The 72,089-nt window shown below is 39.2% G+C and overlaps 4 protein-coding genes across 8 annotated transcripts; 1 reads left to right on the forward strand and 3 right to left on the reverse strand.

Moving 5' to 3' along the window:
- Positions 1-2,073: 2,073 nt before the first annotated feature.
- LOC129762230 (uncharacterized) lies at positions 2,074-7,191 on the forward strand. Of its 3 annotated transcripts, XM_055760299.1 has the most exons (5): positions 2,074-2,226; positions 2,468-2,692; positions 3,154-4,209; positions 4,472-4,707; positions 6,137-7,191. In XM_055760299.1, coding segments are annotated over exons 2-5 (1,788 nt in total). In that variant the 5' UTR covers positions 2,074-2,226; positions 2,468-2,690; the 3' UTR covers positions 6,631-7,191. The 3 variants fall into 3 exon arrangements, with proteins under 3 accessions (XP_055616274.1, XP_055616273.1, XP_055616272.1); XM_055760298.1 differs by lacking the exons at positions 2,074-2,226; positions 6,137-7,191 and adding an exon at positions 4,980-5,356 and having other exon boundaries at positions 2,281-2,692; XM_055760297.1 differs by lacking the exon at positions 2,074-2,226 and having other exon boundaries at positions 2,287-2,692.
- On the reverse strand, positions 7,010-15,318 carry LOC129762234 (hatching enzyme 1.2). Its single transcript, XM_055760305.1, has 2 exons — positions 14,546-15,318; positions 7,010-7,538 (listed from the first exon to the last, which is right to left on the reverse strand). The coding sequence occupies exons 1-2, from the start codon at positions 15,201-15,203 to the stop codon at positions 7,267-7,269; spliced, it is 930 nt and encodes a 309-aa protein (XP_055616280.1). The 5' UTR covers positions 15,204-15,318; the 3' UTR covers positions 7,010-7,266.
- A 10,038-nt stretch (positions 15,319-25,356) lies between these two features.
- Positions 25,357-30,973, reverse strand: LOC129762231 (uncharacterized). 2 transcript variants are annotated; one of them, XM_055760301.1, is made up of 4 exons: positions 30,845-30,973; positions 29,362-29,557; positions 26,454-26,560; positions 25,357-26,391 (listed from the first exon to the last, which is right to left on the reverse strand). In XM_055760301.1, the coding sequence occupies exons 2-4, from the start codon at positions 29,429-29,431 to the stop codon at positions 25,357-25,359; spliced, it is 1,212 nt and encodes a 403-aa protein (XP_055616276.1). In that variant the 5' UTR covers positions 29,432-29,557; positions 30,845-30,973. The 2 variants fall into 2 exon arrangements, with proteins under 2 accessions (XP_055616276.1, XP_055616275.1); XM_055760300.1 differs by lacking the exon at positions 30,845-30,973 and having other exon boundaries at positions 29,362-30,189.
- Positions 30,974-38,715: 7,742 nt separating this feature from the next.
- LOC129762229 (protein TRC8 homolog) lies at positions 38,716-56,953 on the reverse strand. Of its 2 annotated transcripts, none has more exons than XM_055760294.1 (8): positions 56,386-56,953; positions 50,039-50,315; positions 49,290-49,979; positions 49,081-49,222; positions 48,853-49,027; positions 48,288-48,484; positions 40,153-40,326; positions 38,716-40,081 (listed from the first exon to the last, which is right to left on the reverse strand). In XM_055760294.1, the coding sequence occupies exons 1-8, from the start codon at positions 56,690-56,692 to the stop codon at positions 39,659-39,661; spliced, it is 2,385 nt and encodes a 794-aa protein (XP_055616269.1). In that variant the 5' UTR covers positions 56,693-56,953; the 3' UTR covers positions 38,716-39,658. The 2 variants fall into 2 exon arrangements, with proteins under 2 accessions (XP_055616269.1, XP_055616270.1); XM_055760295.1 differs by having other exon boundaries at positions 38,717-40,081; positions 48,288-48,469.
- Positions 56,954-72,089: the final 15,136 nt, after the last annotated feature.

The following is a 72,089-nucleotide window of genomic DNA, read 5'->3' on the forward strand; positions in this document are numbered from 1 at the left end:
TCACACTGCGCTGCACGCTTCGTGGAAAAGCGGGCGAGTTACATTACTAAGTTACATTCTAACCCAGCAAACATTAAATCTCATAACAAACGTATATATAACATCATATGCCCTAAAATTTGGTTGGCATATAATGCGCCTAACTGGCATATTCATGCAAAAGTGGAGGCCATATACATACATGGCAAATGCTTACCGAATTAGTTTGGATGAATATGCAACCTTGACCGGCTATAATAGCGATTATGTTGAAATCGAATTGCGATCTAATATGAATATATTCATGAATTGTCAAAGCACCAAACACGACTTTTGCCATACTTATATACGATTTATTACAGACATAGAAAAAGAAAACAAATGGCGCAAAATATTTTCGTGAAATGTTTATTATAGCCTCACGAATCGCCATTTTTATATATAGTATTTATGTTTGTAGAAATAATAATTGTTTGATTGACTTGTGTTGGGAGTGGAATATGAATGTTTAAAATGGCACAGATTGATGTTTGGTGGAAACTGCTTCGATGTGGGTTCGATCTCCGGTCGTCTGGATTATCATCCACCAGCTATCTCGCGCGGCTATCTGAAATTTAATTCAACAGCGGTTAAAACTTTCAAGTGCATCAGCATTTCATTGACATTTCAATATGATGTAATATGTTCTTTATTAGGATCTAATATGATTTACTGTTTCATGATTTTCTTCAGAATGCAACACGATTTACTACATTACTGAATCGATTTAAATTATACGCTTATACGACACACAAACTGCATCAGCGTAATATACGCATATGATGCGGATTAAACATATTTTACGACAATGTACATCATAAAATTGATGTTTATTATACCGAATTGCGATTTAATTTGATAATGGTATATAAAATCGAGTTTTTACATTTTATGCGATTTCAAATATACACGATACATACTTTGATTGATATTATATGCGATTATGATTTATTCGGATTTCTTGTAAGACTTGACACGTGCAAAATTATACGACTTAATGTTTTCTGGGAATGACCGAATTGATACCTTAACTTGTTTCGAGCTGTGTCACTCTCGGAAGGAACCCAACTGCCAGCAACATTCTAAACGAATGGACTCCCTCGTTATGAGTGCTTCGTATGTTTATACAGATAGACAGATAGACGAACTCAAAGCTCAAGTTCTCGTTCATTGTTGGATCCAATGAACTCTTCGTTGTCGCCAGAAGAAAACGAATTTAGCATCCAAAGTTATTTATGCTAACAATGATAATCATAATAATCGATTTGGGCTTCTTGTAGATTTAACCTATTTGTGATCATGAAAATCCCAGGAAATAGCAGTCGTACAAACAATGACATTTTGTGTTGATGTTAGCCCGATGATGCTGAACGTTTTTAAGAACTTAATTTTCCATGCTATCATCTATCTTTTAAATTTCACGAAAATAATAACAAAATTAACAAAGACGATCATATGATCTATCACTCTTAACATATTTATCTGTCAACAGTCAACGAGACTATTTTTACGACCGTTTGAAATGCGACCGTTTCCAACCTTCGTGTCCAATTAGGGAATGAACGCATAATAAAATAATTTCAGAAAATTACTCCAACGAATCTATTTTTAATTTTCAACTGCGGGTAAAAATGTCGATCCGCGATGATAAATGTACAGTGTTGATGTTTGGTGGCGACATTCGACTTTGGGACTCGAGTTATTCTCTATCAGACTAGTAGGCCCGGAGACCGTTTGAAAATGTTAAAATTTGAATGAAAATTTTAACATTGCATTATATGATAATTTATAAGACATAGTCCTGAGTCTTACTTAATCATTTGGCTATATATTTTTAAATATTGTTCCAAAAACTCACTATTATTATTTAGTATCATCTTCAGGCATAGTTATCGTTTTATTTTATTTTTTCAAAATTTGAGGAAAATGTTTTCCTCCATGTATAAATACATATTTGGCGTAGAACAGTATATTTTCGTTCATAACTTTTATTTTAAAAGAGTATTCGTTATACCCTGAAAATCCATTATAATTTTTCCTTCCCAAAAAATGCAACACAAAGTCAGTGCCGACAAAACGATTTGTCCTGCGCATTCGATGGCACGAAGCTGCTGAAGCCCGCTGTCAAAGTTCGGAAATTTTATACCCTTCTCAACTTGGGACCGCACCATTCGCGTACGATCTCTTTCCATTATTGACCGTGATTAGGTAAGCATCGAAAGTGTCTCTCGTGCGGGTTCAGCAGCAGCTGTGCTTCTTTGTGTCTCCCTGCTGCCATACCTTTCAACGGTTGAGTGCACGGTCCTCCCAGCACCGTGTGATCTATCCGTTTTTCTTTCGTTTTCCTTCGGCGGAGGAGGGGTTGCACCAGGCACACACACGTCAGAAGCCAGAAGATGCTCATTCACCAAGTGAAACGCGTACTAATCGCAGCCACCTCTGTTTGCAGCAAATCGACGGCCAATAGAAGCCTCCATTGTAGTAGCGCACGCAACATCTTCGCAACGAGACTTGTTCCTAGCTTGCTGCGACCGGAAGTCATTTTGTGGCAGAAGCGTTCGGTGGAAAGACCAGCAGCGGAGTTCTTCGGTGTCCATTCGATTGGTCGTGGTTATTCGACAGCAGCAGTGAATTTTTATCTGGACAAGGAGAGCAACGAGCATTCAAGCGAAATGTAAGTATAGTTTTTTTTTGTTCTCTTGGCACGTGGCATTAGTGAGTCATAATTGAAGTTAAACGGTTTAATTAAGAAGAAAAAAGTCATTAAACGTGTTCAAAGAAAGTAGTTTGCCGAAGTAATGTGAAAGAAAAACGAATGGTGAAAAAATCGATTTCATGGCCGGAGGCGATTTTTTTTTCATGGCGAGGTGATGCGAGCTTAGTACAAAATGGCGTCTAGTTTTTCCTCTGCGTATATGATTTGAGCAAAACGTGCTACGGAGTGACGTCATGCGGAAGTTAATTTCATCATAGGTAGGAACGAGTAGAAAGTGGTTCGGCTGGGTGAGCAGCTGAGTAGTGAGGTTAACGTCGCATGACTTCATTGCCTGCCATATGGGAAACCGTTACTTTTTTTGTGTGTTCGTTTTACTCATTTCGAAGTTTTCTTAGTAGTCTTTTATTTTTCATTCACAGGGCTCCGAGATTCGAACGTGACGACTACAAGAAAGAACCATATCATGGCGTGAAACGCACCACGGATTTCAAGCGCGGCAGTGGTCGTGATGGCGGTGGATACCGTGGTGGAGCTGGAGGTAGCGGCGGCGGTGGTGGTCGCTTTGGTGGTTCTGGAGGAGGTGGTCGCGACAAGTGGACCATGGAAAGCAAGCAGCTTCAGAAAATTAACTGGAGCAAGATGCAGCTTGCCCCGTTTAAGAAGGACTTCTATCGCGAACATGCTGCGATTAGAAATCGTTCATCGCGCGATGTTGATCGTTTCCTAGAGAAGCACGACATCACGCTGATCGGGGATTGCCCTAAGCCCATCCAAGAGTTTGATGAGATCGATATTCCGGATTATGTGATGAACGAGATCGAGAAGCAGGGCTTCCAGAAGCCCACTCCAATTCAAGCCCAAGGATGGCCAATTGCTCTGAGCGGTTTGAACATGGTCGGAGTAGCAAAGACCGGTTCCGGAAAAACCCTCGGATATATGCTGCCTGCCATCGTTCACATTAATCATCAGAAACCAGACCCAAGCATCCGTGGTCCTTTGGTGCTGGTGTTGGCCCCGACCCGTGAATTGGCACAACAGATTCAACAAGTGGCGACCGATTTCGGATCGTCTTCGTACATTCGCAACACCTGTCTGTTCGGTGGCTCGAGCAAGGGTCCACAGGCGTCCGATCTGCGACGTGGAGTAGAGATCGTTATTGCCACTCCCGGTCGATTGATTGACTTCCTGGAAACCGGAACGACCACACTGCAACGTGTCACATATCTAGTGCTGGATGAGGCCGATCGTATGTTGGATATGGGTTTCGAGCCCCAGATCAGGAAGATTCTCGAACAGGTTCGACCGGATCGACAGATTCTCATGTGGTCCGCCACATGGCCCAAGGAAGTCCAGCGGCTTGCCCGTGATTTCCTGGGCGATTACGTGCAGATCAATGTGGGATCGTTGGAGCTGTCGGCGAATCACAACATTACCCAACATGTTAGGGTCATCGAGGAGCACGAAAAAAATGACCAGTAAGTTTTGTTTTTATAGATAGTTTTGTTAGACCCCTGATAGCGAGCACAGAGTCGCTGGTTGAGATGTCAAGTTTCGAACCGCTGTCTCACCAGTGCTTTTAACACTGCTCGCAAAGCAACATCTTTGGCACATACAAAACTCAACTGTCCACCCAATTGGCGTTGCAGTGTTTTCGTGATGAGCGCTGGAGAGATATTTGTTTTAAATGGGTTTTGTTAAAGTATGGCATTGAACGTAGCATTTTCCATTTGTTCACAGCCTTGGAAAACTATTGGACAGTTTATATTCTCGCGGCAATCCCGGCAAAATCCTTATTTTCACCACAACTAAGCGCAAGTGCGACCAGATCTCAAATTATCTGCGTCGCTTCGGTCAGGATTCGGTGGGTATGCATGGCGATAAGAGCCAACAGGAACGCGAAAGGGCACTCAATCGGTTCCGTAACTCGGACAGCTGTATCCTGGTTGCTACGGACGTAGCGGCGCGTGGTCTAGGTAAGTGTTCGCCGCATTGATCCGTCGGTTTATCCATAATACGTATATATATACAGCGTTTCGTTTGGCCAAGATACCAAATTCAAAGTGAGCTCACCTCTGCGGCAACGGTAGAATAGAGTAAGCGACTAGAAAATGAACTCCCTCTCCCGAAAACCCCCTCCAATCCCTTCATTCTCATCTTGAACCCAAAGTAACCCAGAGCGGCTTTGTAGCAGTTGATTCACGTACGTTTCCATTTTTCTTTCTCTTTCTCAATTTTCTGCTTTCAGAGGCCGGAACTTTTGGTGATGGGGATAAAATCAGTGGCAATCGCTTGCGATTGTCCGCACATCTCACTAATACTAACGTCAGTGATGCTTTGCATACGTTTCTCCCGGTTGGCACCCCCTGACAATTTGTGAAGCGAACCCGCTGCAAGGGGCCATGAAACCGGGCAAAGTGTATGTGAAACTGAGCTGGAAAGTAACAGTAAAGCAAAAAAAAAAAGCTTAAATGGCTGTTTCGAAAACTGTGGGACAGCCAACAAAACGGAGATGGCAATATATCCTCATCCAATGAAGAAACATTCGGCCTCGCAGAATGATGGGGTATTCGGAATAGAAAAAGGGTTGTTGAATATGTGTTTTCTATGTCCCAATTGAATCACTATCGATCAGCTACGTTAATCGGCAACATCAGCCGATTACGAAGGAAGACGTTCGAGTGATGGAGATGCGATCACAGAGGAGAAGCGAGCCTACCAGGAGAGAAAATCATCGCAACGCTTTCATCGTGAATGGATTCAGTGCTCAAACGATCGCCAACGGGATTGACGCGGAACAATCCGGCAGAACTCGAACGTTTCAAGAAGGCTGATTGAATAGTGATATTACCTTGTACCGCTTCATATAATACTCGTGGGAATGTGTGGCCCAAACTGCTGCAGATGCTGTTGTCCTAAGAATATATCAGAATGTATGCAGTGTCCTAAGAATATATCAAAAATTAGGAGTCTTTTTCAAAAACGACCCCCCAAATGGAATATCATTGCTAAAAGTTCTATATATACCTCTAGCATTGGACACGCAATGGTTTGTATCTTTGGCTGATTGTTAGGTTTCATTCATTTCTGTTTTTATTTCACTCACACTTACATTACAAACACCACCAAATAGAGGAGCATTCTATTCGCTTCACATACACACCATAATCTCACAAATCGATTCCATTGCGGAAAGAGAGCCATATTCAACTGCAGTTTCCTAGCTTATAACTATCAACTTTTTGGCAGACAAACCTAATTTCCGATGAGCATAAATTTTGCAGCAAATTTTTGGCTCTTTTTCCCCATTTAGCTCAACTAAACCGTCCACTCCCACGCGCTCTTTCGTTAAACACTGACTAACCTTCCACCTTTCATCTCCCCCTCCCTTTTTTCTGAAAACAGACGTTGACGGCATCAAGGTGGTCATCAACTACGATTACCCCCAGCAGACGGAAGACTACGTCCACCGGATAGGTCGAACGGGTCGGTCCAACGCAACCGGCGAGGCGTACACATTCTTCACCTCGAACGAACGCAAGATGGCCAAAGAGCTGGTGGCGATTTTGGAAGAGGCTAAACAGGAGGTGCCCTCGGAGCTGCTCAAGTGGCGCCACATGGGCGGTGGCGGTATCAACCGGTACGGTAGCGGCGGTGGAAACCGTTTCGGTACCTTCAAGGGTGGACGGGGTGGTAACGATTTTGGAAGAGGAGGAAGCGATTTCGGACGAGGCGGTGGTGGTGGAATGAAGCGATCGTACGGGGGAGGAAGTAGTTACGGAGCCTCGTCCTCATCCAACGGATACGGCGGAAACTCGAGCTCGAATGGTTACAGCAGCCGCAACGGCTCGGGCGGCGGTGTCAGTAGTAGTGCGAAGCACATCAAGTTTGACCACTAGAGGGAAAGAGGTTCGCATTCTCATCTCTCTTTTACATAGGATTAATTCACTGTCTTTCTTATCTCCAACTAATTAAGATATTCTATTTAATTTAATTCAGGCAATCGGAAGAAAGAATTACTCGTATTAGTAGAACGTTTTAGTATGAACAATATATATTGTTTTGTTCTTTCTTTTTTTTTACAATTAGCTTATTAGTTGAATGTGATTTTTCGCCCTCCGAGTAGAAAAACAAACAAGATGTGTTTTAATGCATTAATTGTACACGTGCCGGTTATCCGGGAGAACAACTTACAAATCATCGCTGTGATACACAGCAGTTAGATTAGTGTATCACACCGTACCGATCGTAATCGAATCCATTTCGAGTAATTTGAAGTTTTAGTTGAAATAATGGCAATCAGTAACCAAAAAAAAACAAACAAGAGAAGGATATTGTCAAACAATTTGGATTGGAACGCCCAGCTTGAGGGAGTAACATTCCATGTAGCGATACTTATGGTTCCTCCAATCAAAGAAAAGAAGAAAAAAAATAAACTACACTACTTTACAACAACTAAATGGATTTTATTGATGATTTTTGAATGTACGTATTTGTGATGGCACTCCCTCCCTCGGCGTCTACTCCCACGTTGCTCAGCCACCAAGCGTTTTGCACAGACTGTAGTACTTTCTGGTGCCTCTCGAAGTGTCCAGACACCCGTACAGATCGTTGGCCTTCAGGCAGTCGGTCACGCTGACGGACCGTCGCTGTCCAATTTTGACTCCCGGCATCTTGGTTTCGATGGTTGGTTTGCCCTTCGCGACGCTGAAGTAGTCCCGGCCGTAGTGCATGATGCTGTTGTAGTCATACTCATAGTTGTAGGTGGTATTTTTCAGCGATTGCTTCTCGAAGTTTGATTTGAAGCCTGGTGGGTAAACATAGATATCAGTAAACGCCGGTATTTGGAATACCTTTCTGAATCATATTTCGGACACTTTGTTCTAATATCTTGGAATGCTTAATGCACTGATGATGCAACTATAAAATTAATATCACAATTGCTTCTTTAGAGTAATCCCTTGGTTTCACTATCATTTCATATGAGAACTACATTTGAATTATAACATAATCGGCAAAAAGCTATCAACACTACTCACTATCGTTTGTGTTTGACGTTTGCTTAGCGTGAGCACGTAGAATTTACCCCTTCATCAATATTTAAATTTCTCTCGTGTTTCATCAGTTCTCATCATCGTTATAAGGTTACTGTGATTGCTTGGTGAGTGTTGCGCAATTGACTATAAAATATAACCAAGTGTAATGTAATTTTCGTTCAAAAAATTACAAAATAAAGTGTCCGAAATTTGATTTACTGTCCGAAGTTTGATTTTTATTCGCTTCATTTGAAAAGCATTTTATTCGATGATTTTTTTTTATGTTTTAAATCAAATAGGTACCAAAGTAGAAAGCTCAAAGGCATATTGAACTAATTTATTAAAAATATCATAAGATTTAGACCTGTTTTCTGCATCATATGCCTTAAGCGTCCGAAATATGATTCAGAACGGTACATACGAAACTTTTTTTTTTAGATTATGCATAGTGGGGTGAGAAATTTCCGATCTGACAAAGAGATGTCGCTAGTAGGTCTAATTTTTGGTGTTATATCAATGAGTACATATCGAGGTGAAGCAGTAGGCGAAGTATACTGGTATTCACATGCAAAATTCCGTGTCGTAATTATTTGCATTCTCTATGAAATGTATATGGAAGAAACAAAACAATGTTCAAAATACTCACGATTTCATGATGATCCAATTTCCAATTTCTCATGAAATCTTGCAACGGTTTATTTTTCAACAGATGGCAATTTTATTGTTATTTATTTCCACTATTTATATGGTAAAAAGGTCCAGAGCGCAGTGGTATTCTTAGTCCTCGGAAGCATTAACATTTTCGGTGAAATGCTGCTTAATTGAACACTATTTTCCCACATCACACACACACACCAACACTGAGAGCCATAGTAATATCTATATGGTACGGTAAAACTAACGAAACTTCGTTCGTTTCTATGGCCGTGGGGGAGTGAAAATGTTGTACTGAAATATCACTTTTATTCGTCTATTTCAACGTAATTTCACAAATATCCACTGCACGCTGTCACATTACATTCATAATCAGCGGGAACTTCAATGAAATGTATGTTTTTCATTGATAAAACACATACTGAAAATAGCATTTTTACATAAATGTGATAGGCAATTGAATATAAACACAACGACTGACGTCACTTTTTGAGAAATAGTTATGGCAGCGCATGCTATGTCGCTCGAAAAATCACCATCTTCATTACCTTTTTTCCAGGACATTGGTGTTATATCATACCAGTGTGACATCGTGGTGGAGTAGTAGGCGAAGTTTATTTTATTGGTTACGCAAAATGGTGTCGTCATCAATTGCATTGTCAACTACCTGGGTTACGAATTTGAGGAAGTTTCTGATTAAAATAAAGCAAACTACCAACTAATTAGGTGTAGGCTCAATTATATCAATTGGCAGCATTTATTTATGAGTGTGGAAAGATTGAAGTAGCAGTGACGAATTTTTACTCGATAATCAATTAAATTATAGAGAAGGAGATACCAACAAGACGAAAAAGAAGAAACATAAAAACAACATATACGGGTTGGTTCAATTAAAATATCCTTTCTTCCTTGGATGGCATAAACGTTCCCAGTGGAACTTTTGCCTTCTCAGCGTAGGTATTATTTGCGTCATTTTTATTAGTGGTATATTCGGGAATTAAATTTTACGAATTTTTCTATTTTCTTTCATAGTTTCCCGAAAATTTTCAATTGTCATTTTTGGTTGAAATATTCAGAATTCGGTTCCATTTGCTTGATAAGTTCTCGAGTTATGCAGAAATTTATGTTTTATACATACGGCAGCTCCTCTTCAGAGAGGGGGGAGGAGTGTCGTATCATCATAGAAATATTTCTTGCTCCCTAAAACCTCAACTTGCTAAATTTGGTTCCATTTGTTTGATTAATTCTCGAGTTATGCAGGAATTTGTGTTTCATATGTATTATAGCTTCCCCTTAGAGAGGGGGGGGAGGAGTGTCGAATCACCATAGAAGCATTTCTTGCCCTGTAAAACCTTTACTTGCTAAATTTGGCTCCATTTGCTTGATTATATCTCGAGTAACGCAGAAATTTTCATTTGTAAGGTAACTCTCCCTCAGAGAAGGGGGAGGAGTGTCATATCCCCATAGAAATATTTCTTGCCCCCTACATCCTCTACTTGCTAAGTTTGGTTCCATTTGCTTGATTAGTTTTCGAGTTATGCAGGAATGTGTGTTTCATTTGTGTGGCAGCCCCTCCTCCATAACATACCTTATGGTATGATGAAGGGTCTCGAACCATCATAAGAACCTTTCTCGGTCCTCAAAACCTCTACATACAAATTTTCACGCCAATCGGGTCAGTAGTTTCTGAGTCCATAAGAATCAGACATAAATCCATTTTTAAATACAGCCATTCCTTGCCAAACCAATATAGTGGTTCTAAGATTTTCGCGAAATGTCGTATTTCTGTTCCTTATCGCAAAACGTTAGACCCGTATATTTTTTTATATTTTCTTGAGGGTACCCATTTCCATTTTAGGGTAATTCGAAAAATCATCATTTCCTCATTTTTTTTTTCAAAAATGACTTTTTTAAAAAATACTTTAAAACTACTGAACAGATTTAGATGATCGACATATCAAATTAAAGACAATTAACTCGTCTTTCTAGGAAATATACTACAGTTGCAGAAAATTTGAATTTTGCTTCCGTTATTTTGATTGTATTTGTTTTTTTATAGTTTTCATGGTCTCGGGACCAAGGGCGCTATATTTTTAAATATTTTCTCTCTAAGGCTGAGGATTTTTTACATAACACATCTCGAAATCAGAGAGGCGTTTTTTTTATTTTTGAGTTCTGATTTTTCAAAGTTAACCGATGGTCCGAAAAATCATTTTTTCGCTTTTGTGCGACATTTAGCTAATTGGACAGACCTGTAATGCGACACGTTTAATTGAACATTTTTACCTCTAATTGGACATTTTTGTGAACATCGAGTTCGGGGCCCAAATTATGGCCCCACACCGGAAGTCGCCACTAGGCATCGATAGTGTATCATTCCCATAGTCAATGTCCAATTACAGGTGCGACACTGACTGGTGCCTCGGAATGTCGCATTAAATGTAAATTATTGTACCGTTCTGAATCACATTTCGGACACTTTGTTCTAATATCTTGAAATGCTTAATGTACTGATGATATAACTATAAAATTAATATCACAATTGCTTCTTTAGAGTAATCTCTTGGTTTCACTATCACTTCATTTGAGAATAACATTTGAATTATAACATAGTAGGAAAAAATTCATCCAAAATTCAAAACCCACTCATTATCGTTTGTGTTTGACGTTTGCTTAGCGTGAGCATGTAGAATTTACCCTTTCATCAATATTTAAATTTCTCTCGTGTTTCATCAGTTCTCATCATCGTTATCAGGTTACTGTAATTGCTTGGTAAGTGTTACGCAGTTGACTATAAAATATAATCAAGTGTAATGTAATTTTCGTTCAAAAAATTACAAAATAAAGTGTCCGAAATTTGAATTTTTCATAAATGGTATCCGAAGTTTGATTCTTATTCGCTTGATTTGAAAAGCATTTTATGCGGTGATTTTTTAATGTTTTCAATCAAATAGGTACCAAAGTAGAAAGCTTAAAAGCTAATTGAACTAATTTATTCTAAATATCAACCAAATAATACCTGTGCATAAAGTTGAGATCTGTTTTCTGCATCATATGCCTTAAGTGTCCGAAATATGATTCAGAACGGTATACAAATCTGACGAAAATAATCTGAACATTTGCGAACAACTCAACTCATAAATAGTGTCCGACATGAAGTCTAACCTGAAAAGTTTCATCAATTACATAAAAACAAAATTAAAAAAGCAATGGTTTTCCATCACGCATGTACCTTAACGAAACCGTGGGGAATGACCCAGAAAAAAACTGCAACCCCTTTGCACATTTTTTCCAAGAAGTTTATATTGAAAGATCTGAGGAGGACCGAGATCGTGATTTCTTTGCATTTCATCCAGAATTTCCATGTGATGTTGGCGTCGAACAATTATCTTACAGTGAAAATTTTGACGCAATAAATAAGCTTGACGTCTCGAAAGGGCCAATTCCTGACGGAATTCCACCGGACTTCGAACGTGAATCGATCCCCATCACTGATGATCGTTGCGTGGACGTAGTGATTATATAACAACACAAAGGTGGTCAATTGTGGGCCCTGAGTTTAGAACTCACGATCGATCGCTTAGTAAGCGAACGTGCAACCGATGTGTAAGTGCCAATGTGCAAGAGACATATTTGAGGACTCCTGAAGACCCCGAAGACCCGATGTTTTCATTTTGGAGACATTTATTGTTTTGGAGACATATAGAAGATGTGAAGTATGTGAAGTAAGTAAAAACTCTTGTATATGTAATTTATAAAAACTGTTTGAAATCCGCTCCGGTCGAAAGTATGACTATTGTCCGGAGTAGAGTTGAAGCGAAAAAGAAGGAAATGCATCGTTTTTCATTGTTTTTTCCATCTGAGACTCAACTCAGTTCAACAGTTGAATCAGTTTTACTCAACACAAACTCTACAGAAATGAGGTATAAAATTACATCGAATATCTCTCCGAATTTCAGAATTTTTAGAATTATTGTTTAAAAGCATTTTATAAGTGTCAAACTTTCATAGTAGAATACTATCACCCATGGCCCCCAGGATTTCGTCTATGCAGAGTTCAGGCGGATCATAGAGAGCCATTCAGGCGCGTATTAAACCCAATTCCTCTAAAACGCCTGATATTTTTTGTTATGAAGTTTTGATCGAGGGCTTCTAGAGGATGGCATATCTGCCATTTCTAAAATAAACCTTTAGGCCTTATGACTTTCGACCTTTTTATCTGTGAAATGTCCAATGTCCAATGTAACTCTCATTATAGAGCAGACAAAACTGCTGTCGCGGAGGCTACAATTTGTTTTGGGGATCAAGAAACGCGCATTTTTTACGATTAGCATTAGTGTTGTAATCAGCCGACCTATGAGATACAATTACGGAACCGTTTTTACATCGGTTTAAATATCTATCCGTTTAAGTTGAATAAACCCGATTAGTTGCGGTTTGAGTTAGGTAACTGTTTCTTCGGTCCGATATGCTTGAAAGAAATTTACTTGGTAAAAGAGAAACTAATTTAAGTCCACCAAAGGTTAGCGAAAGACGGGGCTTTGTTACAGATAACTTGATTGAACCGCAAGATTGTGTAATGTTTTGAGGTAGATCATGAAGGCTTGTGGGAAATTAAACTATTCCCATCTGTATTTTCACTCAGTGAGTAGCATGTTCGAACGATATGAAGTAATAAGTTGGGGAATATGTTCATAGCGTTTTTATATTTCTTTTGTCTACTGCATTTTATTTTGTCTACTGTTTGGCAAAGGGTAAGTAGTATGTAGGGGTTTTTGGGATTGAAGAAGATTCTTATAATAGCTTCATACCTCTACAAAGGTTTGAACAGGTCGATTTATCTTATAGATAGTATTTATGTTTGCATTAAAGTTAAGAGACCAGCATTATAAAACAAAAAAACAAAAACGAACTGACTCTGTTGCAGGCATGAATTTCTATTAATCGAACATTATAAATTGGCGAAAACTGTAAAAAAAACAATGTGTCTATCCGTATCGACATTGACATAATTATAGTCTCAACTCCTGCATAACTCGAGAACTAATCAAACAAATGGAGTCAAATTTGGGATATGAGGGTTTTTTGGTACGAGAAATGTTTCTATGATGGTACGACATTCCTTCCTCCTCTGGAAAGGAGAGGGGGTCTTGAAAAATAAGGCGCATATTTCAACCAAACATGACAATTAAAAATTTTCGCATGTGTTCTACAATTACGTATTGACGAGCGTTGTTATTCCATTTGATGTTTGCGGTAACGAAATCGATCTTCGTTCGAAAGTGTGATAAAACTCACTCCTATATCGTCTTCTATCTATATAAATAAAAATGGATCGCCGAATGTGTTGATAAGAGCAAAACTCGAGAAAGGAATTGTCCGATTTAGGGATGTCTTCATTCTATCATATTTTCTGTATCATACATTTATTCCATATAACGGAGAAACATGTTATTTGCAAGTGGATGAAAAATCTTGCATGAGAATTGTGTCTGAAAATAATCTGATATTATAATGTCGAGTTTTGGTAGAAGTACTGAAATTTTATAGTAAAAAATAATTTTAAAGGGTAGATTAGAAGATCAATTAATGAACAGTTCTGCGATCGGACCCATGAACGTGCGCTTAGTAAGAAAACGTGGTTGTGATAACGAAAAATAAATTTTGGGCGAAACGAAGTTTGCCGGGTCAGCTAGTAACACAAAAAAAAAGCAAAGAGGGAGAGGGTGCATACAGACACTTCCGCCCTGGTGCGAAAGCTCCACTCGACGCCCTAGACGACGCGTAGCCTTTGCCAACATATTCCCTCAACATACTGCATTCGCAAAAGTTTAGTTGATGAAGTTTTTATATTTTATATGAATGTAAAAATTATATTGTTGATGATTTTTATGGCTCACGTATATTTATTTTTTGATACTGCGAATCTCTATTATTTTTCTAATAAGAGGTTTGTAACGAAATCATTATAGGCGCAGTTGTACTCTATCAGAATCACAAATTACGTAAAAATTCCGATTTTTTAGGTCAGTAAGTGACAGTAAGTGGTGGAGAACTACATTCTGGCCTAAGCATGCAAACATTTGATGGAGTATGATGAAATGAACAAACTCGCGTTACTTACTCGGAATAATATTTTCCCAGACGATCTTAACGAACCGATCCCGATCGGCCCGCGATTGCTCGTGAAAGATCCCCATCGCGTGCATCAACTCGTGAATGGCACGGCCCTCGTGTCCCAAGCAATTGATGCTCTGATGATCCGGTGGCTGCAGCGAGAGGATCTGAGTTCCTCCGACTTTGCCCACATAGCTCCAGCATCCCTTCGGGTACTTGATGGGCCAAATCAGTAGGAAATCTTTGTCCTTGCCATTCCAGGGAACAAATTTCACACAGGTCATGAAGTTGAGCGTGCGAATCGCCTGTAGGATCGTCACTCGATCGTCTATGTCGTACAGCGGACTGATAGCGTAGGGGATGGTCCCGTTTGGCCACCGCCGTTCCGGGAACACTTCCCAGTTCAGTCCAACCCGCCAGTACTTGTACATGCTGTTGTCGATTGCCATATCTCCTTGGAACAAACCGGGCGTCACCTCCGGGTCTTGTTCGGTATCCTCCAGCAGTTCGATCTGGTCCTGCAGGTCCATGCTGTCCGGAACGGGTGGATTCAGCACATCCGGGACACGGGGGAAAATAATTGCCCCATAAACAACACTGAGCGTAATGAGCACCACCGTTATTTTACCCGCGGAGTGTCGAAAAAGGCGAACACCGTTTAGCATTTCGATTTATGATACAATTGGTTTACTTTCCGCTATCAATAACCAAACCGGGAGCAATTTTTGAACCACTCAAATTCGTTGTCGCCGTCGTACTAAAAGGAGAGCGAACATTTGGTTACGAACCGATCTCGGGTCCGCGCTCGAGCTCATGCGCTACCATGACATTGCCATTCGATGCGCGGGCCCCCGATTTTGCTCGTTCCGTACGTGATTGCATACAATCTCTTACGCATCTCTTCCGAGGCGATTCAATGGGTGATAATGCAAATCGGTTGGCGCCTCACGCTGCAGATGATAAGCGTTGTAATCATCTTTCAACCAGCACCAACAACTCCACATTTGTGCTGTCAACGAAAGGATCACTCATTGAAGAATTTCAGCGGACTGAGCCAAATTGAGACGTGATCGAGCGTACGCCGAACATCTAGACAACGTTTTAAATGAGTACGCCAGGTTCCAGATGGAGCATACGTTGGCAAGAGAAAGTGAACCGGTTTCTTGGGCAGAGAGTTACCGCCACCAGCCCAGCGATCGCCACGGTACATACAGCTGGCCGCCCATGCTATGATATGAGCACACGTTTTGCATTGCCAATTGAACTTGACGGTGGGTCGGGTTGGTAGGGACGATGATGATAATGATGATGATTATGATGACGATTATGATCGAAATTCATACCGATGCTGACGACCGAACGCTAAACTGTTGATCATGTTTTAGTGTGATTTGTGTGAGTGCAAGGGTTTTTGGAGGGAACTCGGCTAGGTTTCGCGTTTAACAAGCAGTGAAATCAGACGGCATTAGGAGATTAAAATCATATTAAGACGTGTAATGTTTATGGGGGGCATGTTTAACCGATTAGTATCAAAACGGATACGAAACAGTAGCGGTGATGAATGGAAGCACAGATCTCATGAATATTTCGATGATAAATATTACACATATTTAGCGATAGCAGTTGAAGTGGGAATTTTATGGTGAACGTATAATATAAACAGTTCCATATGAATTTGCAAACTTTCTACAAATTAGTACGACGGAATACTGCGACCTGATTAGTCTGGACGGATTTTAATTTGAATTTCCAATCCGGAAGTCATGATTAAAGGTCGAGTGAATGTTTTCTCATAAAAGTCGAGATACGCAGTATAAAATTTGAATCGGCTATTTATGAGCGAAAAGTGTCCAGATGTTGGTTGTTTCTGCAAACACTAATAATCAGAGTGTGCTTTTATATAACAAGAAAGTTCAGCATAACAGAGCCAAAATAAAACCGTAGCATGTGCGAGTTCAGAGACTTCACCCGAAAAGGGACTTAGGAACCCACAATAAAATCGGTGATATCGACCTATCACCGACCGAACACTACAAATGCTGCATATACTGAGCGAAATGGTATCATAGCAGCAGTTGCTTTTGCTATCCTATATTAATTTTTTGAAAATGCGGGCTGTGCACGTGATTGCGCAGGTTCTCGGAATTTACACTAACGAGTTAAAAAAAAAGTTTTGTTGGTTTGAATTCGGCGCTTGGAAATTGTTTAAACTCAATATACAAATGATTGACACCCATTCTGTCTGCACATGATATAGAGCCATTTCGCCATGGTAAATGGTACATGGTCCGCTCTGACTGCATACTATGAGAGATTTTCGTTGATCAATCATAACCATTTCGACCCGTTATTCCTGCTGTATGCGTGATTTTCCAAATCAATAACTTGAAATTTTTAATTTTGCGACTTGGTCCCCTCTGACCTAATCACTGCAGAAAACGACTGCAACAACTACTCAGAGAAAGTGTAGTAGGCTAGAAATAACGTCCCGGGCAAATGAATGCCGTTCGACGACATTGCTAAAGGATTGTATCGTATGTTTCAAACTAACCGGGCAATCAGTGGAATCCAGATTTGCGTGCGAGACACCGTCGCTTCTGATGGCGGGTCGGCGGTGGTACCGGACCGCTTCATCTTGGCGGCTTGGGCCGCCTCGATTCCTTTTCTTCGTTAAATGGAGACTTCGTCTCCATTACATTCACCTCAGAATAAATTTATAATAGAAATTCACACGGCATGGCATTCATACACATGATGTTTTTCCCGCGCGGTTGTTTCTGTTGAAGTAGTTTACTGCAGTGATTTATTTCAGTCACGGATTACGCAACAGCCAGAATTTTTTTTTATCCAAAATATATATTTTTATTAAGGCTCATATGGCGTCAACCTGACGGAGCCGGGAGTTCAATATTTCGACAATGTTTGCCTTATAACTATGTTAGTAATATGTAACCGATTACTCGCGGTTGGCTCGAGGTTAGTATTACAAGTGTTTTCGTAATTGTGATGTTGCTGTCTCCAATGCTCTGTACCTGTGCCCGACACGGGATACTTCCTTTTGGGATGCAGCTGACCATTAATCAGCAACGCCCCCTAGTCTGTACCCCATATCTAGCGTGGTGCGTCTTCTCGACTCGAGGAATCCAGGATAGAATGGTCACTAGCCGGCGCAAACATCAGCTCGTGTAGAGTTGTCATGAGCGATATAACCTTTGGCTCTTGTTGAATGATCAGTGGACTGCACAACCTTTGGCCCGTGTATCTGTAAAGAGTGTGTGTATGTATTGCCGCGACTAAGTAAAAGTTTATAGATCGGATAGGAGGGATATGAAACAGGGACACAACGAAGGAAACATCATTAAACGTTGACATCGGCGTTTCTGAGGAACAGGTATAGATGAAGCAGAAGATCAGGATCACGGCTACCTAAGATATCCCGGACGGGGATATCCGATTGTCTGCCTTTTGCTCTCAGTGCTCTAGAGAGCTGAGAGCGAGCAGCATGGAATCGGATACACGACCAGACAATATGCTCGATGTCGTGGTAGCCATCGCCACAATCACAAAGATTGTTTGCTGCGAGCCCAATGCGATAGAGATGCGCGTTTAGGTTGTAGTGATTGGACATATGCCGAGATATCACGCGAATGAAATCACGACCTACATTCAATCCCTTAAACCAAGCTTTCGTCGAAACCTTAGGGATAATCGTGTGTAATCAACGACCGAACTCATCTTCACTCCACATGCGCTGCCAACTAACGAGTGTGTCCTGACGAGGAATGTGAAAAAATTCATTATAGGCAATTTGCCTTTCAAAAAGTGTGCCTTCTGAAGCGCCCACCTTAGCTAGCGAGTCCGCTTTCTCATTCCCCGGAATCGAGCAATGAGAGGGAACCCATGCTAAGGTAATCTTGAATAATTTTTCGACCAAAACACTCAATAGATGTCTTATTCTTGTTAGGAAATAAGATGAGCGTTTATCAACTTTCATTGAACGAATTGCCTCTATTGAGCTGAGACTGTCTGAAAAAATAAAATAATGGTCGATGGGCAGTGTTTCAATGATCCCTAGTGCGTAGTATATCGCACCCAGTTCAGCGACATACACGTAACAAGGATCTTTGAGTTTGAAAGAGGCACTGGAATTTTCATTGAAGATGCCGAAGCCAGTGGACCCGTTTATGAATGAACCGTCAGTAAAGAACATTTTATCAGATCTAACTTTCCCATATTCTGCCGAAAATATCGGCGGAATAGAATCGGAGCGTAGATGATCTGGGATTCCATGGATTTTTTGTCGCATGGACAGATCAAAATTGACAGAGGAATTGCAAAAGTATGGGAAGCAAACTTGGTTGGAGATGCCCGGTGAAGGGTGCACTTCATGGGTAAGGAAATCATGGTACAAAGACATAAAACTTGACTGAGGAGTCAGTTGGAGTAGATTTTCGAAGTTATCAATCACCAATGGATTCATGATCTTGCAACGGATGAGAAATCTGTAGGATAATTCTGTGAATCGAAGAGTAAGCGGGGGTACTCCTGCCAAGACTTCGAGACTCATCGTATGTGTCGAATGCAAACACCCCATTGCTATACGCAAGCAACGATATTGTATTCTCTCCAGCTTGAGAATATGAATCCTGGCACCTGATCGGAAGCAAAAACTGCCATATTCTAACACTGATAATATCGTTGTTTTGTACAACTGAATGAGGTCTCCTGGATGGGCACCCCACCATGTTCCGGTTATTGTTTGGAGAAAATTGATTCTTTGCTGGCATTTCTGTTTCAAATACGCAATGTGTATTCCCCAGGTACATTTAGAATCAAAATATACACCCAGGTATTTGAAAAACATAGAGTGTTGGATCGTTTTGCCGGATAGGTAAAGCTGGAATTGGGCGGGTTCGTGCTTCCTAGAAAAAACGACCATTTCGGTTTTCTCCGTAGAGAATTCGATACCCAGCTTGAGAGCCCACGTGAACAGGTTGTTCAGGGTATCTTGCAAGGATTTTTGCAGAACGGCGGGATTAGTACCGGTGATGGAAATAACTCCATCGTCTGCAAGTTGTCTCAGCGTGCAGTTTCTAGTTAGACAATCATCTATATCATTGACGTAAAAACTATACAAGAGGGGGCTTAGGCAGGAGCCTTGTGGTAGGCCCATAAAACTGTAACGAGAAGATTTTGAGTTGCCATGAGAGAAATTCATGTGCTTTTCTGACAGTAAATTGTACAGGAAATTATTCAGAATTGGTGAAAGTCCACGATTATGAAGCTTCTCTGAGAGAATTTCCATGGAAACTGAATCAAATGCCCCTTTGATATCGAGAAAAACGGAAGCCATTTGTTCTTTGCGAGCAAATGCGATTTGGATTTCAGAAGATAGCAGCGCGAGACAATCGTTCGTCCCTTTACCTCGGCGGAAGCCAAACTGCGTATTTGACAGCAAATTGTTCGCTTCAACCCACTTGTCCAAACGAAGTAGAATCATTTTCTCTAACAATTTACGAATACAGGATAACATTGCAATCGGCCTATACGAGTTGTGATCGCAAGCCGGCTTGTTGGGTTTTCGTATGGCTATCACTTGATAACAAATTCAAGCTCACGAGCATCAAGCAACAGCTGGCCGCCAAACAAATGCAGATTCCTCCACCTATGAGACACCTTTTTAACCGCTGTATAATATGTATGTCATACAATGTATTTTCGTATATCTAGTATATCAGCCATTCCATGCCAAACCGATATAGTGGTTCTCAGATTTTCGCGAAAAGTGGTAGTTTTGTTCTTTATCGCAAAATATTAGACCCGTATTTTTTTTTATTAGGGTACCCATTTCCATTGTAGCCATTGGTTCAAAAAATCTACTTTTTCCTTTTTTTTCCACACTTTTATGACTTATATTATTTGTATGCGGTGCGGTAATTTTGCACTGAAATTCAAGTAGTTATATCGGCCCTGTGTACTACGGTTAAAACTAATTTGGCAGCAATGAAAATCCAATGCAATTAACAGCTGTCAACGAGAGAAATATGGCGACACAAGAGGATACTCATTTCTCTGTAGTCAATTTTCTTCGCACCGGAAAGAGTGTAAACGATATAATTCAACTCGTAAGCGTGTCGAAAAGAGCAATGTATAGGATAAGTGGGTAATACGCACCCCTTAAGCGAGAATGGATTTATTTTGACCGTGCTCTTAAAATTTAAGGTAACAACTACGTCAGTACGTAGATTAGTTAACCCTCAGTCATCTGTAATCGTTCTGTATTTTAGATACTGAATAACAAAAGTACTACGAATTTTATTTTGTAAGGCGCCCAAATTCTAAATTTCCAATCATACGGTGTTAAATGGCCCAGCAGAAGTATAATATGCCCATGGGTTGTTTCTCTCAGAGACTATAAAGCTCAGAGAAACAGCTTATATGAATGAGATATTCCATCAATCTATTCCCTTCATGCCCACCAGCGAAAAGAAGAAACCGTTCATCCGGTGAGCGTGCGTTAATTCTCCAGTCCGCGCTCTTTTTTTTTTTTTTTTTTTATCTTCGCTTATTTTTCGTCGGCCTATTTCCGCCACTTTAGTGCCAATCACCGACATCAGGGAGGCGACTCCACCTGTTCCTACCTATCAGACTCAACAACTCATGAGCCGGGCCAACTTCTTTTACTTCCGCTCCGAAGGAAGACGTAACCAGAGATTTTTCGCCTCAGAAAATCCCAACGACGCCAGCTGGGATTGAACCCAGGCCGATCGGATTGTGAGGCTGTTACGCTAACCATACAACCACTGGCGCCGTCCCAGTCCGCGCTCTTGTTTTCCTGCATTCTCTGAGCACATAATATAGATGCCAGATGTGAAGACATGTTTTCGTTTTGAAGACATTTAATCTTATGAAGACAATTAATGTTTGTGAAAACATACTGAGGTCATTTCCAAGTATTGGAAAACAATTGTTTGTGTGATTTATCGAACATCATGTTCGAAATATCGTGATGGTTTGCTCATTTTTGTTCATTATGATTACATTTGAAGACATTTATTCGTGCCATGCAGAGATATTTGAAAAAATCATCTGGCATCCCTCACATACAAGCTATTTCTCTCGTGAGAATGTTTACGGCCGAAAGCGAGCAAATTGCCCAGATCGAGGGTATGCCATACTGCCCGATGGTAAGCTGATGCGGAAAATATCAAATTGAGAAGGAAATTAATCCTTTCTTACCATTTTCTTCTTCTGAGATATTCACTGGGAACTCGACTCAATAAATATGACCCACAGCTATCGCCTCTGAATCGGTTTCAGGCAACAAAAACCTTATAGAAATAATGTAGAAAATTACATCGAAATTGCTTACAAATGTAAAACTTACATGGTAGGATTCTATCATTGACTAGCACAATTGCCTATATCCATTGCATTTATATTCTTGCTGGTTTACGAGAAAATCAGGCGGGTCAAATTGCCCGGCCGGCGCGTTTTGGACACATCTCCTCTACTACAAAACGATGGCCTGGGAAATGAATAAAACAGCGTATACTCCTAAGTTAATACTAAAAAAACGTAGAAATGGGAAATGTTCCAGAGTTCTAGGAAGGAAGTTTGGCCGCCTAGCACTCTCGATATCAATTGCTCGGATTATTTTGTGTGGGACATCGTTGAACGGGACCCCGTTAAAGCCCTTCACGTAGGAGGCGATCTGGCGTAGTGGTAACATCCATACCTCTCACGCTAAAGGTCGCGAGTTCAATTCTCACTCCCGACATTCTTCCAAAAATGGAAGTAAAAGTGACGAACCGGCCATAATGTGTTGAAAGTCACTATAATAGAGAAAAAAAATGGTTTCGGGATCAAGAGCACCAAATTTTTTAATATTTTTGCTTGAAAGCTGAGGTTTTTTCATACAACATATCCAAAAGTCAGAGAGGTTTCTTTTCGTTTTCTTGTTATGATTTTTTGAAGTTAACATGTTTTCAGTTTTCTTTTAATATCCCTATTCGACTAGACTACACCTATGCGACTAGAATTCAATTTTAACCCAAGCGTGGTATTTTTTCAACGCATTCGCTTCAAATTGATAAACACTGAAGCCGCTTCTAACGCGGTTTTTTACGCGGCTTATTTTACGCGCTTTTAGGAATTCACGCGGTTTTTTTACGCTGATTTCGAAATGTACGCGGTTGGTTTTACGCGGCACGTATCCAATGCGTAAAAATTTAATGTGCTTATTGATGTGATTTTTAACGAAATAAGTTTGTATTGCAACATTGATAAGTAGCAGAGAAATAGAAGGAGAAACAGATATCATGGTTGTAGCATACAAAAAAAAAAGTTAATCAATTGTTAGAATATTTTACGCGGTTTTTACACGCGGATTTTGAAATTCAACCAGCTTATTTTTACGCGGATTTTGGAATTTATGCGGCACATATCAACCGCGGAAAAATTTAATGTGCTAATTGATGTAGTCACATACCGAAATAAGTTGGTATTATATCACTGATTAGTGGCTGAGAAATAAAAGGAGAAACATATATCATGATTGAAGCATGCAAGCGGATTTTTGAATTTACGCGGTTTTTACGTTGATTTTGGAATTTAAGTCGTTTTTGTGTACGCGCCATGTATCCCCCGCGTGAAAACCGACTCCAGATTTCGTTACTTAAAATGACATACGGATGAGAAGGAGTGGGGGGGGGGGTTGTGGTAGTTAGCCGTGATCGTTACGTAACAAAATTCCATTTTTATTCCTAAACATATTCACGCGCCTCTATCTTCGATTATGGAACCGAAAGATAAAGCACGTGTTGTAATGGACAGTATGCAGGTAAAGATTAATGCATCTCGAACATCACGTTAATCTACCGAATCATGAATTTGCTTATTCCGTCTGTTATCACAGGATGCAAATAAAGCTAGGGCACCTTGATCATGCTGAAGCAGTTCAATGTAGTGGTCTAATATACGTTGCAGTTCGTTCAGAAAGGCACTGTTTTTCGAACGCTCATGGGCTCGATTTTCAAAGTGTGTACGAGCTGCCTGAATCCGAGATTATTCGGTACCAAGGAATAATCAAGACTGTAACCATAATTAATGTAGATGAAGGACCTCTCACACCAATGAAAACACAATCGATTAATACGTTTTTATGTTGTTTCGTAGCTTTCGTTCTTTCATAAATTATATTCAGTTGCTAATTTTGAATTAAGGTGAAGGTGGAAGCTAGCCACAAATAACTGCCACAATGGCACTCATTTCTTTCATCTCCCTCCCTTCCTTTTGCAAAACAGTTTGAAGAAAATGATCATTTTCGCACACTTCCCATCAAGTAATCTCAACCAAACTCTAATCGATTACTCACAAGATATTAAGTTTTCATCTGCTGTCGCACTGTATAGTGAAAAACGTCGTAAAACTCGAGCTAGTGCTTTGAGAGATAACTTTTCATTTTTCAATTTTCCGCAATGGTTTTGTTTGTACTGGTGAAAACATCGTTACTTTATACTGATGCCAGACAACATCATCGAAACAGCTATAAAAACCATTCAATAAAATGTTATTTCTGAGTCATAGCGTTTCATGTCATGAAAATTAATAATATAACATTGTGTTGATGTCAATACAATTATTATTTTTACGTTTAATGGGTCTATAATGTAAGTTTTAGCAACTTTAACATTGGTTAAGAAAATTGTATTGCAAAGCTCGGAACACTGCCACGGCTGTTTATGCTTTTGAAAATAGTAAACGGAAAAGTATTACTTTCAATCAACATGACTCGGCCAACGAAGAGAAAGATCAAGGCTCTCCAACGTGAATATGTGAAAACAATACGATCAACGAAGGAAAATATTGAGGAATTATCAACATCGAGTTACTGTGCGGAAAAACTTGTTAATACATAAAGAGCCTCAATTCGCATGTGTTATAAATTTGCTCATATTACGCTCGCGTATAATCAGAATTTTACTTCATATGCAAGTACACCTTCTATATATATTTATATTTGCAATTGTTCATCGGAACACATCGTTCATACATTTTACTTCAGTATTGAATTGTTATTTTTTTTCAAATGTATTCTAAGACTCGTGTCAGTAATGCGCCACACAGTCTGATAAGTGAATTGATCTATTTACGTACAGAGATTAGAACAAACGAAACAAATTGTTCTTCTCTCACAAACACTATTAGCCCATTTTTAAACGTGGTTTTACCTATACTACTACAAAGGCTTGCTTCCACCTTCGCCTTAATAACAGGAAAAAAGTGGAATTTCGTTATTTGTGTTGGAGTATCAAAAATTACTATGTTTTGAGGAGGCTGAATTATTTTTTGTACTAAATTTATTTTCAAATGGCTCAGCAACATTAAGCCGTGTAAAGAGGCTGAATTAGATGACTATAAAACTGAATAAAGACGAAGAAAACATATTTTCTGGAGTTTTTTCATTCAATCTCTTCTTCAAGTAAATGCTAATGAAGAATGAAAAATATACAATAGCAACATTACAGAGAACTACTTTCGGACCGAAAAGTTTCGGTCTGTGATTTGTCCTGTTTTTCCGATTTCACATTTACATACCTGGTAATTGTGTTTTGTTTTGTATTTCGATATGAATATACATGAATGATATTGTAAAATTCTAGGAAAATTATTCGACCGGAGCCAACCTTCAAGTTAGAGTTAGAGAACCCTCAATGTTTTCCAAAGCGATAAATACCTGTGGGAACTGTCATCACAAATAACACGAACCCACGCCCAACACCCATATTCTTCATAAATAATATTTATTAACTATTCTTATCCATACGACAACGTATATCCCATGCTCTCCATCAGTGTTTCCTTGATAGCCGGCTGCAGCGCTTTCTGCATATAGGTCGTCAGCAATCCCCGAACACCCTTCGAGAACAGACTGTCGATCTCGTTCGAGTAAGCCTCATCAAGAGCTTCGTTCGTTTCAACCGTTTGCCACCCTGCACCATTACCAGCATAGGCATTGTAGGCAAACGGGCTTCGTTCTGAGTAGAGTGTCCGGCTGTTACTGACGGCACTGAAGGTACTCGGCGTCGCGGTTTGGGTAAACTCCTCCTTAGCTACGTCTACGAACATCGAGGGCTCCAGAAACAGCGAGTCTGCGTCGGTTAGCTTGAACACATCTCCACCCGTCAGATCGTCATCCTCCGGGAGGTCGATTGATCGCTTCTGCGGGTATTCGCTGCCGTAGTCCTGCTTGTAGAACGCATCGTAATTCGTCGGGGGTTGTTGATTCTTGACGAAATGTCTTCTCTTGGAGTTGATGCGATACTTGATCCCGGTGGGACCTTCGCAGCTGTGAGCGAATATCGAGATGAATCCCGGCTCGGAAAAGTGTGAGTCCGTTCGCACGTTGGCTTGTCTGCTTTTGCCGCTCACTCCGCTAGGTATAAGCGGAACCGTTCGGAACTCAATTCCCGCTTTGCGAAGTCGCAATATCATATCACATCTACCCCCGGCAGGATGCATTATCACTCGACCACTTATCTGCAGGTCGGGAAATTCTAGCTTCGTGTCCAGAGTTCGATTCTTTTCGATAAAATGACACCGATCGACTACAACCCACTGCAGTTTGTGGGGAATTCTAACCCGCAGATTTGCCACCTCGACCTGGGAGGTCGAGGTCATGCCGGACGGGGGAAAGAATGACTCTTTATTGCCATGGGTGTGCTTATGACCATTGTATTTTTGCTTGTATTCAGACACGAGCTGCTCAATATCCTCTTCGTAGGTGTTGTGCGGTGATCGATTGAACAGTGATTGCCTCTGGGGTCCGCTTTCGGAGAAGTCTATCATGGCCTGCAATGTTGAAATTATGTGACTATCTACTGCTAAACATGTTTGATTGTGTTGAATCTTACGCCAGATCCTGATCGCTGCTGGGTTCGTCTCAATGTGGTGTCCAAAGCGGATTCAAGTCGGGAGGTGCATTTTTGGTTGTAGACGTTTCGAATCAATCTAGTTCTGCCTGTAGGACATTAGGGCAAGGTTAGTGAAAAATGTGTATTTTATTCATCAAATTGAAATAAAGCACAGATAAATACTGTTAGTTGCTACGAATTTGGCTTTATTTGAAAGATGACTCTTTGTCACTTTATTTGATTATGATTCCAGGCATATGGCTACCTTGACTTGCTTGAAGGAGGTCAAATCGATCCCCATTGACATCGGGGTTTTCAAAAAAAGGTTTTTTAATGCCCAATGTCTTAGAATTGCATGAATCGTCGAGATTTACTGCTATCACGAAAAAAAAAAGTTCGTCAAAAATCGACTTTTCAGACAAAAACGACCAAGTGCCGAAAAGTCAATTTCTGAGAAATTTTTTTTTCGAGATAACAGTAAATCTCGACGTTTCATGCAATTCTAAGACATTTGGCATCGAAAAACTTTTTCGGAAACCCCGATTTCCTTTACTCCCCCCTTAGATGATTTTTCGCTTTGCAGAAAACTAAAATTTTGAGATCTGCGACAATAGTAAATGAAGCCCGTATGAGCCAATATTTTGCAGAGGGTATTTTATCGTGCGAATCAACATTTCGTAGGGAGTCCCGTATAAAAAATCGATATGACGATTTTCATTGGCATTCCGTATTCCGGAAAAACATTTTCACGGCATTTTCACGTATTCCGGAAAAACGACTAAGTCCCAGAGTGTCGGTTTTTGACAAAAAAAATGTTTTCCAGATGACACTAGATCTTGACGTTTCATGCAATTTGAAGACATTTGGCATCAAAACAATTTTTTAGAAAACCCCGATTTCCTTTACTCCCCCCTTGGGTGATTTTTCGGTTTTCAAAAAAACTCAAACTTTGACCGCTGTGCAACACTAGTAAATGAAGTCCCATTGAGCTGATATTTTACATAGGGTAGTTTTTCGTGGGAATCAACATTTTTAATCAAGTTCGCTTTGAAAATTCGAGGGTCACCTTTTCCCATACATCCATTGGCACTCTACTGAGCAGTTGCAAAAACTCAATTCAAATGTAGTTGTCCTCAACAGTAACAGTACCAGTATCTATTTGAAACAATTCGCTGTCAAAAGATTTCAAATAAGCCTACTACGACCGCTGCTATAAAAAATAATCTATATACATATATATAGAAATGGATTTCTGTCTGTCTGTCTGATTCTTATGGACTCGGAAACTACTGAACCGATCGACATGAAAATTGGTATGTAGGGGTTTTTGAGGCCGGTGGAGGTTTTCATGATAGTTTGAGACCCCTCCCCCTCTGCCATACAAATGAAACACAATTTTCTGCATTACTCGAGAATTAATCAAGCAAACGAAACCAAATTTGGCATGTGAAGGTTTTAGGGTGCAACAAATGTTTTTACGGTGGCTAGATACTCCTCCCCCCTCTCTTAGGACGGGCTATTATGCAAATGGAACACAAGTTTGTGCATAACTCGAGAACTAATCAAGTAAACGAAACCAAATTTGGCATGTGGAGGTTTTAGGATGCCATACATGTTTCTATGGTGGTTCGACACTCATCCCCCCTCTCTTAGGGTGGGCTGTCATACAAATGAAAAACAAATTTCTGCTTAACTCGAAAACTAATCAAGCAAATGGAGCCAAATTTGGCATGTGAAGATTTTAGGGGGCACGAAACGTTTCTATGGTGAATAGACACTACTTCCCCCTCTTTAAGAGGAGAAGAGGGGAGGGGTCTGTCTTTATTCTATCATATTTTCTGTATCAAACATTTATTCCATGTAACGGAGAAACATGTTATTAGCAAGTGGTTGAAAAATCTTGATCGAGAATTGTGTCTGAAAATAATCTGATATTATAATGATGGGTTTTGGTAGAAGTACTAGGAATTTTATAGTAAAAGGTAAATTCAACGGGGACGATTAGAAGACCAATCAATGAACAGCTCCGCAATTGGACTCATGAACTTGCGCTTAGTAAGAAAACGTGAATGTTTGAAGGTATTGATAACAAAAAACAAAAAAAAAAGACGCCCAAGCTAGTAATCAAATAAAAAAATAAAAATATTTTTTCCCGCCTTCCATTTTCCGGGATATGATTGTTCAAAATATTGAACATTGACCAAAACATTTTTGACAAGACCAAACACACTTCAAACTATTGTTGTTATTTTTATTGTTGGCCTTGGAGAAAAATCAATGCTCAAGAACTATTCCTTTCCGATTATCCATTTCCCGAAAAATCTAGCATTTTCCAGAACCTACAAAGTATAAATACGTTGCGAAAAAACAATGTGGCTGCATTGGGGCTGGCAGATTGCCACTCAGTATGATATAATCGCCACCCACGTTTTCTTCATAAATGATCAACCGGATTCCGCGGTGAAATATTCACACCAGCAATCTTATTGAAATCGTCGTTTCACGTCCCCATGATATCTGTAGGAAGTTCAATCGAATGGTTTTTGTCATACATCACAATGTGTGTTCTTTCATTAAAGTAATACTGTAGAAAGGTTCACATATTTTTGCACTTTATTTGTTTTTTTTTTATTGAAATCCTCCGCACATAATTGCTTATTGTTAAATGAAGTTATACAAAATTGATTGAAGTTGATGATAAGTGGTAGCTTTGTTTTGAGCTATCATTTGGTGCAGAAGAATTCAAAATATGATTGCTTATCCAAAGACATTAAAGAATATCAAAGTTGCTGTTCGATATTTCGATCTATTGATACGACGCGGGTTAATATAAGATAACGTTTATACGAATAATTCACATAATTTGACGATCTAACGAAGAAATGTTGTAACTGTCAGTTTTGCTCACCTAAGACACATTTCTGCAGCATATCCAGCGACACAAAGTATAGCAAAAATATCCAATAATGAGTGTTCATTTTTGTCAATTTTCCATAAATCACTAATATTAGTTAATTCACTGTCCAATCAACAATTTATCACATAGCACAGTCCCTCAAACTTCACGAAAAATACCAGAAAGTTCTTCACACATTCACTTCAACCTTAAATAAATAATTGCGCCAATACACAGAGTTTACCACACTACGTAACCGATTCCGACGACAAAACCGATTCCTTCCAGTGAGCACGACCGACTGACGTTGAAGGGCTGCCTGCAACACTATGGCATCGGTGCCTTCTTTTCGGAGCCATCGGAGAGGTCTCGGAGTTGGAAACGCTAGGCGAACCAAGACCAAGTGGAAAATGGAACCCTCCTGTTTAAAGCCACAAACAAACACCACAATGAATGTGGGGAAGCATATTTATTCGAATGCATTGAATTGAATGGGGAGGGCCGACTCCACTGCAGTGACTCCAGAGACCCCAAACACGATGGAACGCCGGGGTTACACTGTCGGGTCAACGGTTTTGTGGTTAGAATTTGGGGGCATAGAGATTCGAAACATTCGAACGGTGGTGTAACTTAAATCTTAACTTGGGCGTTTTTCCACGGGTCGGCGGAGAAAGGTAGACCACAGAAGGGGGTTAACGTGACTATTGCTGGAAAACAAGTTGCGTGAAAATAAAAGCTGCATTCGAGTGGGTGACGCTGCGGTTGGGTTGGTTTTCGTTTTCTATGCGAAGAAGTGTTGTGGTGAGAGCGTTTAGGTGGCGGCGGCGGCGGCGGCTTATACCTTTCTGGACCCTTCTCGTTGATGGCTTATCTCCAGAGCTCCAAAGTCACGGTGGAGCTGTTGAATGGGTTTATGCATCACGGAGCGTATGAGAAGGGCTTTGTTTTTATATTTGTTTCATATTGGGTGATTGGTATGTATGTGATAAAATTATGCTTTGCATTTTAATCGGTTGCATTCAGGGAACTACTCTATTAGTAAGCAGCTCTGGTTGACGTGATGGCAGCTAGCGGACCAAGACGGCTTGGTGACGCAGTGCCCACAATGTGATTTGATGTGCCGTTTTATTCGCACATTAATATGTTGTCTTTTAAAACTCGTTGGATGGCAATGAAAAGTGGAGTTTTTACAACCTGTTACAAAAACGAGTTGTATTACTTTTGTCAATCGGATTGTGGGATGCAGCAAGAGGTTCATTCCCCTCGTTTTGAAGATGGAAAGTACAAGATTTTCCTCGGTTGCTTCCCATTTTTGCAGATATCCAGGTCAGTAACGTGCAGTCTCCGCAAGGAAAACCAGTGACCAGATTTACCTCCAACTATGTAGATATGTGACTTTCAATTTCAACCAGAGTCAATGGGGTTCCATGAACCGCCCTCGAATCAAAGCAAAACAATCAAACAAAATTTTGGTCTATAATTAACGCATTAATACCCATTTGACACCCTCGCAGTGAGCTTTGCTCCAAAACTGTCGCAATCAAACACAATGAAGTTGTGAGACGAAAAAGCCATGCTGTTCCATGACATGCTTTCTTCCACGATCCGTAAAACCATTGTTGCTTCGTTGCGTTGGTGTGTTTAGATTTTCGGCCATTTATTCTCTGCGATTATCCGCAGGCTGATTAATGCTCAAGCATTCCGTTGAAGAATGGCTTTCTTAATTGGCATTGCAAAAATGACAATGGTTTGTTTATAAACATAGAGAAAAAAACAAATTAAATTTATAAACCCTGCGAAGTTGTGTCAGGATTGAAATAACCTTTGCAATTGGAGCGTGCAATATTTTCTAGGTTATGGCGCTGAGAATGGTTTCTGTGTATAATCCGGACCAAGGCGCCTCTATATATACCAGGTGAAACAATCATATGAAATGCACTTTCATCCATATTGGAATTGCTGTCGGTATTGTTTACAAATAGCATCAGAACGCTGCCGGCGGCTCTCTACAAACTGCTGCGACGCTTATTCGAACGATGCCTACTTTGTTCGGCTTTCGCGAATTTATGTGAAAAAGACGGGATGATTTTGTAGAATTTCATTCTCATCCAGTTCATCCACTACTCTCGCATGTGAAAATGCAAAAATGTCGTATCCTAGCAATAACAAAACAAACAACCCCCGCTCCACAAACCGTAATAGCCTTCTCATTGAAGTGATGTTATACATTTATACAAACGCCTTGATCCGGACTTGACAGACATTTGATCAGAAACTAATCATCACCCTGTCGAACAAGCTGTTATTCGTTTGCATAACATTTGAAAAATAGTTCCGCTTCCTCAGCATGATGGGTTGTGAACCTGCTATGTTTCACAATAGGCTTAGCACAATAAGTCAAAAGAAAACCCCAAGATGATAATAACTATATACCCGTAACAAATCGCGGATAAAATAGACACCCTTAGGAGAGTATTTTGATCAGTAGACTTTTTCATTGAATGGAAAACGCCACGCAATGCCGTCGCCCCCGTTTACCATCAAATGCGGAGCAGCATCTCGTCTCATGCTTCACTCATTTTACATTCACGTAAAACATTTTGGGAACCCCTTTTACTCTGCTTATCATATATTTAATGAGTCTGGCAGCTTTTGGCCCAACAACCCCAGGGGGTTCAACTCAAATGCTGTGAAGCTGACTTTGGCTGAGTTTCATTAATCTGGAGTAGATAGACTTGAACTATTTAGCTACAGCCAACCATCTGGAACCACTTATCTTGCATGAAATTACGATACCGTGACCGTGGCGTCTGTCGTGAAGTAAAGAAATGCAGAGTAATTATCGTGCTTGATGACACTGCGTTGGCTTGTTCGGGTTGGCTAATCCTGAATGCGAATAAAAAAGCAAAACTCCTCTTTCCTCGAGGAAATTAACACGTTGACTGCCACGTCAGTCATCGGTGACTGACACCGAGCTTTCCGTTCAGGCCGGGTCAGTCACCGGTGACTGACAGTGTAAAATATGATGATAAAGGTAGAAATTTACTTATTTTTTTCGACAGAAATTTTACTGTTTTCGAGCAGAAATACCTTCTTACGATAAGAAACGATGGCCCTAATACGTTCAAAAATTTCCATCGAGTAAATTCCAATTATCCGGTATCGCGTTTCGCATTGCTGTACTACGATATCAGCACGTGGCCGGACGGGAAAGTTGCTATTAAACCGCGTGGCACTCAACGTGTTAATGTATGTCTAGAATGAAACCTACAGTTTTTTATTACAGATATCTAACATCGTCGGTAAAGTTTACCATTTCAGCATCTCAACATTCTAACGGAATCCAAGATGTTTTGGGGCGATTCAAAGGTCTTTCAGCGCAGGTCATTGTAGTATTTATTTTGTAGGCTAGTTGATGGATTGAAAAATTTTAAAGTGAATTTATTTCTCTTGACAGTAAGTCACTACCCCGTTAACTCATCACGATTCGAATCTTCATCGAAAGATTATTATCTAGAACGAGGCATATATTTCTGGTTGAACGCGTACATAAACGAACATAATACAGGTCGGACTCGATTATATACAGTTTGATTTTTTTTTTATATTTCAAAAATGACTTATTTCAATAAAAATGTACTATTTCAATGTTCAGGAGAAATTTAATTGACTATTATAGGTACAGTGGAGTAAAAATCATGATTTTTGATGGTTTTGATTGAATTCTCACCTGGAATTGTTTATAACGATATTGCAGCAGAATTAAGAAAGAAAGAAGTTCGGTATCAATGTACAAGTTGTAGAGCGGTTTGAGAGCATTAACTTAGTTGATGGAAACAATCAAGTTTATTATGAATTTTTGGGGTTAAAATTAATGAAAACCCTCTTCGAAACCACTACCTTTTATGGTTTTCACTTCCAAAATGTTATTCAAATCCACTAATTTGGTTTTTTCACAACTTTATCCTGTACTAAATTTTCTCATCTTTCAAATGGAAGCAACAGAATCGTCCTACGTAGCGTCAGTTTAAGACAAACAGCGCCCGGAACAATGAGCTCAATTCCAGAAAACGAGACGAGCAATTCGTCTCGTCTCGTCTCGGCTTCAGTCACTGTCGAGACTAGTAAAATATCCTATTCCAGTACACGAGTTTCATTGCAGTATTTTATTTGGTAGACTGGAAAGACTTCTGTCACTTTTTCTCGGTATGATCAGTGATGTCAGATGTGAAGACATGTTTTTATTTTGAGAAAAAAACAACAAACATTTTTAAAATTGATCAATCGATACTCTTTTCTCAGTGCCAAAATACGAAAACCATAACAAAAAGGAATTAGATTCATATATCTTTTGGTTTCATTGGTATTTTTTCTACCAGCATATGGTTTCATCACTCAGACGTTTTGTTATTATGGATTTATTAAAACCAATATTTGTTCACCTAATCAACGATTTATCAAGAAAAGTTCCAAATATATATGCTTGTATTTCCATTTACAGTTATACAATAAAGTAGTCTAGTTTTTTTCACATTCATAGCATTAAACTTCGAAACTATTAGGTACGACGAATGAAACGCATCATTGTAAAATGTGAATCAGTAGAAGAAAAAACATTGGCTTATCAAAAATGCACATTTGAATTATTTGAATTATTCATTTTCGTTCAATATGATGTTAGAGACTTTTCGTGCCGTGTTAATATATTCAAAACAGTCATCCGGCATCCCTGGATATGAGTTCAATGTTTACATTTGATTGTGTTGTTTGGAAGAGGCCCATTTGAAAATCTGTAAAATTTTGCAATTACTGAATTGAATTTAATGGTTGCAGTTGAAAACATACATTGCTTATACAATACTAGTTCAGGCGTGAAACAATGTTTGAAGAAAGGCGGAAGGTGCGATATACTACGCACTAGGGATCATTGAAACACTGCCCATCGACCATTATTTTATTTTTTCAGACAGTCTCAGCTCAATAGAGGCATTCCGCTCAATGAAAGTTGATAAACGCTCATCTTATTTCCTAATAAGAATAAGACAACTATTGAGTGTTTTGGTCGAAAAATTATTCAAGATTACCTTAGCATGGGTTCCCTCTCATTCCTCGATTCCGGGAAATGAGAAGGCGGACTCGCTAGCCAAGGTGGGCGCTTCAGAAGGCACACTATTTGAAAGGCAAATTGCTTATAACGAATTTTTCACATTCCTCGTCAGCACACACTCGTAAGTTGGCAGCGCATGTGGAGTGAAGATGAGTTCGGTCGTTGGTTACACACGATTATCCCTAAGGTCTCGACGAGTGCATGGTTCAAGGGGTTGAATGTAGGTCGTGATTTCATTCGCGTGGTATCTCGGCCTCTGTCCAATCACTACAACCTAAACGCGCATCTTTATCACATTGGGCTCGCAGTAAACAATCTTTGTGATTGTGGCGATGGCTACCACGACATCGAGCATGTTGTCTGGTCGTGTATCCGGTTCCTTGCTGCCCGCTCTCAGCTTTCCAGAGCATTGAGGGCACTAGGCAGACAATCGGTTATCCCCGTCCGGGATATATTAGGTAGCCGCAATCCTGATCTTCTGCTTCATCTATACCTGTTCCTCAGAAACGCCGATGTCAACGTTTAATGATGTTTCCTCCGTTGTATCCCTGTATCATATCCCTCCTGTCCGATCGAAAAACTTTTACTTAGTCGCGGCAATACATACACATACTCTTTACAGATACACGGGCCAAAGGTTGTGCAGGCCACTGAACATTCAACAAGAGCCAAAGGTTGTACAAAATCTCGTCTACTTTACATTACAGTTATCACGGAAACCTTTATTCACTTAACTTAACATATCATCTATTCCCACCTATCTATATTATAAACATCTATTTTATATACGGCATAATTAAAACAAACTACATCCAACGAAAAATAATAACTATTAAATTTCATTTTCATCTTCATACGGGATTCGAACGTCGGACCCATGAATTCAAGTCCACCGATCTTCCTATTGAGCCTAATTCTCCATCTTTCATATCCCTTTCCAAATACCGATCAGCATGTGCGCGCTGACGGTATTGTTTGTTGTTGCTTCGGTATTGTGTTACATTTTGTGTGCGGCTTTGTTAATTTGTGTGGGTTTTTATCTTTGCTTATTAAATCCTACATGCGCATGCTATTTTTAGGGTAAGACGTTGCGTACGCGCCCTGAAGTGTAGCGGTGTCGTGCTGCATTTCCCCTTTAGGCGCAAGTGATGCTGGGCGTTCTGCGCGGCCACGTGAATTCACGAAAGTGTCGTTATTCACTCCAAGCAGGAAACGGCTTGTTCCTACACTTTACAAAGAATAAAACACAACACACATATGCCACAATTAAATTTTGTACTACACACGTGTCTTAGAGCTCGAAGCTTACCTTTAATTTCGCTCAACGGGGGCACGAACGGAGAATTGAGCTTTTACGCTTTCTCGGAGAAAATAGTTCTCTGATAAATGTAATATTAACTAAACATAAAACGAAGAAACAAAAAAAACCATTTAGTGTAGTTTAACGATGTTAACTATTCCGTATTCACACCGAAATTCCCCTGCGCTTTCAAGCATTCCTTTTAACCTCCCGATACCTTTTAGCCTCCCGAGCACCGTTCAAGTCGAGGCGCTCGCCGGGTCTCGAATCTAAAAAAAAACTCCGCCGAAAGACTTTGCTATTTGGGAGAAATATCCAAACAGAAAAAATAGCAAAAAAAAAAATAGGAAAACATGAGTCTTTCGGGTGCATCGGTTATGGGTGTCTGGGCTAAAACACTGCTGCCGAATCACATCAGCACTCATTATGGCAAGTCGCTTAAATCTAAAAAGAGGAGAGGCGCTCGCTGAGCCATTCATCCAAAACAAATACAGAAGGAAGAGGTTCAGATTCACACATGTATGATTGTGTTGGATCTGAACTTCGAAATAACGAAACGATGGGCTCCCAAATACACCCATACCTCGCTTTACAGCCTAAATAGGTTCCACGAAACTTGGCCTCAAAGCGAAAAGCCGTATAAGCAATCAATTATTATAATAAAAATTCATACAAATTCAATCGGATCGGTTTCAAATTTGTTAAATATGTAACATGGTTTATCATTCAGATTGCGTTTTCAAAAAATATTTTCCTTTAAATAAAAAATACCTACATAACAAGTACTTGCATTTAAATTTGTACATACATACAAATGTACTTACATACCTAAAATGTCTCTAATTGTTTCCAGGTAAAACACTTACAGACAAGTCTAAACCACACACTGAATAAAGCTTGTAAACAAGAGGAAATATAAAAGAGTTTGCATGTAGATATATCGACATCGAAAAAAAAAATTTTTTCTTGCCGCTATAGCGAAACATTTTAGGCCGTAAATCGAAAACTTGCCTTAATTGAAGAGGGCCGTTAAAGCGAAATGCCGTATAAAGAGCGACCGTATAGCGAGGTATGGGTGTACGGAAATCGGTTCCGTGCTACAAGTTACACGAGTTAGCTGAGGCCGTAGGCATTTCAAAAGAACGAGTGGGTACATTTTTCACGACATTTAGGGAATGATCCGCGCGATGGGTGCCGCGTTTGCTGACCGTTACTGTACTCAGCATAATCTGAGTCACGCCACCCGAGCGATGACCGGGCGACGACGATTATGCTGAGCACCCCTACAAGTGTCACGTAGCCAGTAAGCTAGAACATGTAAAAGATATGTAAGGAATGAATAGTCGACTGAGTACCAACGTTCAGCACAGACGACTTCAATAGAAACTATCACAATTCAAACTGGACAGCTGAAATTATCATATTTAAGCACAATACATAAACAAACAACTGTTTTGAACGAAATTGACGATAAATATACTTTATTCTAAGCATTCTACTATGTATGAAAGTATCTTGTTGAAATTCTAACTGTTTGTGTTGCAACGAAATATAATCAGGGTGGTCTAATAGAAGTTGGATAGAGTGTATGTTTCGAAATGATGAAATATCAGTTGACTTAATCATTTTAAAATTGAAAACAGTTAAATTATCACACCTGTATTATAAAAAATATGCAAAAACCGATTAACTAATGTGTGGAGAGGTTATATCGAAGCAGTGTCGTTCCCGCAAATTGGTAATATGATAAAATATTAAGTCCCACACTGCTGCCTTTTTCTCTATTATTAAAGTATCCATCAAGAATCATCGCGACGCTTTCATTTCAGCCGTAGTGAAGCCACTTCAAAGGACCAAATGAGCGTTTTTGGAAAATGAGATAAACCTTTCCTGCATCCCGGGTCATCTTCCGAAGTGATTGCAAATTAATATTTTGCACTTCCGCAAGAAGAAGTGGAGTAAAGTGCAAGTATAAAATTGGAATTGCGTGTGAAACCATTGGAATTATGTGCCAAATGTTCTGCTACTATTCAAAATTATTCTGCTCCGGCATTGCGGGACGTGGCATTTCGATATTTTGCTGAGGTGAACAAAAACTGTTCAGTTAGAAATCGATAAAACATCATATAAAACCTTACCTGCAGTGAAAATGCGGTATACTATCGTGTCTATCGTTGGATCGATTTGCGATTTTGTCACTTTTTATGTTTTTTAGAACTTTAAAAAAAAACTTTCGAACTTCGAACAAATTGATGATTTTTTATTATTTACTTCTTTGTGTGTGTGTAACACATGTGCTCTCCGTTTGTATACACAGGAAATTTTCCTTACCTTCAATTCTATGTATTTTGCCCACTTATCACGATATGACAATTTGGAATTTTCGCCGCTATTACTTTCCTCTATTAAGTTAAAGTCGATTACCAAACTTTTACTGAAATTTTAGTCGATTGGATAATATCGCGTATAACTGTGTAACATCACGTACATCACGTGCTCGCTGTAACCCTAATCATTCTGATTGCATGAGCTTTAATTATCCATGGGGTTGCAACCCCATCATCACATATTCGGCCGCACAATAGGGCTATGTCACGCTAGTTGACCTCCAAAATAGAGACACAATTTGCACATTCCGTTATTATTTCATCTAATGTTGCAAATTTTCAAACCCCCGAGAGGGCTTCCAAATTGTTTTTTCGTGTGCTTAAACTACTCTCTTTCCAAGAAAACGTATCCAACCGGAGCCATTTTTCACCATTGTCTTATTGTGTGCTTGTGCCGAACCGTTGTTTGGCGGATTATCACTTTCCCTTTTTTCTCAGATGTCTGTTTCAGCCGCAAACAGCGAACGCAATGGTTAAAATGTGTGCTTCTCGTTGATGACCTTGAATTATGTATTGGTTATTGAAGGCTTTCGGACTGTCTAGGCACCGAATCAATCACGCCTAAGCTGGTGTAAGCTTTATCTTTCTTTTGAATAAGAACTCAAAGTCTGTATTTCTCTGCAAATGTTTTGTTTTAGTTCCACTGTTTTCCCCGTTCAATGATAGTTTTGATATTTACACGTGGATAGTTTTCTTTTCGTTAACATGTATTCCACATCATGTGTTTTTCCGCGGTTCACACTGTTCGTTTTCTCTTAAACAAACCCCTAAAAAAATTTTCACCCCGCCAGCGTTTTCTCTATTTCCCTTTTTCGCTATAAAATATTGAAAAGTAACACATAAACAAACAGGCATAAGTATCACTTGCGATAATTCTGTTGCTTTCTTGCTAGCTGAACTATCAACTAGGCGTGTTTGATGAGAGCAAAGGAAACTGTGCTCTGCATGCTGTTTAATTTGCGAATGAACAGAAACTGGTATAAAAGAAAAACTTAAAACGCGTTCTAATGTCCGCAAACGCAACTGAGGCGGAACTTCCAATAGCCAGAACCAGTGATCTTGTTTCGAAACGCACAGGAGAAACATAACGTAATATCGACTCTATAAGAGTGATTATACAATTCTCCACCGGAATGCAATCGAAAAGTCCATTGCTAGTTGTGTAAGTAATTAAAGCATCGAGACATAAATTGATGCGACACTTCTACTCTCTAATCTCTATCTCTCCCATAAAACTACCCACAAATGAATTGCACAACGCTGATTTTCCTTTCCTCCATCAAACAATTAAACCATTCTCCCTCTAATTTCCCGTACCGAAAACGTACAATGTAAAATTGAGCTAAACAACTCTTTTATCTTTTAACCATCGCGAAGCTTTTCTCATGTACGCCAATGCGCTACAGTAAGTAATACGAGTATACAACAACATAGGACAGGAGTTCCGATCATTCCGCGTTTCAAAATGATTAAGGGATAACGTAGAATTGACACCTAGAAACTAATGTTCAGACTCTACTCCAGTTCGTCGAGAAAATCCCGATCGACAGAGGATCGTGGCTGATGCTGCTGACGGATGATTTGTGAGACGGCCGCTGCTGAGACTGCAGCCGAATTCGAGGGCGTCGCGAACGGCGAACTTCCCTGGCCCAGACCACCGGATGATGATGACGGATATACGGGTAGAGACGTTGTTGAAGAGCTAGCACTCGATGGATTGGGGATGCGGAAACCGCTGGCTATTAACGAGTGATTGCTGATAGAGCTGGTAGTGATTGTGCTGCTGTTGCTGCTGCCGACGCCGCCGCTACTGCTTGTGTTGCTGCTGGCCGGTGTGTTTGACGGCGTGGATGCACCTCTCGAGGAAGAGGCGCTGTGTGCGTGTGTTGTGTTATCAGCGGCACCCACCGGGTTCGGTGCTGGGTTTGGGTTGGGATTCTGTGGGGGAATATGAAGCCTCTATTGGTACAACCGATCTTTCAAGTACATAAAAAAAACCAAGAACACACCTGTCCGTTTATATCGTCATTCCCTTCATCTCCGCTTCCCTCATTGCTCTTGCTATCCGGGTTCATTATGATTTCGTGGCACAGTGGACATCGATCTTGTACGTACAACCACTTCCTTAAGCACACCCCGTGGAAGTAATGTTTGCAACGAGTAATCTTCGCCGATGTCATTTCCTGTAAAAATAATCATATAATCATGTGGTTATCACCCCTATTCTGTATTTCGATCGATTCGAAATATTTTGAACGACTTGATATAATTCCATCCTGTTTTCCGTTTGAGTTGTTTTTGCATTTCGTTCGATCTGTTTCTCTCTGAATATTAAATGGACAAACGTTCGAAATAGGGAATGCGAAATTATAAGTCGAACGAAATGGAAATTCGTCGGAATACAGAATAGGGCTGTATATTCCTGTGAACGTTTTGATCCGTTTTCTGTTAGAATTGGAATTTTATGGAACGGAATAATCCTGAAACAGAAATTAACTGCAGAGAGTGAGATTAATCGCTATCGATTTTAGTTTTTTTACCGTATTATAGTAAGTTTCAGCTTTTTGGCTAGTTCGTCACTAGGAGAAGACTTCACTTCCATTCCGAAGAAAGGATGTCGGAGCGAGAGTTGAACCAGTGTTGTTTGCACAGTGGGCGACTTCATACAAAGGCTATCCAAGCAAAAAAAGTCGTTAAATGCGAAAAATCCATGGTTTCGGGATGCTGAACACGAATCTGGCATCCCTTTTTTATTTGTGGAGCCTCTGCTATTCAAGACTCTATCTTTCTCTCAACCTCCGTTTCTATTTTGCTACAATCATGAACGGACGTGCAATATTTTTTTGCTTCAGAACGCATACTCAGAATATGCACAAAGCGAACATAGTGCAAAGCTTGCACTAATACGAAAAAGCAAAAGTCAAAGAAAATTGTGTTTTTTGCCATATATTTTGGATCATTATCCTGATGGAAGGTGTAGTTATCTTACAGTCCTATTTTCTACACCAACTCTTTCAGGTTTTCGCAAAGAATGTCGATATACCCTCTGTCGTCATGTTCCATTCATCTCATTGATTTGAGCATAATCTCCCACCCCAACTTTTGTGAAACAGCCCCAAACCATAGTATTTCCATAGCTCGTTGAATTACCCAGTTCGAAATGAGTATTGATTATATCGCTCCAGCGTGAAACATTGCATCATAAATTTGTTGCTTAGCTACAATTGATCATTAACATTCCAATTACCGCAATGGTTGAAATTCTAATCGAATTATATACAGTAGTAATAAAAATTTTCAAAAGGCCATGCTTTTTTTCCATAATTGGTGATGAAATTTCCTGATATGCCCACAGGTTGTTCGAATTACCTGTTCACGCACGACACGCATTATCATTCTAAAAATTCAAATGAAAATGAAACAATACATTTAAATTGGAGGCCTTAGTGTAATCCTACGTCTCTCCGTTTATGTCCCCAACAATACCCATCTGTTTTTTTCATCCCACTTGTTTATTTTATATAGGTTCATAAGCATTTTCAGCTGTATCAGAACCAAATTTATTCGTGTACATTTTTATCTTAATGATAACATGGCAAATTACACAATATCACGTTTTTGGCGTTAGAGCCTTCCTTTTTGTTCCACTTTTCATAGTTGGGCCGTACACACACCGCGGGACAGTTGAAACGAGGCTTAAAAAACAACCGTGCAACAAGCAGGGCTCGACAAAGTCATAATCAATTAGTCAGGGAACTATGAAGACATCGGCCTTCACACTCAATTGAAAATGAATTTTGGTTCTTCCAACAGTTTCTCTGTGACCTAAACCAAAACTCTTTCGGGCATCCTGTTCTACCGTCGGCATCTGCTCTACGACGGTCCGTGTTCGTTTAATTATTCACCATCAGATGAACTTCACGGCGTCCTGAAGGGAACTCAACACCCGCGTCCAATAGCTCCAAGTTGATGAGCTTACATCGGCTTGTGTAGCTTAGCAAATTCAAAGAATCTCCATATTAGGTGACGAAGTGCGAACCTGATGAATTTTCAATTCGATGTGTTCCATTTTGGTAATACGGAGACCAGAGCAGTAATACGGATGAGTATTCCAGGATAGGATGTACAATTGAACAATTTAAGGTTTTTATGCAGTAAACGTCCTTGAATGTTTTGGAAAAAAGAAAAAAAGCAAACCCAGCTATAAGTAATAAGATTGTGTAGGCGGACAACAAAATACTACATGAGCTGAAAAGTTCCGGGATTTTTCAACAGATGACGCCACTAAAAATGAACAAGATTCATTTCGAGAAGTTCATCTGTCACTAGCTTATGTGTGAAGTTTCATGACATTTCGTTTATTTGTTCACAAACTACAGTTGTTTAAGTGTCACTACCTGAGCATTCGTATAAAAAATGGAAAAAGAGAAATATCGTATTTTAAACATTATTTTTTAATGGGAACAACTCCTGAACAATCAATGCAGTAGTTGACGAAGTGTTATTGTAAAATGGGCCGTACAAGCACCGCAGATGCACCTCGCTCTGGAAGGCCAAAAGAGGCTACAAATCCAGAAATCGTAAAACAAATGCATCGATTCGTTTTGAACGATCGTAACGTGAAGCTACGCGAGTTAGCTGAGGCCGTAGGCATTCCAAAACAACGAGAGGGATACATTTTGTACGACATTTTGGGCATGAAAAAGTTATCCACGCGATGGGTGCCGCTTTTGCTGACTGTCGACCTGAAACAGCGGCATGTTGATGATTCAACAGCCGGTTTGGCGTTGTTGAAGCGTAATCGAGTGAACTTCTTTTGACGTTTTGTGACAATGGATGAAACGTGGATCTATTACCACACTCCTGAGTCCAATAGGCAGTATGCAGAGTGGTTGACAAGCCACGAAAGCCAGTCAAAGCGATCAAAAGACGGCCGGGTTTTAGCCTCCGTTTTTTGGGATGTGCATGGCATAATCTTCATCGATTACCTGCAGAAAAGAAAAACAATTAACGGAGAGTATTATGTAGCGCTATTGGACAAACTGAGCGACGAAATAAAAAAAACCGCCCCATATGACGAAGAAAAAAGTTCTGTACCATCACGACAACGCTCCGTCGCATAGCATCCTCAAAAGCGATGATTTGATTGGACCAATTACGATTCCAATTGGTTGCTCACCCACCATATTCTCCAGACTTGGCTCCCAGCGACTACTATATGTTCCCAAACTCCGAGTGGTGGCTCTAGGGAATGAGATTCACATCGAATAAGGAAGTCATCGCAGAAAGTGAGGCATATTCCGAAGGCTTAGGCGTTTCGTTTCGCTTAGGCTGTACGTTTCGTACAGAAAGGGAATCGGAATGTTGGAAACTCGCTGTACCAAGTGCATTCCCCTCGAAGGAAACTATGTTGAGTAATAAATACAGGATTCATTCGTCACGCCAATTTGAATAACCATTTACTTCAACTTGAAATGAATTGACGAGCGTTAAGAGCGAGTATAACTGATGAACTAGTCATCTTCTTCTTCTTGAATGGCGTTAACGTTCCCTGTGGAACTTTTGCAGTCTCAACGTATTCATTAATTAGCGTCGTTCATTAATACTTGGTTGAGATTTCTTTGCCGAATAACACGCCTTGAATGTACTCTAGAGTGGCAAGCTCTAGAATACGCGTGACCACAGTGCAAGCCGGAAGAATTTTCTTTGGCGAAAAATCCCCCAACCAGAACGGGAATCGAACCCGAACACCCGGCATGATAGTGTGGGACGCTAACCACTCGGCCACGGGTGCACACTTGATGAACTAGTCATGTTGACGGCGAATGCCGAAGTATTCCTATTCCGATTGAGAGGAGAGTCAATTTTCATGTTTCGTCTTCGGAAATATTGAACTCTGGCAGCATGTATAAAAACCGTCATTCCAGTGGTTTAGTGTCTCTCTAGACAGCAAACCGTCTGCAATGCTGTTAATCATGAAAACGAATAGTACTTGAAATTATGACGTCGACGAAGGTTGCTAGGCAATTTCCGTATATCGAATCGGTTTCGTGTGTTGTTGTTGTTTTTTTTATACCATTACCATTGCGAAGCCTTTGCTGCGGAAAACAGTCGCCTATATATCGCTCACTCGAAATGCAAATGCTGTTCAGAAGGAGAACAGCCCCAAACATAGAGATTTTATGCGAAGTCTAATAGTGAAATCGCTTTGAATGGCCCGGCGCCAAATAGTCGATCGTGGGATCGAACTTGTATATTCCTATTAATAAGTTTATTGTCGACTGCAGATAACAGCAGGGTCCAAAATCTTCGAAGATGAAAAATGACTATCGACTCTCCTCTCAGTCGCTTCGCTTCGACTAGCACTACTTCGGCATTCGCCGTCAACATAATATTACTTGACTAAAAAATTAATTGACGAGCGTTGAGAGCGAGGATGACTGAATTATTCTAGTCAATGATTATTCTAATTGACGTGACCCGCGTACACAAAATCTTATTTAAAAAAAAAATTAAATTTGATTTCTGATACAAAGTTATAAACCCCTTCGCGTACAATTTAATTTTCAAAAGAGCGGACCAAACGCAAACGCTTCGATGGGTCGCGCATCGAGTAATTTCACTACTCTGCCGAGCGTATTAGCGCCTTGTTATATGCAAGCGTACTACGAGAGAGAGACTCGATGCTGTCATTTTGGCACAATAATTTCACATCGAGTGAGACTCGATGTTGTACGTGAAAGGGTTAATGGACGGTTTAAGTGCGATTCACATACAACATCCACGTTACGTTCACGTCCCGTCACGTCACGTTACGTCAATGATTCTACCATGCAATTCTCATGAAAACATTCATATACACCAGCAACGTAACGACCCGTCAGCATACGTTCAACGAAAACGACCGGCAGGATTTGTAGAAAAGAATAATTAACGGAGACGGACGGCTCGTTTGGTTTTGGTCTGGGCTTTGTGTCTCGGCTTTTGTTTTGATTTTGGTTGTACAGTAATTTACATCTAATTCAACATTTAGCTAACTGAACAGACCTGAGATGCAACACGTTTAATTGGATATGTTTACCTCTAATCGGACATTTTTGTAAACATTGAGTTCGGGGTCCAAATTATGGCCCCACATTGAAAGTCGCCACCAGTCGCGAATGTCCAATTACTGGTCAAAATTGCCTCCAATGCGACATTAATTGGTGCCTCGGCATGTCGCATTATAAATAACTTACTGTACTTTGTACTTATGATCCAAATTTCGGAGTGAAAATCATTCGCGACTAGCTGAGAGAAACAGTCTATATATTATTATTGTTGAATAACGGTCGGACTACGGGGTCCAAGCATTAAAATTCAATGATTTTCATTCAATTTTTCAAAATTTAGAACTGATCTAGGCATGCTGATTCGGAAGAGGGCATTGCAATTGAAAATTGTTGTAGGTGGCGACACCATGAATAACATTCAATAAATCATTCGTTTGACATTTGACGGGTGAATTGGTGGAGACGGAACGTAGACGTTCTTCTCCGTAACGTAACAAATGAAGCGTCGACGTCTGGTGGCGATATTAGTGCTTGGGAGGTAAATTATTCTCTATCAGATCAGAAAGGCCAAGTGCAGTGAAAAAATATAAAAGTTTGAATGAAAATTTTTACTTCATATTGTTTGATTACCTGACACATGTAGTCCTGGCACTCACTTAACCATTTGTCGACGCATTTCCTGTTCCACAAATAATTACTATCTATCTATCTATATATATAAAAATGGAGTGATGTCTGTCTGTCTGTCTGATTCTTATATACTCGGAAACTACTGAACCGATCGACATGAAAATTGGTATGTAGGGGTTTTTGGGGCCGGGGAAGGTTTTCGTGATATTTTGAGACCCCTCCCCCCTCTCTAAGGGGGGGCTGCCATACTAATGAAACACAAATTTCTGCATTACTCGGAAATTAACCAAGCAAACGAAACCAAAGTTGGCATGTGAAAGTTTTAGGGTGCAATAAATGTTTCTATGATGGTTAGACAGTCCTTCCCCCACTCAAAGGGGGGGCTGCCATACAAATGAAACACAAATTTCTGCATTACTCGAGAATTAATCAAGCAAATGAAACCAAATTTGGCATGTGGAGGTTTTAGGATGCAATAAATGTTTCTATGGTGATAAGATACTCCTTCCCCCTCTCTTAGAGGGGGCTGCCATACAAATGAAACACAATTTTTTGCATTACTCGGAAATTAATCAAACGAAACCAAAGTTGGCATGTGAAAGTTTTAGGGTGCAATAAATGTTTCTATGATGGTTAGACAGTCCTTCCCCCACTCATAGGGGGGGGGGGGGGGGGCTGCCATACAAATGAAACACAAATTTCTGCATTACTCGAGAATTAATCAAGTAAATGAAACCAAATTTGGCATGTGGAGGTTTTAGGATGCAATAAATGTTTCTATGGTGTTAAGATACTCTTTCCCCCTCTCTTAGAGGGGGCTGCCGTACAAATGAAACACAATTTTTTGCATTACCCGAGAATTAATCAAGCAAATTAAACCAAATTAGGCATATGGAAACTTTAGGGTGCAATGAATGTTTCTATGGTGGTTAGATACCCCTCCCCCCTCTCTTAGGGGTGGCTGCCATACAAATAAAACACAAATTTCTGCATTACTCGAGAATTAATCAAGTAAATGGGCGGGACGAAGTTTGCCGGGTTAGCTAGTTATAATATAAAATCATAATTAGACACAATTTTCGTTCAATATGCTTCTGCGATATCGATAAAAAAAACCTCTTATTTCATCACATAAATATTCGATACGTTAAAGTAAATTTTCTTTCATAATTTTTATTTTGAAACCATGTTTATTCCACCTGAATATCCAACATTATTTTCGCCTCCCAATGAAAGCACACGAAGCTTAATGCCGTCTACGCGAATATACTCTTCAAAATCAGAATTCGAATTGGATTACGATTCCGAAAATACATTACTTTTAGATTTTTCAAAACAATACTCGGAACTTGACAGTTCAGTATAGTTGTATTAGTGAACCCGAGTGCCAACCCGTGAAACATCTCAGTGCGAAACTAACAGCTTTCGGGGCGAACCTAGTGCGACACTAGGTTGAAACTGAGTGAAGAAAAAAACGTTTTGACAGCAGTTAGTGTGGCACTGGGGTTGAAACTGAACAAAAACAAAAATTCGCTATGACTATTGAGTCATGTTGCCGGAGAAAGTGAGCGAAGAAGCAAAAAGTCATTTCCAATTGAATACGAAGGGGAATTTCTTCATGGTCCGCTGACTATCCTCAGTTGAATTTGACTATGCCGAGCCCTGGATAACGGGGCTCGTTTATGAGTTTTACGAGACACGTGATCCTTAAGCTGGTATGTCATTGTGCTTACCTACATCGGCGAAAGATTGATCGTAATACTATCTCCATCTTTGAGGTTTGGTTCGGTTTTGGTTTGGGTTCGTTCGTCAAAATGTCTCCTTTCTTGCTCCTGCAAATTTTGTTTCGCGGCATGTGTTCAGTACATCATTAAAACATTGATATTCAAGAATAGAGACGAATGAACTGGAAAGTTTAAAGCCTCTTTAAAACAAAGAAGGAGAAGAAGATATACAAAAATAAATTCCTGAAGATATTTTTGCGCTTCTTAAGAACGACACAGCTGTTGTACCTTCTCATACCTCATGTCCAGACGATATTAACTTTAAGAACAGGCTATCATTTTTGTGGCAGACACTTTATCAACATATTTGTTCCGCTAACTCTACTGTGCGTATCCGATAACTGCCTCGTCTCTGTTTTTTTTTGATGATTGTTTTCAACGTTTTCAATGTATCCCAATAGTAGTCGGATCCCGGCGTTTATCCTTCTTTGATCATTTGTTGCTAATACCAAACCGATACAATTCTGGTAACATGCCCTTTTCTGTTTTCCCCATACACATATCCGTTTCACGTGGGCTCAATTCCTCGCAAAGTAATATTCACAACCTGTGAAATGTGACGTATTTCCCACAAATAGATGTTTTTGAAAACGTTAGTCTCGGTCTTCTTGTGAAGTAAATACAAAACCAAACCAAGTGAAAAACCATGGTGCCATCGTCCCTCCCTACAGCACTAACCTGATAGCAGATGGCACACACATCGTCGAACGAGCGCAGCTGCAGCGGGGTCGCTTCCGGCAGGGAGCTAATCTTGTGCACGGCCGTGCGTCGCTTCATGAACACACCCCAGCCAGCGCGGGCCTCGCACCAGATGTTGAAGTACGCGTGGATGCACATCATCAGTGCCCGGATCGCACCACCTACAGGAATGGTAGCTAAGTGTCAAGTCGCCATTTTTTTTGTTGTTGTTGGTTTTTGGTTCAATTGGATTCAGATTTGTGTTAAATTATTTCGCAATTCGTTTTGAGGCGTATATTTTGAAACCAATTATAATTTTGTTTGATTGGTTGTTGTTGTTTTTGTTGAAAGGAAGAGGAATAATAAAATCAGGCGAGGAGTGTGGGAATAGGAGAAGCAAAAAATAAAGAAATTCTTGAAAATTGATTTAATAAAAGAAACACATAAACACATAATGGTGAAGATGAAAGCGTGGTCAGTGGGGAAGGATATTACCAGGGGAAACATGCGATTGACATTCACAAACAACACGGCACATTGCTCTGCTAACTGTAGTATCAGTTACCTGACTCAAAGATCAAAATCCATGCGCCGTTGAAGAGCAAGAATATTCCAAAACAGAACTCAACCGAGTTTCCGAATGCGCGGATGTAATAAACGTAGTCATCCAGCTTCTCCCAGAACGTTTGTCGTCTGGCGTCGAGCAGAAAGAGCGTATAAGTCGCTAAGCTCACAAGGACCTGTAAGAATCGAATAATCAGCTAACGACTCATTGGAACGTTTTTATCTATACCTTCACTATAACCTCCACCGAAAAAGCTGTCACCGCGAGAAGCCAGGTTGACGGTGTGTGACGCGACCATAAAATACTGAGAAGTCCGATCGGAGTGATCATGAGAAATGCGCATACCATCAGAGCACGGGCGTGGCGTTTCCTGGAAGTGAAAAGAATGCACTTTTTTTTTCTAGGGTTGTTATTTCGGACAATGCAAAATCAGTAACCTCGACGGATTTCTCGCCGCACTCAGCGACATAAGAATCGGTGCGACGATGTTGTGCAGAAAGTGCAATAGTGCCGTGATGAGCAGACACAGATTGCGACACAACCGGACGAATCTTTTGTCCGGTGTGAGTGACGTCAGTCCAGTTTGGAGTGCCAATATGTAGAACAGAATCGCCGACACCGTGCCTATGGATTTATCCTCGTCGTAGTCTTCCGACATCAGAAACAGCTGGAACGCTTTGCCGATGTAGTGGCAGATCAGCGATATGATGCTTGTCATTCCTAGCACGGCTGTCAATGTTTCACAACCGCTGACGAGCAGACTCTGAACCGTGGCCGCGAATCTCAGCGGGACATCCGAGGTCATCAGCAGACTGATCAGTTGCTCGGTCAGTCGAATACTCCAGAATGCTCTGAGCACGCAGGGAACGTTCAGCCGTTGCCACTCGTTTTCGATGAGCGCCGAGATGCCAAAGTTGCTGGCGAAGTTGCGCGCGTGTTGGTACCCGTTCAGAATGGTTTTGACCACATTGAACGAGGAGCTCCACAGGGCAATCTTGGACAGCGCTAGCGGCAGGAGTGCCGCAAAGGCGGGGGAATGTTTGAGCACCACCGTCGGTAATGGCAGCATCGCCAGAAACAGTGGCATTAGGAAACTGAATGGCAGCGCTTTCTGGATGAGTTTGTATCTGAAGGATGAAGGAACTTCTAAATCGGTTCAGAACACCAAGAAACAAAGAGAACTTACTTTGGTCCCAAGTGGATGTACGCGAAGATAACCCCCATCAGCCACTGGGCCAGCAGATGGGGCAGTATAGAGAGCGCGACGCCCCCCGGGTCCAGCAGTCTCTCCATGTTGAGGGACAGTATGTCCTCTAGCAAGCTGGGACCATCCGAAATCAACGAGATGGCCGATACATTGCTCCAGTAGGACAGAAAGATCAGGCCCACGGAGATGATGTACATGTACACTATGACTAGGTGGCGCGTCCACAGCATGAAGACGCATGCCGCGCTTATGCAGCCTGCAGAGAAAACAATGAGTTGAAATTGATTATGTTTTTTTTTTTCAGAATATGTTATGTTTATACGGATAGGTGGTTCAGAAAAAAAACCATTATTATTATTATCATTATTATTTGAAGGCACATGTGATGTGTTTGTATACATTTCTTTGACACGTATTCTCACGTGGTTTGAAAGACACATGAAGAAGGTTAAAAAGTGAATTATTCATTATCGTGAGGCAGAATCAGTTATTAATATTAATTGAATCTATGTTAGGAAGGTTTCAAATCGCTATCGACTTTTCTTTCCTCATTCATAGCGTTATTTCCACATTGACTGTACACGACAGGATCCAACACAGAAACACCTGAGTCCCCAATACAAATCAACGATCAGGATGTAATGTAGAACTATGTGCTGAAAATATTCATAATGTTTTATGTAAATTTATTCACTAATACAGGTCGGACTCGATTATATATGGTTCGCGCACGTTCATAGGCCCAATCGCAGAACTGTTCATTGATTGATCTTCTGATCTACCCTTCAAAATTATTTTTTACTATAAAATTTCAGTACTTCTACCAAAACTCGACATTATATTATCAGATTATTTTCAGACACAATTCTCGTGCAAGATTTTTCATCCACTTGCAAATAACATGTTTCTTCGTTAAGGGGGTATTCTAGTCTAGAAATCTGAAAAAATCGAAATTTTTTTTTTTCAATATTTCTGTAGTTTAGGCATTCAAGAATATACTCTAGAAAGGACTTATCGAAAATCCTATTATTTACCTAGTTAGAGCCATCTTAGTGATGTGGTATCTAACCTGTTACGGCCATCACAATGAACTTCAAACGCGTTTCTCTCGGAACTAGTTTTTTTCTAACTGGCGTACACGATATCTCAAGTTCTACTGAACCGATTTATGTCAAATTTATATGAAAATAATCTGCATACATCTCTCTATCGCATGAACCAATAAAAAATTATAACTTTTTAATTTTACTATTTTTAAAAAATCGGTAAACGCAAAAAAAAACGTTTTAAACAGTATTTTTGTTTTCAAACGGCCGCCATTTTGTTAAAACCCATGTTTTTGACTTGTCCGAGGTTCATGCCATAGCGACATCTTTACTGATTCAGAATCTGTTCGATTTTTTTGTTTCAGATAACCAGAAGGACTGGAATCGTGTACGCCATGGCACAACTTTTTTTTGAACACCCTCACTTCACCAGCATGTAACTATTCGAATTATGAATATTTTTTTTCCGTCCTATTTTTGTTTTATTGTTGAAAGATATATAGATAAACGAATAATGATATAATGGATAGTAAAAATATTCTTTGTTTTATTTTTACGGAGTTCGAAAAAACGTCCGAAATTCGTGTCTCTACACTAGAATACCCCCTTAAGCCCGGTTTAGAGTTCCCTTGAACGTGAACTTGAACAGATGGTGGAATAGTACGATCATTTCACGGTAAACTACATTGCGAACAAACAACTCAAAAAATATAGAACGTTTTTAGAGGCGAATGAACTGAAAAGTTTAAACCCTCTTAAAGCCAAAAAGAAGAAAAACGTTTAGAACGTTTTTGTTCACGTTCACGTTCATTATGGGTTAATCCATTAGTGCCCAGCGTATAAAATTTAACCCATTAGTGCCCAGCGTATGAAATTTTACCGCTTTAGTGCCCAGCGTATAAAAATTAATACGCAAAAATGCCCGTTTTTGAAAAACTGTTTTTGATGAAACTAAAGTGTTAAGCGCATTTTAAATGATACCACATGACAATTTAAGAGTGTTTTTTGTGTCAGTGTCATTTTATCTGTCATTTTTGTTGTTTTGTTGTGTATTGAAGCTTGCAAAGTTCGAGTTTAACCCTCCTGTACTCGCGTGCAAAATTATAACACGTATACTCACGCACGGTGTCACAGACTGAAAATTGAACTTCTCTGTAATGTTGCCATTGTGTATTTTTTAGGCATTTATTTGAAGAAGAGGATATGATTGAATGAAAAAACTCAAAAAATATGTTTTCTTCGTCTTTATTATGTTTTAATAATCATCTAATTCAGCCTCCTCAAAACAGAGTAATTTTTGATACTCCAACACAAATAACGAAATTCAAATTTTTCACTGTTATTAATTAAAAGTAAGCAACTAAATATAATTCATGGAAGTATAAAGAGTTATTAAATAAAATAATAACATATTAATCGATTGCGGTTTCATTGGAATAAGAATAAGAACATAGGATAACTGCATGCTCGAAACAAACATATTTTTTTACATTTCATGCAGTTGTTGCGTGCTTTTCGGATCTTTTATCGAAGAGAAGAATGTATAATGACTTTCTAGATAATTACCAGATGATAAAGGTTCTTGAATATGAAGTTGGCATATTCTTTGTCTCTGTATACTTGGTAAACTAAGAATTAATGCCTTTTTTAGATGGGGCATAAAAAGATGATATAAAATGATTTTTAGGAACTTCCTTTTCTTTTTCTTGTTTTCTTGTCGGTATTGTCCATTATAAAAAAATATGCCCAAAACTGTAGCTGTTAAAAATTACCACATAAGGTTTATAGTTTACTGTTTCTTCCACAAGTGAAATTATTTCACAAGTGTGTATATGTATGACCATTATATTTAGCGAATAACTATACGAAAGTCAAAAATTTATATTTTGCCTTTGAACGTATGAATCTGACAAAGAATAGTTAATATATAGATCCGTTCAATCCAGTTACAAAAGGGAATGAAATCAAATAAGAATAGTCCGGTAATGATCTCATGCATTATATTGAATAAATATTCCACGCCGCTAACTTTAATTTATACATTTCATTCAACAATATTCTAGAATATGAAAAAAGCCACTTGTCCAAAAAAGATACTCCTATACTCGCGTCGGTGTGTCAGACCTAAAGTGTGAAAAAAGTGGCATACGTCCCCTTTGTACCAACACATGCGATACGCTGAACGATGACGAACGACGAATAACGAAGCTAGAAAGAATAGCAAAGTCGTAGTGTTGATATTTTCCGAGAAATGAACGTATTATTGATTTCTCGGTCTGACAGACCAATGCGCGAGTATAGGAGTGTTAATGGAGTCGTAAAAGTAAACATAAATTTATCAAAGTTCTACCTCTTAAAGGATTCTAAATTACTCAAATATGTGACACAACACTACTAGACGAGTGTTAAAAATGATATCTAGCAAAAAATCCGAAGAAAATTATGAAACCTCAAAAAAAAATTGAACGTATGAAATTTCATACGCTGTGCAACTACAGTATATTTTTTTCTCAATAGGATATATCAGCTTCCCGATAATCCGGAGAAGCTGTACAATTATCTGATTGATTTGGACGAAGACGCTTTCAAAAATCTAGTGTCAACTAATGATATTGACTTTGTCATCATGCTTCCCAAGCGGTGGAGACAGCGATGCGGATGCTAGAGATAGTGACTCGGAGCAAACAAGTTAATGTCGAGAGCAACATTGAACGAGGCCAATCACAAGAATGCTCCTCGGGCAGTAGCAAGAAGCGGGGAGCCAGACACTGGGAAAAAATTACCTTAAATTCAGATGAGTGTCATAAATCCAGCAAGGATCGAGTTCATGCAGATCAAGCCTAGACACTCGAAGTCATCGGAAGTTAGGTTTGACGAAATAAATCATTTCAGTAATATAAATCCAACTGGTACCCAACGAAGTTGTGCGTATTGCAACCGATGTACGACGTATATTTGCTTGAAGTATGATGTGGGTTTGCACCCTTCGGAGTGCTTTTTCCGGTACCATACTCAGTGATACTAAATCCGATGCACTGTCGTTCTACGCATAACTATACTATGTTCTATGCAATTCCTATGAACCGTAGGACAATTATGCGTAGAACGGCAGTACACGAAAGTGCTAATAAACCATGAAAATGGTTATTGAAGTTGAATTTCATGAAATAAAACCGTTTTGTTCGATATTCAAATGATTTCCATTTTTGATACTGTATCGGCTCAGCGTATGAAATTTCATACGTCAGACATCTCAACTTCCAAAGAACTCCAAACCAAAATGTTGCGTTTTCCCCCCGTTTCTGGACAAACCTAGATGGACTAGAAAGTTTCATGCCATTTGGATCAAGTTCTTGTACACCTGGGTAGTAATGAGTTAAAAGTTCGGCAGTAAACGTGAAGTAAATAAACATCGAGCTTCAATAAAGTAATTCGGATAAAATAAACAGTTGTTCACGAACCAACCAGAAGCAACGAAGTTTTCAAGATCCGATTGAATGAAATTGCATCCATATCAAAATTTTCATTGAAAACCTGAGAATTGCTAAACATATCCGTTTACAGTTCACGGTGAAATAATTTTCAGAATGCCTTGGGACATTCGAACGTGAACATGAACGAGGAAACATTTTGACTTCTATATTCACCACTGTTTTCACGTTCACGTTCACCGAAGTCGGTGAACTATGGTGAGTTCACCAACATCTAGATCCCACGGTGGAAATTCAGAATCGTTGTGAAATATTGAATCAATCCACTTTTATCAATATGAATTGCGTTTAAACATGTTTTTCAACTAGAAAATGTTCCTTCCTATCGTTTCACGATGTTTTCCTCGCGTTTTATATATGGGCTGATGAATTATTAACAAAAAAGTGTTTGTCCGCGTTCACGTTCACGGGAACTCTAAACCTTCCTTTACATGGAATAAATGTTTGATATAGAAAATATGATATAATGAAGACGGCCCTAAATCGGACAATTCCTTTCTCGAGTTTTGCTCTTATCAACACATTCGGCGATCCTTTTTTATTTATATAGATAGAAGACGATACAGGAGTGCGTTTTATCACATTAAAATCCATTTCCACTTTTGAACGAAGATTAATTTTGTTACCGTAAACATCAAATGTATTAACAACGCTTGTCAATATGTAATTGTAGAACACATGGGCATTGAATTTTTCGAATTTTCCCATTTTCCTTCAGAGTTTTCCGAAAATTTTCAATTGTCATGTTTGGTTGAAATATGTGCATTGTATTGTATTGCACCCTCTCCCTCTCCTTTCCATAGAAGGAAGGGATGTCATACGATCATAGAAACATTTCTCGTACCCAAAAACCCTCACATCCCAAATTTGGCTCCATTTGCTTGATTAGTTCTCAAGTTATGCAGAAGCTTGTGTTTCACTTGTATGGCAGCCCCCATGCCCTTAGAGAGGAGTTAGGTGTGTTGAACCACCCTAGAAAGGTTATCGATCCCTAAAACCTCTATATGCTAAGTTTGATTACATTTGTTTGATTAGTTCTCGAGTTGTTCCTTCCCCCCTCCCCTTTCTTTAGAGAGGGGAAAGGAGTGTCAAACCACCATAAATACATTTATTGCTCCCTTAAAACTTCGATATGCCAAATTTGGTTCCGTTTGCTTTATTAGTTCTTGAATTATGCAGAAATGTATATTTCATTTGTATGGCAAACAAACGCCCCCCCGCCCCTCAGGAAAGGGGGAGAAGTATTCATTTACCATAGAAAGGTTTCGTGCCCCTAAAACGTGTGCGTGCATTGCCGCCCGGTTACTCTCTGCCGCTCTCTTGCGAGGCATTGAACAACCAGCTGACATTGAAATTATTTCGCAGTCTTCAAACACACATGCCATCATGCAAAACACATCTCATGTTACGCAGCGTTTGATGAAATGCTAGACTCGGATATAGGAAGACAGAAAAGGCTCTAGAATAGCGCATATGCGTGCGTCCGTCCGTCCGTTTTTATTACGCTGATCATGGAAGTCAGCTTGCGCTCAAGTGGTAGTAGTACTTAACTTATTATTTTGAACAAATTGTGTGGGTGTATTTTGCCGCGGGGCATCGTCAGAATTGAGTCAAATATGAAACATGAATCAGAAATAGAAATGCACCGTGTTTTTACATCCGCTTGAGTTTAAAAAGACTTCCTTCCATTGCAGCACAAAAATGAAATCCGGAAGTCAAAAATTGTGCATTTCAATGCCACACACATAAACATCAAAACGAAAGGAAGTCAATGAAAAGCTGAACTTACCAAACAGACAGAGCAGGAATTTGAGCGTTGTTAGAGAAACAAACTTGTAGAATTCAAACTCCTCCCTCAAGACATCCTCGGGGCTCATCCCTGCGATCGTGGCGGCACCTGCGGCTACGGTCGAAGTATTGATGGCGACATTTGTCGGAGCGGTTGCGCTCCCTCCGATCCCGGATGTAGACGAGGACGATAACGATGAATTGGGCAGACCCATGCTGATTTTGAGAATTTCATCGATGATAAACAGGCTCGGGACGCGCATTATCACGTCCACCAAACCGAGAACTTTGGTTCGGACCACCGACATTGTGCAAAACTAGCGTTGATTAATCTTTGAAAACAACAGAGTTCCTCTTTTGTTTACTGCGATTCTTCTAATGTAGCGACAGGGTTATTTTTTTCTTCTAGAGGCTATGGCTGCTTCCTCTTCGCTGTGCCTACTTCGTGAATAGCAGCAGCAGCAGCAGCAGCCAAAAGAGAACTTCTTTTCTGCTGATTGTGAAAATGGAACTTTCACATTTTCTGTTGTGCGTTCGTTCTATAACTCATCGCAAGCCTTTGAGCTGACTAAAGTATTTCATTTGTATGGCAAACAAACGCCCCCCCGCCCCTCAGGAAAGGGGGAGAAGTATTCATTTACCATAGAAAGGTTTCGTGCCCCTAAAACCTTCGCATGTCAAATTTGGCTCCATTCGCTTGATTAGTTTTCGAGTTATGCAGAAATTTGTCTTTCATTTGTATGGCAGCTCCCCCTTAGAGAAGGGGATGGACCACTGTAAAAACATTTAAACCACTGTAAAAACATTTATTGCACTCTAAAACCTTCACATGCCAAATTTCGTTTCATTTGCTTGATTAATTTTCAAGTAATGCAGAAATTTGTATTTCATTTGTATGGCAGCCCCCCCTTAGAGAGGGGGGTGGAGTGTCTAACCACCATACAAACATTTATTGCACCCTAAAACTTCCATATACCTAATTTGGTTTCATTAATTTTGATTAATTTTCGAGTAATGCAGAAATTTGTGTTTCATTTGTATGCCAGCTCCCCCCCCACCCCCCAAAGAGAGGGGGAGGAGTATCTAACCACCATAGAATCATTTATTCCACTCTAATACCTCCGCATGTCTAATTCCGTTTGATTTTCCTGATTAATTCTCGAATAATGTCGAAATTTGTGTTTCATTTGTATGGCACCCCCCTTAAAGAGTGGGGAGGGGTCTCGAACTATCATAAGAACCTTCCCCAACCCCAAAAACTCCTACATACCAATTTTCACGTCGATCGATTCAGTAGTTTTCGAATCCATAGAAATCAGACAGACAGACAGAAATCCATTTTTATATACGCGTCTTTTTTTACGTGGATTTCGGAATTTACATGGCACGTATCAACCGCGTAAAAATTCAATATGCTAATTGATGTGAATTTTCACCAAATAAGTTTGTATTGTATCACTGATTAGTAGCCGAGAAATAAAAGGAGATACAGGTATCATGATTGTAGCATGCAAGAAAAATTCAGAAAATCAATTGTTAGAATATGGGTTGCATTTTAAACTAATAAATCGCTGTTTTTTAGATTGTTACACGGATATGGAAAACTACTCGGTTTTTTACACGGATTTTTGGATTTACGCGGATTTAGGAATTTACGCGGTTTTTGTTTACGCGGAACATATCCCCCGCGTAAAAAGCGGCTCCAATGTATATAGATGTTTGATGGTGACGTGATGATTTATTGATGATGCTGTTTTCAATTATAGAGGTTTTATGCATTCTCAGTTCATTCGCTTTAACCTTGAAAAAGATCGATTTGAAAAATCAAACTAAACAACTCGGCCTTGAGAAATATCATTTGGAAATCCGTAAGGTATTATTCATTCAGCGTTGAGAGTTGTGTTCTTCGGTAGAAAACTAAAGCTGAAAATTTATTTCGATGTTATTGCTTTCGCCTCCGATGCCACCACACAATAGATCCGGTTTAGATTTTCTGTTGTCGTTCTGCGTTTTCTGAGATGTTTCGTTCTGCGTTGGAAAGAGAGATACTGAAACTTCTTATATATTCAAAAAGATCAATGTTTAAATCTCAGTGCTCAAGACAGCAAGCAATCAACAGTAAATGTTAATGCTTAGAATTAATTTGACAATCTACTCAGATTGCTTCACGAAACGTCTGCGCTAATCACTCAGCGAAAGCATTCATTTATCGGCTCTAGTCATTACTATCTAATATTTGTATCAAAGAGTTTTGTTATTAATTTTATTTAATGCTTGTTCCCGCCGACAATAATGTCGTAGTTCTATGTTAATAAAGCGGTCGTGTCTCGGACATCACCCTTCTTTAATTTTTGCGGTCCGCGACACCATTGCTAACCCTTGTTTGTGGCCCTCTTTGAAAAAAGGTTGAGTACCACTGAATTAGATCATTGATTCACCTCTCAACATCAATTTATGAGAAGTATTAAGCTAATACATAAGCTCCATAAGCTTAACCGGGAAATGCGGTGAACGATCAAACCTTCGAGATAAATACTTATTCTGGTAGTCAAGTTAATTCAATCATTATTATTATTTATTTATTATTCGAAACCATCCAACAATAAGTCTTAATGGTAAAAAAAAGGAACTTAGATAGCATAGTGTTTCAAGTGACTGCGTTCTCCTATATATCCTTCTATCGACGAATGCCGAACTGTAAATTACACGCTCATGTGATTGGCTTCCTTCTAACAAATGGTTCTCATAGTGAATGGCTTTTCAGTGCTCTGCTATTATTGTTTTCAGAATGTATTGTAATATATTTCTGTGAGTAAACCTTTCCGAAAATTTTAACTTGTGGTGAACGATTTCGAGTACATTTCTTCCGGTTAATATATTACGCAAAGCAACGACGTGCAAATAACAGAGTATCCACTTAAAGTATCGCGCAAAATATGTGTGATACATTGCTCAAACAATCTTCGTACCAGCACGATAATTGTTGTTGATCTCAACTTATTCTGTTGTCGGCTGATAACATGCTTCAAATTGCCATACAGTTCCTTATTAACAGGTGTGCGTGCATTGCCGCCCGGTTACTCTCTGCCGCTCTCTTGCGAGGCATTGAACAACCAGCTGACATTGAAATTATTTCGCAGTCTTCAAACACACATGCCATCATGCAAAACACATCTCATGTTACGCAGCGTTTGATGAAATGCTAGACTCGGATATAGGAAGACAGAAAAGGCTCTAGAATAGCGCATATGCGTGCGTCCGTCCGTCCGTTTTTATTACGCTGATCATGGAAGTCAGCTTGCGCTCAAGTGGTAGTAGTACTTAACTTATTATTTTGAACAAATTGTGTGGGTGTATTTTGCCGCGGGGCATCGTCAGAATTGAGTCAAATATGAAACATGAATCAGAAATAGAAATGCACCGTGTTTTTACATCCGCTTGAGTTTAAAAAGACTTCCTTCCATTGCAGCACAAAAATGAAATCCGGAAGTCAAAAATTGTGCATTTCAATGCCACACACATAAACATCAAAACGAAAGGAAGTCAATGAAAAGCTGAACTTACCAAACAGACAGAGCAGGAATTTGAGCGTTGTTAGAGAAACAAACTTGTAGAATTCAAACTCCTCCCTCAAGACATCCTCGGGGCTCATCCCTGCGATCGTGGCGGCACCTGCGGCTACGGTCGAAGTATTGATGGCGACATTTGTCGGAGCGGTTGCGCTCCCTCCGATCCCGGATGTAGACGAGGACGATAACGATGAATTGGGCAGACCCATGCTGATTTTGAGAATTTCATCGATGATAAACAGGCTCGGGACGCGCATTATCACGTCCACCAAACCGAGAACTTTGGTTCGGACCACCGACATTGTGCAAAACTAGCGTTGATTAATCTTTGAAAACAACAGAGTTCCTCTTTTGTTTACTGCGATTCTTCTAATGTAGCGACAGGGTTATTTTTTTCTTCTAGAGGCTATGGCTGCTTCCTCTTCGCTGTGCCTACTTCGTGAATAGCAGCAGCAGCAGCAGCAGCCAAAAGAGAACTTCTTTTCTGCTGATTGTGAAAATGGAACTTTCACATTTTCTGTTGTGCGTTCGTTCTATAACTCATCGCAAGCCTTTGAGCTGACTAAAGTTTTATTCTAATACACCCACAACACCGTAACACTCCCGGCGATGTCTCACGAATAATGTTTATCCCGTTGCAGGCTTTAATATTTTTTGTTTTCGGAACGATCACCGTCAGCAGTAATCTTCGAAACTGGACCGACTGACTAATCCAATTCAATAGCAAATGAGAAGATTTTGACACTAATGGTCAGATGGTGTGCGTGAGATTCTACTGGAATCAGTGAGTTAAAATGTCAAATAGGGCGACAACTTCACTGGGATCGGATTGTTTTGCTATAAAAAACTGAATCTATAATACGTATAATGATGGCTATTTATGTTACAAGGTGGAACGGCATTGACACATAAATATTTAGACCAGGGATTCTCGAAGTGGTCGATATAGACCCAATGTTCTGGAAATAGAGGTAATGTGATGTTTTTGTGCGTCATATTTACTCCCCCACGTTCATAGCAATAAACGAACGTTCATTATTTAAAGAATATCGAGTTGAAACGTTGAAGCAGAGAAGAGAAGTGGAACTTGAGAGAAAAAAGTGGCAACGATTTGTGGCAAGAAAATGTAAACAGTGAAAAAATTGACAGATGGTTTACGCTCTAAAAATTGAACATATTGTTAAGATGTCTCTAAGAGGGGGGATACATCATATATAAGGTGGGAGGTTCGTATATAATGTTAGCATCATCATAATAAACACGGGGAATGGGATATAAATTATGAACTGAAAATTGAATAAAATATACATATACACGCTGAAACGCTGTGGACAAATATTATAATGCATTTTTATCGGCTTATGTATAATGCATTATCAAAATAAACCCATATGTATTGTAATCATAACTTGCTGTTCTATTCATAACAACATTTATGGTCGTATTCCACCAATGATGACAAATGTGTAATTTACGAATGAAGCTTCGCCATAGAAACTAAACATTGAAAAAAAAATAAAATGTGGTAAGAGCATCAGTTGAAATATTTTAAAGCATTCTCATCGGAATAAATTGAATGATACAATAATTATACGACTAAATAATGTATGTACGCTTAAAAAACAACTTAAAATATGATTTCTGAATAAATTTCTTTTTTTTTCAGTTTCGAACACACCCCGTAAAATTTTTTTTAAATACCCTCTGTTGGTATTGTATCTAGAATTTCAAGGTAATGAAACGTTAACGTCAATTAGTTTTTAGTAAACAGCTTTTTAGCTGCCGGGGAAATTAACACCAAACTATATACTATATATATTCCATGCCAATTATTGTTAGTAATTGTTCTTTATAGTTTTCATTCAAGGGCGCTACATTTTTTATATTTTTTCTCGAAAGCTGAGGATTTTTTAGACAACATATCCAAAAATGTGTCCTTCTTCGTTTTTAAATTATGATTTTTCAAATTTAACCGATGGTTCAAAAAATCATGTTTCTCCTTTTTTTTCCAAAAATTACGTTTTTCAAAAATTCATAACTTTTGATCTACTGAACCGATTCAGATAATCGACATAGTTTATTCAAGTCAATAATTTCACACCTGCAAACATTTTTTTTTATTTATAAAAAAACAGATACAATTATTAATCACGAAAACAAAATTAATTTTTTTCGCAAGTGCAATATTTTTCCAAAAAATTCTAGGCTTTAATTTGATATATTTATCATCTGAATCGCTCTAGCAGTTCAAATGTTATGAATTTTTGAGAATAGGAAAAAGGGGAAGAAATTAATATTCCGAACTATCGGTTAACTTTAAAGAATTATAACTCAAAAAAGAAAAAAAGAACATATCTAATTTTGAGTTAAAAATCCTCAGTTTTCAAGAAAAAATATAGAAAAATATAGCGCCGTCGGTCCCGAAACCATGTAAACTATAAAAACGGATACAATCAAGAATTACAAGAAAAAAAATTCAAATTTCTTGCAAGTTTGATATTTTTTCCAAAAAAGACTAGCTCATTAACTTCAATTTGATGTATCGATAATCTGAATCGGCTTAGTTGTTCAAAAGTTATGAGTTTTTGATAAAAGTCATTTTTGGGAAAAAGTGAAAAAAATCGAATCACCCCAGCAAACATTAAATCGTATAACTTTGCATATGATAAGTTACATATAAATTCGTATCAAATCACAATCGCATAAAATATCAATCAAAATATCGATCATGTATATCTAAACTCGCATAAAATGCAAAAACACGATTTTCCATGTCATCGATGGATTGAGTGGTAACATTGTCGGATCAAATCGCATATCAGTCCAAAAAGCATCGCATATCGTTATATACGGCTTTATATGCGTACACAATATGGCATATACGTATATAGCCTCCACTTTTGCGTGTATATGCTAGTTAGATGCATCATATATCATACAAATGTGTCTTGGTTGTATGTATATCGCCTCCAATTATAGCTATTCATACGACTTAATATTTGCTGGGACCCAACAAAAAAATAATACAGGTCCAATATTTTACCATAACGAAAACAAGCTACCAATTTTCACGAAAATCTGAAAACCACTATATCAGTTTGGCATGGAATGGCTGCAATAATACTGCAGTAATACTGCAATAGTTCACAAATTTCAAAGTTCGCGTTTTTCTTGTTGTTTTTCATGTCTTTTAGTGCGGCCATAATAATAATTAAGATTACTGCATTTGGATTGATCCACTGTTTATACTCTAGGCAAGTATTAATTAAGATTACTGCATTTGGATTGATGGTAGAAAATATCATTAACTTCCTTGAATAGTGGATGTGATATATCCACTTTATATATGTATATATATTAATAAATATTTTCAAACGAATACATTTGTCAAACAAACTGCAAAACTAAATACTTTTATACTGTGCCTTAATTTTTTGATTTTAACGTTCAAAGACTCTTCAATAAAAATGGCATTGAAAAACTGAGTAAAACTGACATACAATTATGACGGATGATTGCTTCTTGATTGACGCGTGCTCCAACTGGCGAACTGCCAATTAAAAGGCACTCCAACTAAAGAAGCGCTATAAAACTACTATAAAACTGTGAAAAATATATAAAAAATATACGAAGACTCTTTTTGTCGTTTATGAGTTTGGTTTTTTTAAGTTGCTACTAGGCATTTTTGCGGATTAATGGAAAGATATGATATGTTGATCCTTGATATGAGAATGAAAGTTAACAATTGGAAAAAAAAAAATCATGTGAATGGAGACGATTTTTGTGTACAGCACATGCCACGTGGGCCTTTTGCTGATTAAATAAGTAAGATTTCTTCCAAAACGTCATAAGTTTACAACCATTGAGTCGATTTCAAAAATCGTAATATCAAATGAAATCTTATTCTTCTATGAATCAACTTAAATCTGTCATTCAAACAAACTTAAAAATTAAATACTACATAAAAACTTTAATTATAAAGTTTAGAGAATTTGCGACTTAGTTTTCTACAATTCGCTCTTTCACACCAAATTTCTATCTTGTCGCAATTTCAAACCTCTCAAAATGATAGGTCAAAGAAAGAAAAGCAGGAAAAATTAACAAAAAATGGGGGGTAAATAATAAAGCAAAGGTAATCATGGATTTTTAATAGATTAATCTCATAAAAATATTGAAAAAAACATTCCTTTTTTAATTTCTCTTCCAAATTTTGATAAAATTGCACTGAATAGTTAAATAAGGGCAATATTATATATATATTTGAATATAACTTATGTAATTATAAACATGTTTATATAAACCTTCCCATCTTCTCATTTTTCATTAAAGACCTTGCGTCAAGACAGCTAGAAATCCATACACTCTCAAATCAAGTGTGCCTGAAAAAAATATATTCTTCACGTAAACAAGCGATGAAAATGTGGACACTTTTTAGTCAGTGAATTGTATGGAGTTCCACTGCTGTGGTTATATATCTGTATTTATAAAACATAATTCTCATACTGTAATATATATTTTTTCGTGTTTGAACCTCATTTATAGTCCTTCAATGCGTTATCCGCGATTTTCGTTATCCACGATGACCTTGCTAGACTTTTCCCGGATAATCAAGGTTCTACTGTAGATCAAAAATAGATATTTGAACGAAGTTGTCAGTTGGTCCATTTCCCGACAGGTATCGTCCAAAGTTTGAATTTGGTATTGTGTCTTCGCTACATGTCTACTGTGCTGCCAGCTAGTGGTCGGCTTCCTCAGTCAGTACGCGCAGTACACTGCAAAGCTCATTCCGACCGCTTCCAAAAATCCTTGCAATCTACAAACTGAAATCACCAGAATTAGCAGCACTAAAAAATGGTGGATGCTCGATGCCCGGTGGATAGCAAATTGGAGAAAAGAATCGTGGATAACTTGGTCTTATTCGTTTACCATCTTTTCGCCAGTGCCCGTCGGAAACGAAGAGGCAGCATGCGGGGAAGGCTCTTCCCGTTTCTCTGCTCGTGGACATTCTACAGAGCTAAGGGGACATGAAAATACACACAAACACAGTAAAAAGGGTTCCAACGCGCACTCTCCTGGTCAACGTCAATTAGCGTGTAATTTATGATTCTAATGAAACAAAAGCGATTGGAGTTTTACACTTTTATGTCTTTTCTTCGCGCTTGTTTGTTTTGGTTATTGCCGTTTATTTCAGACTCCTCAAGATGGTCGATTATATTTTACTCGTTTTCTTTTTCCCCCCGGGACGGCTCCCACGCACGAACACCGCGCCGGAAAGGAATTGTCCCCGGAAGGTGAACTCAGGTAATATTTGTTATCAATAAATTATTCGTTCTGGCTTTTGTTCTTATTTTTTATTTCCTTTCCCCTAAAACGCATCGGAAATGTTCTTACGAAATCACAGGATATTGAGGTTTTATTGCTCCAGGCTCAATCGATCGGTTGTTCGGTGATTAACACGGGGACCAGGCTACCTTATTTATACAAACTTTGGAGCGGCCAGTGGCTCCGATTATGGCCATGGCACAAGCCTTTGGCTGAAGCCCGGGCAGTGGTGCATTTCCTGTATAAGGTCAGACCCTGGCCCGCCGTAGCTCATGAATATTCATTTGGCAACAACTACTGCAGCCTGTGGCCAATCGGGAATCGGCTGCCGTTGGAAAGAGTACGAAGAAAAGCGGGAGGTTGAAAAAAAGAGCGTTGAAGTTCATTCTTAATAAAATAATGTCCCACCAGAGATCAATCTCTGGAGGCGAAATAAGGGTGGATGCGCATTTGCATAATGTGGCTGATAATGATACCGGACCGAATGGGATGGGGGTGAGCCACGTGGAACCGCAGTGCGAGAGAGAGAGAGAGAGAGAGAGAGAGAGAGAGAGAGAGAGAGAGCGAGAGGCGAGTGAATTTAAGGAAATTATCTGTTTTTTCTCCGAGCAGCCAATTGGAGTGTGCAGATTTATGGTCACCTGGACCGAACGTTGTTTTAATTAGTGCAGTCGCAAGTCGACCAGAGTTGACAAGAATCGCTGTGAAGAATTTAACCATAAAATCGCAACTTGTGTAACTGCCATCTGATGAGTTTTAATTGTTACTATGTTTGTAGACGATGGACGGGTGGAATGTTGATATGATGAGTTCCTCCGGGTCGTTGTGCATTTGATTAGCAGAGAAGTGGGGAGAATTGATCGAATTGGTAATGACTCGTTGACGGTCCTTCGCCGTTCGCTGGTGTCATTAGTATTCATAAAAAGTGGTTCCACTTTTTGAGGTGAAGCGAAATAAATATCGGTCAAAGGTCAGACGATAGCTTTTGCGCGGAACACATTTATTAAATATTGGATATTGAGTTGACGCTTAATTCTAGCGAATTTGCATTGCATTTCCTGCTTTCTGCCGTGGCTTGAGACTCGATTGTACACGGTTGTGTGCCGTGAAGGTCCCAAATGTCACGTTAGGTTAGCCGACATATAATGATTTACGAATGTACCATTGCGAAACATGTTTTCAATTCTGTTTACTGTTTTGGATAACGACAAAAGTAATGCAAAATAGTTGTTTCTCCAATAGGACGTATCATGTCATTATTCCAGAATAAGGGACAAAGTCGTTTATTTGAGAATATTAAAATACTTATTTCAGAGGATTTTTTCGGAAAAACTACAAAAAGTGAGTTGGGCAATCTAAAAAATATCAACGATGGAAATTATGTTTTATGTTTACTATTTTTATTGTATGTTCGATATACCCACGTGGAGTCTGGATCAGGGCCCTACAATTTCACTTCAATCGACACATTCTCACTCACTAATGAGTCTATCGTCTTTCAATTTGCTGCAAATTCACTATAAAAAGAATACTTCATCTCTGTACAGTCTTGTTTCGTTTAACGTTCATTTGTTTCATCCTTCGTGATGAAGCGAAGTTATAAAATCGTCAAATGGAAATGAAAGTAAAGTACATCGAATGCACAGTGCTGCACAGCATGTATTCGAATGAAAATTTCGTTTGAGTTCGCACCGTATTAACTGAAAGTCATGAAAATGACGATGTGAAAGGATGTGCAGTATGCCAGCAGACGTAATCAGTTGTCGGCGATGGTTGTGAGACTAATATGCCTCTTTTAATTCCACGTTTTTGAAAGATGGTCCAGGAAAATCCAATTTGGAAAAATGAAATCGAATGAAACACACAAATTAAAGGTGTATTTCACACACATTAAAAGCACATGTGTTTCAAACAGACTAAATAACTAAAACAACGAAAATGTAACTGATATTATACAAACTTGATACTTGAAATATATGAAAAACATTTGTTTACGTTCGGCGCTTGCCATAAGCTTCTACCAACATTCTTTGTGAATTGGAAGCGTGTTTTTAGTTTTGTGCTTTTAGTTGCATGTCGAAACGTGCTACTGTTAAAAATCATATCATGCAAAAACCTAGAGCATTCGATGAGAGGAGGGGAATGATTTCAGAAGTGGATAATTGAGACCCAAATATGCTTTTTGTCGTAGGATTACGTCTTTCGGGAACATATGGGGGTACAAATTGAAAAACGAAAATCGATCGCATCGTGAAAATTGTCCAATTTCAAACGCTTGTTGCTCAGTCATTTCTTCATGGATTGATGAGATTTTTGCATCAAACGATTTCAGCACTCTATAACATTTTTTCACCTTGAATAAAATAATATATATATATCATGTAACTAACTTTCGAACAATTGAAAAATCTCAACCCCTATCCTAACGGAAATACCCACTTCTGATTGGTAGAATCGACGACTCATGCGGCGGGTCCCTAACAGAGACATCAAAACCAAGCTGCCTAGTGGAAATTGGCATAGCAAATACATAAAAGTGTGGGGGGGGGGAGCTTTTGCTCCCACCGAAATGTGCTGCCTAACAGAGACATCTAAACCAAGCTGCCAGGGGGAAATCGGCATTGCAAATACGTAAAAGTAGGGGGAACTTTTGTTCCTACTGAAATGTGTTCTCTAACAGAGATATTAAAACCAAGTTGCCTGAAGGAAATCGACATTGTAAATACATGAAATAGGGGGATAATTAAAATTAAAATTTGGAACTTTAAAGTTGGTTGCTTCTTGAAATTCCATATCAATGCCCGATCGTGTAGTGTGAAAAATTTAGCACAAGTGTAAGTGTAAAATTGTATATGGTAGCAGTTGTGTTAAAAATGACTTGAAATATAAAATGATTTATTTCAATTTTCATAAATAAAAATCAAGGTGTGTTCCAGCTCGAGAACGGGCCGTTTATAGGCGGAAAGGAAAGTTTATAGGCGAAAAAGATTGGTAAAGTGAAGAAATATAAAAAAATGTGATTTCCCATATGCTCTACATATAGTATTAGGTGTTGTTAGTACAATTAAAATTCGCATTGGGTTGAATAAACACTCAGAAAGTAAAAATTATAAAAGAAAATCACCTTCCCATTTCAAATATGTTTTCTCTATATTAAAGTAACATGTTTTTACTGATGAGAAAAATTGATAATTGTGTCCGGTATTGGTAATTATCTGGATAACTATGGTGAGTTTTTTTTTCTCTTTATTTCATCCATACATACCACAGGATGCATCTCGTTTAGGACCACAGAGGGCGGTTTTCATCATATCTCGTTCCACTTCGGTATCTATCATCTGATACGCACCATCCAACGACTGTTTACCATCCTTCTGTCATTATCATTCGGTAAACACTGGTGGAGTGAACAAACAATACCCAACAACCAAAAAAAGGGCCCTTTTCAGGGCCACCGAATCTTTATTAAAGAGCTTAACGATGTAATTCTTCAAACATATCCAAAATCAGCAGAGAACCTAACGAAATCCTACGTCAACTATGCGGTCGTGTCTCGGACACAACCCTCCTGTGACTTTTTTGCACTGAAATGCATATAAACCATCGAAAAAAACTAAATGGACGATAACTTCGACAAATATGCTTTCTTTCATACACCGCACAAAACAAAACAGCACAAAAACAGGTTTTACTGTAAGCTTTCCGCATACTTTGCCACATGCACGGCCCAGATCGAAATAGATATTGTTCTCCTTCATGCGCTCCTTTTTTACTCTTAGAAAACACTTTTCAACTTCATTTTATAATCAGTTGCAGTATTATCACGCATTTACCCAACAGCATAATTAGCTATGTGGATAGCGTGGTCTTGTGAAACAGTCTTGCGTCCTAGTCGGCCTTGGTTCGATCCGCGTTGCCGCCGTTTGGCCTTTTTTTTGGATGCAATCCCAAAAAAGATGAAAAAATTATAGGAGGTTGTGTCCAAGATACGACCGCATTGTTGACGTAGAACTACGCTGTTATTTTATATAAGTCGCTTGTTTATACCTTCGGATATTATAATGCTTTGGCGCACCTTAACGTCTGCTTCGCTATAACGTCAGTTTAATGCATTGATGCATTCTCAAAGGCACGAATAAAGCCCTTATGATGACGGAAAACAAACAATGTTAACTGCTTGGAAAAAAACTGAATTGTGCCACACATCTTGTACTCTGCTGTAACACCCATCGATGCGAATTCGCCGATGAGTTTGTCAAGAGCGACCGCCTTCCCCACCAGCGGGGGGAGCTAGAATTTGGTTGCTGCGTGGGTAACGGCGTTTCCATTTTCGACCGACGCGCCGAAATCGCCTACTTCGCTGTTGTTCGATGCGGTGTCACACTCGCGAAGGCTCGGTTCAGTGCGAGCGCTTTTCATTGCAGCAACATCGCGTGCATCAGATGACGCTTGCCTCGAAATTTTATTGCTCCTGGCAATGCGTTCGTTTTTTGCAGGACTCGAGCCTGCCTTCCTCTTCTTCTTGCTAGTCACACACAATGCGAAGCGTCCAATTTATGACGCGGAAAGAAAAACACACGATACGAATAACGAACAGAAAAAGCAAACGACGATATCCAAGTTGGATTACCACTGGTGGGGTCCAATCTTAGATCGAAGCGCAGCGAAAGCAAAGTGAACTGGATTGCTCAACAGTCCGATGCCGAATGAAAGTTTGCCTCAGCGAGATCCACTGTTTATACTCTAGGCAAGTATTCCCCTTCATTTTTCTACTTTTCCTTTGTTCACGGAGACTTCAAATCCTACGATGTTCCCTCCGTTGGTCTTCGATAAGTTGCTCGTTATTGACAGCTCTGTTTGGAAAAGCACGCAAATGGACAGAACAAATGTATGGGAAAGTGGGAACGCTTAAAGTTTTCATGAATTTTAACCATTTACAAATCAGAGGATTCTAATGTAAATCGCCAAAATCCGTTCGCGTCAAAAATAGTTATTAATGTTAACTTTATTTTATAAAAACGTGACCTGTTTTCTGATTTGGCACCCTTATTGAAAGACGTAGTTCTACGTCAAAAAGAAAAAAGAAAGAGATGTCTGCTCCCATACATACAAACATTTTAAAGCGTTGGTGGACAGATGACATTATTTGCCTATTTGAGTCTTCAAGGCACGAAACGGCATGTTTTCTGTTGAAAATGGAATGCTTTCTGGCAACGCTAGTTTAAGTGTAGGAATGTGTTTGCAGCTAAGCTATGACCACAAGAGAGAGTAAACCCAAACTAGCGTGGGCTGAAAACATTTCACCTTTGGCAGAAATAATGTCATTTCATGTGCAAATAATGAGCTGTTTTAAAACTTAAAAAATAGTTTATATGTATGCGAGCATCATCTCTTTCTGTTTTCTTTTCTCATTTCAATTGGTATTGTGCCAAAGAAAAATCAAGGCCGGTTGGAATGTAAAGATATTTCACACCACCACGCTATCCATTCAGCTGGCAGCGCTGATATATAAAAGCGTGATAATATTACACCTCATCATAAAATGAAGTTGGAAAGTATTTTCTAGGAGGATACAGAAGAACATGAAAGAGAATAAATCTCTTTTCTGTTTGGGCCGTGTATTTGGCAAACTATACGGAAAGCTTTCATATGCTTTCATTTAAATGTGTCTCGTGTTTCGCTTGCTCTAGCACAAATATTATACACGTATTGGGGAGTAGAACATTTTCTGTTATTTTTCGGCTCATTTAATGTAATAAATCGGGATGCTATAAAATGTGCTAAAAATATCTTTGGGTGTAGATATAGAGGTATCGATCGAGATGCAAAATAGAAGGTGGGAAGATTCACGGGTTTTGCTTGTCTTAAACTTTGATTGTAGTAGTAGTCACGAACCAAAATGTTTCATTTTTGTTATTTCTTCTTATATCAGAATTAGTATTCTAATTTTTACTATGTTTGGATTTTAGAGCATCTTCATGGTAGTTTATCTCTTGTTAGCAATTGTAATTCCTTTTTCCACAATTAGGGTGCTGAACACTTCATTCGTCTAAAACTAGGACGGAAGCAGAAAACTTTTCGTCTCAATTTAGGTCATATGGAGTCTATTCAATTTATTTTTCAAGTGCATTTTACGCGGAAAAAAAAACTTGCTACTTGTTTCTCATGCGCTGTAAAATGTTTTCCGCCAAAGGAAAAAACGATTTTGTAACTCTGACTTTGTTCATTTACGTTTTTGGTCGATGTAACGAGAAGTAAAATAAGATTGAAATAAAGTTTAGAACACGTCAACAATACTGAAATTTCAGTTTCTGCTAAAATTTCAGTTGGACCCCTATGATTTTGAACGCTAGCATTGATTTAAGAAAAAATACTAATTTGTTCATTTCATCTGCTTATTTTTACATTTAATAACAACACTTTTCCTATGTAGTGGACTATTATAAGAAAAGTAACATACATAAACAAAATCTGTGACGTCACAGATTTAAAAATCTTCCCACCTTTCATTTTCCATCTCGGGTATCGATGATGTCGATTATGACGTGCTCCCTTGTCGCGTGTGTACAGTGTTATGGCACAAATATACTTGTAGTGGTATTATCACTAAATAGAGGAGCACCGTTGTTTTGTCAACAGGAATCAAATTATTGCAGCTGAGTTTGATTTTTTGTATTCATAACGTCCAAATTTAGATAACGTGATAGTAGTAGAGAGCTAGTAGAGTTGTTTTGTTTTTCGACAAAGTGAGAGTGGACGAAGGGTCATAAGTGGAAACAAACGGTAGAGCGAATGAAACACGATCTCAAGCATT

This window comes from Toxorhynchites rutilus, chromosome 1, assembly GCF_029784135.1.
Source record: "Toxorhynchites rutilus septentrionalis strain SRP chromosome 1, ASM2978413v1, whole genome shotgun sequence".
NCBI lineage: Eukaryota > Metazoa > Arthropoda > Insecta > Diptera > Culicidae > Toxorhynchites > Toxorhynchites rutilus.

What these genes read in the sequence shown, in the direction of transcription:
- LOC129762230 (XM_055760297.1), top strand. Translation starts at nt 2,415, where the DNA reads ATGCTCATTCACCAAGTGAAACGCGTACTAATCGCAGCCACCTCTGTT. An exon ending in AACGAGCATTCAAGCGAAAT is followed by an intron (nt 2,693 to 3,153) that starts GTAAGTATAGTT and finishes TTTCATTCACAG; the next exon opens with GGCTCCGAGATTCGAACGTG. An exon ending in GAGCACGAAAAAAATGACCA is followed by an intron (nt 4,210 to 4,471) that starts GTAAGTTTTGTT and finishes ATTTGTTCACAG; the next exon opens with CCTTGGAAAACTATTGGACA.
- LOC129762234 (XM_055760305.1), bottom strand. Translation starts at nt 15,203, where the DNA reads ATGCTAAACGGTGTTCGCCTTTTTCGACACTCCGCGGGTAAAATAACG. An exon ending in CTGGGAAAATATTATTCCGA is followed by an intron (nt 7,539 to 14,545) that starts GTAAGTAACGCG and finishes TTTACCCACCAG; the next exon opens with GCTTCAAATCAAACTTCGAG.
- LOC129762231 (XM_055760301.1), bottom strand. Translation starts at nt 29,431, where the DNA reads ATGAACACTCATTATTGGATATTTTTGCTATACTTTGTGTCGCTGGAT. An exon ending in GCTGCAGAAATGTGTCTTAG is followed by an intron (nt 26,561 to 29,361) that starts GTGAGCAAAACT and finishes AATGTCCTACAG; the next exon opens with GCAGAACTAGATTGATTCGA. An exon ending in AGCAGCGATCAGGATCTGGC is followed by an intron (nt 26,392 to 26,453) that starts GTAAGATTCAAC and finishes TCAACATTGCAG; the next exon opens with GCCATGATAGACTTCTCCGA.
- LOC129762229 (XM_055760294.1), bottom strand. Translation starts at nt 56,692, where the DNA reads ATGTCGGTGGTCCGAACCAAAGTTCTCGGTTTGGTGGACGTGATAATG. An exon ending in GCGGCGAGAAATCCGTCGAG is followed by an intron (nt 49,223 to 49,289) that starts GTTACTGATTTT and finishes TTTCACTTCCAG; the next exon opens with GAAACGCCACGCCCGTGCTC. An exon ending in ATGACGATATAAACGGACAG is followed by an intron (nt 40,082 to 40,152) that starts GTGTGTTCTTGG and finishes ATTCCCCCACAG; the next exon opens with AATCCCAACCCAAACCCAGC.